The sequence below is a fragment of the Lathyrus oleraceus genome, chromosome 6 (genome assembly GCF_024323335.1).
Source record: "Lathyrus oleraceus cultivar Zhongwan6 chromosome 6, CAAS_Psat_ZW6_1.0, whole genome shotgun sequence".
Lineage (NCBI taxonomy): Eukaryota > Viridiplantae > Streptophyta > Magnoliopsida > Fabales > Fabaceae > Lathyrus > Lathyrus oleraceus.
The window spans coordinates 81,720,164-81,792,252 of record NC_066584.1 but is presented as its reverse complement, the minus strand read 5'-3'; the positions used below and the strand labels follow the sequence as shown (position 1 = coordinate 81,792,252).

Below are 72,089 nucleotides of genomic sequence, written 5' to 3'. Positions count from 1 at the left end.
GAAGTTCTCAATTTAACTGTGATGCATCTTGATAGGCCAGCTCATTAATTTATTATTGAAGAGATCAAAGATGAGAAGCCGTGGTATTTTGATATCAAATGTTTTCTCCAAAGTCAGATTTACCCGCCCGGGGCATCTTTGAAGGATAAGAAGACTTTGAGAAGATTAGCTGGCAACTTCTACCTAAGTGGTGATGTGATGTACAAGAGAAATTTCGATATGGTTCTGCTCAGATGCGTGGATAGACACGAAGCAGACTTATTGATGACTGAAGTCCATGAAGGTTCCTTTGGTACTCATTCCAATGGACATGCTATGGATAAGAAGATGTTGAGAGCAGGTTACTATTGGCTGACAATGGAATCTGATTGTTGCAAGTTTGTGAAGAAATGCCACAAGTGTCAAATTTATGTAGATAAGATTCACGTTCTTCCGACACTTTTGAACGTCATTTCCTCCCCATGGCCCTTCTCCATGTGGGGAATTGACATGATTGGCATGATTGAGCCCAAAGCGTTGAATGGACATTGTTTCATTTTGGTGGCTATTGACTACTTCACAAAGTGGGTTGAAGTGGCATCGTACGTGAATGTAACCAAGCAAGTTGTTGTGAGGTTTATCAAGAATCGGATTATATGCCGGTATGGTGTGCCAAGTAAGATCATTACTGATAATGGATCTGACTTGAACAATAATATGGTGGAAGCTCTTCGCAAAGACTTCAAGATTGCACATCATAATTCTTCTCCTTATAGACCGAAAATGAATGGGGTTATTGAAGCTGCGAACAATAACATTAAGAAGATCATCCAAAAGATGGTTATGACGTACAAAGATTGACATGAGATGCTCCCATTCTCTTTGCACGGGTATCGTACATCCATTCGCACTTCAATAGGGGCAACACCTTTCTCACTTGTTTATGGCATGGAGGTTGTGCTCCCGATAGAGGTTGAGATCCCATCATTGCGTGTGCTGATGGAAGCCAAGTTGATTAAAGCTGAATGGTGCCAGACCAGGTATGACCAGCTGAATTTGATTGAAGAGAAGCAGACCTCGTGTGTTCAGAGAAGGTGATCTTGTGCTCAAAAAGATTCTATCTTTCAAACCAGATTCTAGGGGTAAATGGACTCCTAATTATGAAGGCCCATATGTTGTTAAAAGAGCCTTTTCAGGCAGTGCTTTGATTCTTACAACTATGGATGGTGAAGAGTTTACGCGTCCTGTGAATGCTGATGCAGTCAAGAAATACTTCGCCTAAAAAAGAAAAGAATAACTCGCTAAGTTGAACACCCGAAAGGGCGGCTTAGGCAAAAATGAGTGTCTCGGTGGATTGAAAACCTGAAAGGGCGATCCAGGCAAAAATTAGAGACATAAAACAGAAAAAAAATTCCCAATAAATTGAGTACCCCACCTTGGGGAAATTTATACAAAAATTAGGGATTATGGCAAGTAACTGCAAGCTAGTTGATCTCTAGTCTTGAAGACATTCTTGAGCATAATGATTGGTTCTTATTCACCTTCAACCAAATCCAAGAGCACAGCTGATATTAAAAGTGGTACAAGGATTAGTGATCATTGTATTCAATGTAGCCCTTTTCCATGTAAATTACCATTTTTTAACTTTTGTAAAGATCTATGGAGTTTTATCATTTACAGACTACCATTCTATTAAATAAAGTTGAGCTTTTCATCCAATTGTTTATACTCTTATTTATTCATCTAAATAGAATTAAATTTTATTGTGATCATTTTGAAATTAAAGTTTTAAAATAAAAAATCATGTTTTCTTAAATGATAAAAGCAGTTACTTTTAAAAAGCAATTAAAGGAATATCAACAGCGGTTTGAAAACGGTAAGCCCTAAATGCGAAGCATTATTGGTTTTTCCCCCAAGCAGTTGATGTGATCTCTGTTTATTCTCCAGCAGCATTTCAACATCTCCAGCCGGGTTTCGTTGGTTTCCCTAGCTGAGTTTGTGATTGCCTCCCTCGAGTTGTAGACGTGTCACCGCAGCAGTTTGCATAGATTCAAAGAGTTTGGTTTCCCCGCAAGTCTCCATCAGAGTTGTCCCTAACTCTTGAGCATTCTTTTCGATCCTCTGCAAGATTGTCTCCCATTTGATATGGTGTTAACCTAAAGATCCCCGTAGAATTGATAATGCATTTTCCTCAGCAGATCCTCTCCTCTTTTCCCCAGCCAGGGTTAAGCCTTTGAGGTGACCGATTCTCTCCAACAGTTGTTTCCCTCCTGTGAGGATTGACGGAGTATTGTATTGATGATGCAATCCAGTGACATTTTGTATCCTCTGCGATCGTTATGTCAGCATAATTATCGTATACATATACATATATACATATATATATATATATATATATATATATATATATATATATATATATATATATATATATATATATATATATATATATATATATATATATACATTCATTTCATCATTGCATTAATAATACACTTTGAGATTCATTGTTTCTCTGATCCTCTGCCACAGGGATATACTTTTTCCCCCGTGGAGATTTGGTTTGTCTGTCCTCTTTTCAATTGTAGAGTGTCAGCCCCTTAAGCAGAAAGAATTTAACCTTTCTCATTCCCCACTGAGTTACTTCCTCGTGGATGATTCTTATTTCAGTTTCCTCCCTAGTTGATTGTCTGGATGGAGCCACTCCCCTTGAGCTATATCCTCATTGGGTTGAGTCTTTGATTGACCGTTTCTTTCTAGATCTTACTTAGATAGATGCTTTTGGTCCCCTGAGAGTTTATTACCCAGTAACTAGTAACATTCTTCTAGATTTGCAAGTATTTCACTTTTCGCCCAATACCCGGCAAAAGTACCCCTTTTATCCCTAGCGGATTCGTTTTTCACGTCTCCCAGAGAGTTAATCCTTGATATGTTCATCTTAACCGATGACGGATTTCCTCATCTTTGCGATCTCCTGCCCAGTAACCGGTAGTTGTAAATCCTGCTTCCCCTTAGAGTTTATCCTTGATATGTTCATCCTAACCGGTGACGGATATCCTCTTTTCTAGTATTCTATCCAGTGTCTGATAGATATAATTCCTACCTTTTCAGGCAGTTTATCCTTGATATGTTCATCTTAGCCGGTGACGGATATCCTTCCTAATATCCCCAAGCAAGTTTATCCTTAATATGTCCTTCCTAACTGATGACGGATATTCTTCCCCTTTGAGTCTATCCTTGATATGTTCACTTTAATCAGTGACGGATATTCTCTTTCTTTGTGGTCTTCTGGCCAGTAACTGGTAGTTGTAAATCCTATTTGTCTTTTCCCAACAGGTTATTTTTACCCAGTAACTGGTAATGAATGCACCTCCTGTTTGCCCTCAGCGAGTCATCCTTGATATGTTTACCCTAACCGGTAACGGATGTCCTCCCTTCCAGATTATGTTATCTCCTTACCCAGTAACCGGTAATGGATAATATATTTCTGTTACTCCAGTGTTAAAGCTCATTTCTTCCCCAGTAGAGTTTGAGTGTGTATTTCCTTAGTGAGATCGTTGTTTCCTGCTTGGTTTGAGTATTTCAGTTTTATTTTGATCTACCCATTTCCTCTGCAGATGTTCTTTTCATTCCCCGGCTGAGTCTTTCCATTGATTTATTTTCATGGAATCCCTCGAGTCCCCCAGCAGTTTTAAGTCGTAACCTGGCCTATGCACGACCTTTTTTTTCCCAGAGTCTTTGTCTCCCCAGTGAGTTTTCCTTATGGAATGCATTATACTCCTACGGACTTACAGTCTCTCCGGATTCTTTTCCTTTGTGGCAACATTTCCCCCACAAAGATTAATTTAAGATTCATATCATATGCATCATGAGGTCTCTTAGGGACCAAAATTTGTCTATATATGTTGTTATTTAATTCCATTCTACTGAGTCGATACGAAGATTTTAACCTTCACCTCCTCAACTAGAATGTCCTTAAATAGGGGCAGCTGTAAGACCCCAATTTTGACCCTAAGATCCCTCATGTTATTCTCATCATATGCATTAGCATTGGGATCACACCTTGGCATCCTCCTTACCCCTCATTCACTGGGTTTGCATTGGGAGAAATCACCAAGCATATTTGATTGTATCATACTTCACTTTTTTCTTTATTTACTAACCAAAATACCAAAAATATGTCATTGTATAGCTTAACTCTTTTATAGGTAGTGCACATGCTCACCTATGCTCTATCAAGTTCATATCTAGGGTTTGAGACCCTCATTGCAAGGAGCTCAATCAAGAAATGGTTTACTATGGCTCTATGTATCATATATGAATCCTCATGATCTTCACATGTTATTTTGATCAAGAAATCATCAAGAGTTTGGAGTTGGTTTGCCTTGGAAACCCTAATTCATCTGGGTATCTTATGTGACTTCTTCAACAAGTTTCTTCACCAATTGATCAAATATTTCAAAGGATACTTCACATTACATCATCTTATGCATATATTATCCTCCATGAGTCCCAAAAGTCAATATAATATCAAGATAGCAAGTTGGTTCATGGTGGTTGACTAGAGAAAGTCAAGTGATCAAAATTGGGGTTCCCTAGAACCTATCTCTTACAATTTTTGTCATATGAAAATTATTCCAAGATCAAAGTTACTCTAAATGACATTCTAAACAACTTTAATGTTTATGTCTAGAGCTAATTTTTCTTGGAAAGTAATTTTTTATGATGAAAGATTATAGGTCATTTTGTCTAAACCCTAATTTGAAGGTCAACTTCCCAAGACCATAACTTGCTCTATTTTTATGAGATGAAAGATATTCAAGTTGCATGATCAAATTCAAGATGTCTACTTCAAATTTTATGTTTGGAGGGAGTGCAAATTCAACTTTTAAATGCATGTGATATGAGGAAACATTATAGGTCATTTTGGGCCAATACCATTGAACAAGTGATTTTCCTCAACTTCTAAAATGCATAACTCCTTCATGATAAATCTAAATAAGGTCAAATTTGTGACCAAGAGCTACAACTTTGATGAAGGAACTTTTCTCATTTGAAGTCCATATAAAAAGTTGCTCAAGGTGGAAGAAGTGAACATATGGCTTGGTACTTAGAATTTTTTTTGATATGTTTGATTTTCCAAACTTCCACCTCAAAATTCATCATAATCCAAGCTTCAAATGAAAAAGTGTTCAACATGAAAGATGTTCCTCTTGATCTAACCTTTCCAAAAAGTAAAAATTCATCACATTTGGACAAAGAATGAATTGCTTTCCCATGGCTTAAAGTTGAAGGACCATTTGGAAGATTTGAAGTTCCACTTTCCGCACACGATTGCATGGCCTTTCCACATGACTTCAGCATTGCTTACACTTATTTTTGGACCTGAATGCATCATTACATGGGCCTATCACACGCCCATGCAAAGGGAATTTGTGATTTTTGGAATTTTGAAAGAAGTGTGCAATTATCAATGACCTTGGATATAAATAGAAGCCCTGTCACTCAGAATTAAAGGACCTTACGCGCCAGCTTTAAAGCTAGAACCCTAAACCTCCACATTCAAAGGATAAGCTTGGTGATTTTCTTTGAAAATCGAGTTTGAAATCTCCCAATGTTTTGAGATTCAAACTCTAAGAGTCCTTCTTCTTCCTTGATCCATTTCCACTCCATCAAGCATCCAAAGCAAGGCCAAGCACAATTTAGAGCAAGATCGTGTCCATCTGAACCTGCAGTGAAGGTGAATTTCTGAATTTTTCATCTCTTCGATTCTCACTCGATTCTCCACTATTCTTGTTGATTTTTGGTTGTCTAAAGTCCTACCAATGTAGGCAACAAGATTGAGTTGCTTAGAGGTTAAATCGAAGCAACTCAGATCATGATCCTCAAAATTCAACTCCCTGTATCTTTCTATATACTTGGAGTTAGGTGAAATTGAGGCCAGATTCGGGTTCCTGAGCATTTTTACTTTAAATTCATGTCCTCCTTTTTTATTTTGGTGATGGTTGAAGGTGGACCAGTCCGGTGAGGTCCACCGGAGAGAAGACCGGAGCTCTGGCTCTGGTGATGTGTTGGCATGTCTTCAGACCACATGATCCTTCTATTTTGTTTTAATCTTGAGCGTCCAAATTGATTACCACATGTGTGGAACATTGACTAAGGCTCACCATGGATAGCGCGCTCTGATCCATTTGATATGTCACCTCAATTAATAAGGGAGATCAAGTGGTCCACGTTTTTTAGCATTTTCTGATTTTTATTTTAATTGACTTATTTTCATTAATTCATATTAATTTTAATATTGATCCAAAAAAATATGGGAATTTCACCCAAAAAATTCAAATATTTTTCTCTTTCATTTTCTGAATTAAAATTATTTTTTGGATCAATATTAATATTTTTCATGATTTAATTGTTTTTATGCATATTTTTAATTGTTCAAAAATACTTTTAATTTTCCAAAATTAATGAAAAAATTTCCCCAAGGTCCTTTGACCTTGTTTGACCTATAATAAATCTCTTAGCCATTTATTTGGTGTTTTGAAGAGGTTTTAGGATTTTGACCAACCATAATTTAATTTAATGTATTTTTTAATTGATTTTTAATTGTATAATTGTAAATAAATTGTGTTGAGCTATTTTGATTGACTTATTGAGTTTGACTTTTATTGTTGGGCCTTGGTCAAGGTTGATTTGACTTTGTTGGATTAAAATCATTGGATTTAGGGGATTGATGAAATATGCATTTCATCTCCCAAAATGAATGAATGATTTTAATTTGATAAAAGTCCTTCCGTGACCAATTTGTGCTTGTTTCATTTCCCCTCCCTCTTCATCTTCAATCACATTCTATCACATCCATTTTATTGACCTATGATATCTCTATATCCTAAGGCTAGTTGATTGCAAAATCAACATAAGTATGGATGAGATTAGGTCCACCCTCTTGCCATTTTCTTTTAAGTGTGGTATGTTTTAGGAGTATGGTTCATAATACCATATCTCTAACATACATTAACACAAAAATTTCTATTGCCCGACCTCAAATAGTTGTGACTTCTACATAAGTCCAATTACGATTGCTTAACATAGCGCTAAATTTTGACCCAAAAGCATAGCATTCTAGTAGGTGAGATTGTAAGTCTCCCCCCTTTCATGGTATTGTGTGGAAACTTGGGATTTTTTCCTTCCTTTGAAAGATGTCTTGGTTCAAGGATCCATGCTTGTGAATAGAGAGTTGAGTGTTCTCCAAAGAATGACTTAAACAATAAAAAAGCAAAAACAATACTAACTTCTAATTAACTAACATTTGACTAACTTTTAATTTCAAGTCATTTACTTTTTGCACTTTAAATTCAAGTCTTTATCATTTTCCATTATTCATACCATTTAACTTCTTTACTTTAATGTTATTTTCACTTTGCTCACTTGAGCCATATCTTGTGATTATATTGTGATTGTATATACTTGTTTGTGTATTTTGTTTGTGTTTGTGGTCTTTTGACCTGAATGTACATAATAACAACAAAAAACCCTTAAAAAATGTTTGTGTGGATTGTTGGACTTGATTTGAGACATTGGACTTAGAATTAGGCAACATTCCCTCTGCAAAAAGGATTTGGCCAAAGCCAACTTTTTCTGAAGCCAGTCATTGTGAAGTGAACTTTCATCTGAAGCAAGTATTGAGATCCCTTTTGAGTTCATCTGCTACATGATCTTGATGCAATTGTTACTTTGAACCTGTGTCCATTGCCTTATTCTTAGCCATTCAAGGAGTATGTCATCTGATACATGGGGAAGCTTATGAAGAGGATCATGGAGTTGCTAAGCTTGGATGTGGCTATCTTTATTTGATGCCTTACTCTTCACCTTGCTATTGTGTGTATTAATATTGATTGATTCTAAAGTCCAAGGGAAAATTGGGTTTCTATATGACATTCTTGTGTATTGGATTGCATCCCATTGGTCAGATCTTTTTAACTCTTAACTTTTAATTTTTGCTTAGGATTAGTCTCTTCATCTCCTCCCACTTCTTAAATTTCAAATCTCTCCCCCCTTTCAAAATCTTCTTTCCTTGTGATTTCTAAATTATGACTTGTTTGCAAATTAGAAACTTTGGCCTTATGTCATTGCATTTTCAAACTCTTTTTCTTGATCAAACTTGTAAATGAACTTAACCATACTTGACTAAAAATTTCAAAAGACAAAAAGAACTAACACTCATCCAAACTCTTTTAGGCCCTTTGTGCCTCTTTCAAACTTACACTTTTGTTAAAAGCAACTCACTCACTTTGAAATTGTTACCACGAACTACGAGGTTTTGATCCCTCATTTTATGTTGGTACGTAGGCACAAGTCTGAAGGTCTTGTCAAACATAAAAATATAATTAATGAATTCTTTTCTCATCCCCACACTCTATTTATTACAAACATTTTTTCATACCAAAACACATGTACACACAAAAAAGGGCTCCCTATGAGTACCTAGGACATTTCGGGTGCTAACACCTTCCCTCTGTGTAACCAACCCCCTTACCTGTAATCTCTGGCATTTTATTAGTTTTGATTTGAAAACTTCTTATCTTCGGATTTTGTTCGTACTTTTTCCCTTTTCCCTTGGAAACAATAAAAGCGCGGTGGGGACTCTGGTTTCGTTGACGTCAAGCTTATCTATAGCTTGATGGTCATGAATTTACCGCTACAGTAGGAACATGTTGGTAATCGGTAAAAGTGAAACACCGTTAAAGAGGATCATAAAATTGAACCAAAACACTCATAAGTCCTTCAACCACATAAGGAAATAATACAGACAAACGTTTCTCATGATGTTGCTTGAAATCCAAGGGATCTAGTACAAAAGATAACAACTTCCTTAGCTCTTTCAAATTAAGACATCTGAAAATGTACTTCTTAGTCTTCCTTCGTCCATAATCCATGGTCTGAAAATATTTGCAAATAAGATCTCAGTTCCTTGAAATTTATTTTTCTATGATGAATGTTATGATGCGCATGTATGCATGAATGAACAATCACAAACAAGAGATCACACACAAGGCAAACACAAACAAAGGTCAAGGGATAGATCAAGTCATCATCAAGATCAATCATCCATTTTGGTGGATTATGGTTTTCGCCCTATCAGCACCCAAGTTCCATTGATATTGATGAGACTTGATCGGATCAACCGAGAATCAAAGGGTTTATTGTGAGTCACGAGCATGGAGTCGGGTTAAGAACCATCCCAAAGGAGTGTAATAAGGATAAAACTTGTAGATCATGTTCTAAAAAGTTCCTAGAGTCTTGATCACATCTATCGGATATTATATGTTAGGATGACTGATTCATCAACCCATAATATTCTCAAGAGAAACTTGTCTAAATGTAGTATCGCGTAACAACTATTATCAGGTCTACACCTGAACAGTCTATCGCATGTATTCTAATTCTTTGGAGTCCATATCTCTAGTTTCCTCGAGAACTATGTAAAATAGTAAGAGGAAGAGTCTTAGATCCAGATCTAGGGTTGCATTGGGGACTGAAGGCAACTTCTATGAAGGATTTGCTAAAGCCTCGTGATCCATAATTCAACCTAGTTATGCCCATAATTCTCGTCATTGTCGAGGTGATTACATGGTCGACATTGTAGCGGTAAATTCATGACCATCAAGCTATGGATAAGCTTAACTTTAATAAAACCAGAGTCGTCACCGCGCTTTTATTGTTTCCAACGGAAAAGGGAAGGGGGTTGGTTACACAGATAAGAATTTTTCAAATCAAAACTAATAAAATGCCAGAGATTACAGGTAAGGGGGTTGGTTACACAGAGGGAAGGTATTAGCACCCAAAGTGTACTAGGTACTCCTATGGAGCCACTTTTTATGTGTGCATATGTGTTTGGTATAAAAGATGTTTGAGAAAAATAGAGTTTGGGGATGAGAAAAGAATTCATTGATTATATTTTTGTGTTTGATAAGACCTTCAGACTTATGCCTACGTACCAACATAAAAATGAGGGATTAAAACCTCGTAGTTTGTAGTAAAAATTTCAAAATATTAGTGAATTGCTTTTAACAAAAAGATTAATAAGAAAGGCACAAAGGGCCAAAAGTTTGAATGAAGTTATTAGTGTTTTTTGTCTTTTTTGAAATTTTAAGTCAATATGATTAATTTTATTTACAAGCTTGATTTAAGAAAAGAGTTTGAAAATTCAATGGCATAAGGCCAAAGTTTCTAAGTATTAAAACAAAGTCTAAGTTTGAAATCACAAGCAAAGAAAGTTTTAAAAAGAGGGAGAGATTTTGAAATTTAAGAAGTGGGAGGAGATGAAGAGATTACCCTAAGAACAAATTTAAAAGTTAAGAGTTGAAAAGATCTGACCAATGAGATGCAATCCAACAGACAAGAATGTCATATAGAAATCCATTTTCCTTTGGACTTTAATCAAGCAATAATCAATAAGCAATGAGAAATATCTAGACATCGTGAAGATCAAGGCATCAAATAAATATATCCATATCCAAGCAAGTAACTCCCATAGCTAGCAGTCTTCTTTGTCTTCCCATGTATCAGATGAAATATTCCATGATCAACTTAGAGCAAAGCATCAGACACAAGATCAAAATAACAATTAAGCATAAAGACAGAGTAGCAGCTGAATTCAAACAAATCCCAAGGCTTGCATCAGATGAAGGCTCAATTCACAATAGTCAGTCTCAGAATGTTGGCATTGGCCAAGTCCCTTTTTTGCACGGGGAATGTTGCCTAATCCTAAGTCTAAAAGTTCATATCAAGTTCAACAGTCCACCAGATGTTTTTTAGGGTTTTTGTTGTTATTAAGTATTTTAAGGTCCTAAGACCACAAATAAAATCAAAATAATCAAGAAAATATATACAATCACAAAGTATGGATCAAATGAGCAAAGTGAAAATGACATAAACATTAACAAGTTATATGAAATGTAAATGGCAATGAATGATAAATGACTGAAATTTAAATTGCATAAAGTAAATGACTTGAAAGTAAAGAAATATTAACAAGAATTAGTCAAATGTTAGTCAAAAGTTAGTCAAGTGTTAGTAGTGTTTTTTAATTGATTAAGTCATTCTTTCGAGAACACTCAACTATTCATTCACAAGTATGAATCCTTAAACCAAGACATTTTCCATGAGAAGGGCTCCAACTTGGATAATTCAACAAGTATGCCATTAGCTCCCATGAAAGGAAAAAAGGTCAAGTCTCCACATAATGCCATGAAGAATGGGAGACTTACAATCTCACTTACTAGAATGTTATGACTTGAGGGTCAAATTTAGTTCTATGTTAAGCAATCATAATTGGACTTATGTAGAAGTCACAACTATCTGAGGTCGGGCAATACAAATTTAGGTGTTAATGCATGTTAGAGATTTGATATGAAGAACCAAACTCCTAAGACATACCACACACTAAAAGAAAAGATCAAGAAGGAGGGACCTATCTCAGTGATACTTGTATTGATTCATCTAACACAAGATCATTGATGAACCAATTAGCCTTTAGACATTATAGATTTCATTGGTCAAATGAGGGAATGGGGAAGAATAGGGATGAAGATGAAGAGGGAGGGGGTGATAGAAACACAAATTGATCATAGGAGGAATTTCATCAAATCAAAACCATTCATTCATTTTGGGAGATGAAATGTATATTTCATCAATCCCCTAAATCCAATGGTTTTGATCCAACAAAAATAAAATCAACCTTGACCAAGGCCAAAACAGAAAGTCAAACATCACAAGACCATAAAAATGGCTCAACAACATTTTTGAACATTTAATCAATTAAAAATGAATTAAAATGCATTTTAATTTGGTCAAAACCTAAAATCCCTTCAAAACACCAAATAAATGGCCAAGGGATTTATTCTAGGTCAAACAAGGTCAAAGGACCTTAGACAAAAAACTTCACTATTTTTGAAAAGTCACAAGTATTTTTAAACAATTAAAAATATGCATAAAAACATTTAATTCATGAAAAATATCAAAATTAATCCAAAAAATAATCTTAATTCAGAATATGGAAGAGAAAAATATTTAAAGATTTTTTATGAAACTCGCATATTTTTTTGGATAAAAAATGAAATTTCTATGAATTAAATAAAATAAAGCAATTAAATGAAAATTCATAAATTAAAAAGATAATAGAAAAAACAAGGGCCATCAAATCTCCCCCATTAATTGAGGTGGTAGATCTGATGGCCACGCGCACGCTATCCACGATGCACCTCAGTCAAAGCATCACATGCATGGTAATTCAAAGGAGTGACTAAGATTAAAACATTTAAACATGACATGATGGTCATGAGGCGTGCCAACACACCATCGGAGCTAGGGCTCCGGTGGACCTCACCGGACTGGTCCACCACCAACCACCACTAAAATGAAAAACAAGGATATGGATTTAAAGGAAAAATACTCAGGAGCTCGAATCTGGCCTCAATTTTCTCTAATTCCAAGTATATTAAAAGATACAGGAATTTAAACTTTGAGGATCATGAACTGAGTTGCTTCGATTTGACCTCAAAGCAACCCAATCTTGTTGCCTACATTGGTAGGACTTCAGCCAACCAAAAATCAAAGAGAATAGTGGAGAATTGAGAGAGAATCGAAGAGATGAATTTTCTGAAAAATCACCTTCGAGGGAGCTTGAAGTTTGCTTGATCTTGCTTCCAATTGGCCTTGGCTTGACTTCAGATGCTTGCAGGAAGTGAATTGAATCAAGGAAGGGCTTAGATTCTTGGAGTTTCGACTTCAAAACTGAAGTGAAATAGAAACTCGATTTTCAATTGAAAACCTTCAAGTTTATCCTCTAATGGTGGGGGTTATGGTTGCAGGATTAAATTTTGAGCAAGGTGTCCCCAATTCTGAGCAAGAGGGGTTGTATTTATAGGCTATGCACTTACTTTCTACACACTTCCATCAAAATTCCAAAAATAGTAATTCTCACTTGCATGGATGCATGAGGGTGTGATAGGCCCATCAAATGATGCCAAATGATCCAATATTTTGTGTTATCCAACCTGAAATGATGTCACATAGCCATGCATAAAGGAAATGAATTTTGACCATAAATCTTACCAAATGAAACCTTGTGAAGAACTCATGTGCAAGTACTTCAATCTTGGTCCGAATGAGGTGATCTTAGACTTTTAAGAAAGGTGAGATCAAGGGGAACAACTTTCATGTTGAACACTTTTACATTTGAAGCTTGTATCATGATGAATTTTGAGGTGTAAGTTTGAAAAATCAAACATAAATGAAATTTTTCTAAGTACCAAGCCAAATGTTCACTTCTTACACCTTGAATAACTTTTGCTATGGGCTTCAAATGGAAAAAGTTCCTTCATAAAAGTTGTACATATTTAAATCCTATTAAATTTGGTCACAAATTTGACCTCATTTGGATTTGGCATGAAGGCGTTATGCATTTTAGAAGTTGAGGGAAATCTCTTGTTCAATGGTAATGGCCCAAAATGACCTATAATATTTCCTCTTGGCACATGCCCTTGTAAGTTGAATTTGAAGTTTATCAAAGAATCAAAGTTGGAGAAGACATCTTGAAATTTATCATGAAACTTAGATGGCCTTCATCTCATGAAAATTGAGCAAGTTATGGCCCTTGGAAGTTTACCTCCTAACTATGACACATACAAAATGACCTATAATATTTCTCCTTAAAAAATGACTTTCCAAGAAAAACTAACTCTTGACTTCAACATGAAAGTTGTTTGGAATGTCATAAGGAATAACGTTTCTCTTATAATCATTTTAATATGACAAAAATTGTAGGATATAGGGTCTAGTGAACCCCAATTTTGATCAGTTGACTTTCTCTGGTCAACCACCATGAACCAACTTGCAAACTTGAAGTTATCTTGATCTATTTGACTCATGGAGGATCATATATGCATAAGATGATGTAATATAAAGTATCCCCTGAAATATTTGATCAAATGTTGAAGAAACTTGCTGAGGAAGTCACACAAGATACCCATATGAATTAGGGTTTCCTAGTCAAACAAGCTTCAAACTCTTGATGAATTCTTGATCAAAATGATAAATGAAGATCATGGGGATCCATATAGGATGTCTAGAACCATTGTGAACCATTTCTTGATTAATCTCCTTGAGGGTCTCAAACCCTAGATATGACCTTGATGAGACCTTGGTGGATGCACACACTACCTACAAAAGAAACAAAGCTATACATAGACATATTTTTGGCATTTTGGTTAGTAAACAAAGAAAAACAAAGTATGATACAATCAAATATGCTTGATGATCTCTTCCAATGCAAACCCAATGAATGAGGGGTAAGGAAGATGCCAAGGTGTGATCCCAAAGTCAATGCATATGATGAGATAACATGTGGGATCTTAGGGTCAAAATTGGGGTCTTACAGACATCAGAATGATACCGCAAGTTCATAGTTAATGGAACCTGGATACTCCAAGTTCATAGTTAACGTCGGACGTCGATCCAATACCGGGATGCATCTTGTGGGAGCTACATGATTTCCACTTGATGGGTCGGGGTCTCCTCAGAATGGATTGCGGAGAAGGTGTCCACCAAGAGTCCCAGAAGAAAGATACACTAGACTCCAGTTGCAAGGAGTTCGGTCGATAGCAGCATCAAACTTCTGCTTTATGTCCCTGTTCCAAAGGAAATACTATACATGCCTGTTAAGGAACATCGCCCACACTCGACGATAATTCCAAATCTGAAGAAAGTCGACCAACAAGCCTGATTTTCCACAGGTAGACCTCATACCTACTTTAGGTAGATATCCATTATGGATTAGGAAGGAAGATCGGAATCCCAACCTCGATGATCGAAAAGTGTCTCGCCAAAGCATTGAGCAGAGTAATATTTGATGTCCTACTAAAACTCTTATAAACCCAAAATTTACTCTGTCATTGCCTGGACTTTTAGAACTTTCACAATCTCAAACCACTTTGCGAACTTCTTATTCAACAAACTCTAAAACCTGATCCTTATTAGCCTTTGTTTTCCACTAATTTAAATTCAATGTTAGTTAGAATCATCTCACCCTCTACTTGAAAATTGATATTTCATTTTTTATTTCACATGTTTCATTGTGTCTTCTACCATTAACTTATATGGATATTTTATTCTTTTATTCATGCAACCATGAAAATATTTGGTATTTGCGTCTCCTTCCTCCAACCATTGAATCCTTGATCTTTTACCGTTAATTTTCTTTTCAAATTTATCTTTTTTTCCAAAAGGGTCTCCAATTATCTTTTTAACTCAAGATTGTTAAACTTTTTTTTTTTTCATCCTTAATCCGACCTTCAAAAAATACATTGTTATTTTTTTTTTCCACTCTCTCAACTTATCTTTGACCATTTTCAACTTTTTCTTCAAAACATACACCTCCATCCTTCCACCTCCAAGTTTTTCCACTGCTCTCTTACAAAGTTGTGATATTCATCAATATTTTTTCAACAAATTATCATTCAAAATGATTTTGGACCCTAGTTCTTTCTACTCTAATTCACAAAGCATGATAGAACAATGATGAAATAACTCCTTATTTAAACCCTAGTGTGTGCGTGTCGGCCATGTTGATATGAATGACCCATAATTATGGTTATGTGAATTTGATTATGGTAAATTAGAGTTAAGATTTATAGTGAATAGGAATAATGATGGTGAAATTATACATTGTAAACACACAAAACACATTGTTTTATGAGAAAGGACAATGATCAAAACAATTTAAAATAAATTTGAGGAATATCCCCCTTTTTACTCCATCTTTTTGTATTTGTTACTTACTAGTATCTTATTATTATTTTTTTGAAATATTTGTTTTTAAGCATAATAATTTAAACAATCAATCTTAAAATCATCCTACTTTTATTTTTAAATAAGTATAAAACTCTTTAGAATAAATCAATGAAATTAAAAAAATAGATCGAAGTAATAAATTTACTAAAAAATTGTATAATTTTAAAAGTTCAGTTTTAAGAGAGATTTAATGTTTATGTTATGAGTACTAAAAAAATTAAAAATTATAAAATACTGTTGTTAAGAGAAATTCCAAAATATTTTTAAAAAAATACAAAAATGTAAACAAACTATTGAAAATTAGAGAATATGTCAAAAATTTAGGATTTGCAATGGAAAACCCTAAATACTACTTTTTGTTGAATGTTAGGGTTTGACTGGTTTGTGATTGCGATTTGCGAGGACGCGTCACTAATCAGGAATCCAAATTCCAATTTCAAATCTATCAACGAAGAGGAACAGAGTCTCTGTCGCCGCTTTATCGGTATTCTCTTCATCTTTCCAGCTGTTTTCTTTCCTTTTCCCCCAAAATCCATGACTGCTTATTCCCCTAATCTTACTGCACGCACTTGTCTGTTTCTCAACAATTTTCTGAACATTTTTCTGGGTCTTTGTGTTTGTACTCTGATTTGAAGTACAGTGTTGTTCTTTCACTGTGTTGCTTACTGTTTGTTTGCAGAGTAGCATTTTTTAATGGCTGTTTTCACTTTTGGTGGGTTAATTTACATTTTAATTACATTGTTTATGTGTTAACAGGGTTTTATCTTCATGTACTAATACCATGAAGAGGACATTGCCGTGGAGTGATGATGATGAGGGTGATGACTCATCTAATGATGAGTCGTCTTCTTTACATTCAGGTTCTGAAGGTGATAATGAAACTGGAGGAAAAAAATCCAAAGGTAAATAATTTCTAGTGTAGCAAAATTTTCAAAATTCATTCATGTATGATATATGAAGCATCGACACAGACACTATATACGACACTGGCACTTTAATATTGGTAATAATTGAGTTCGTGTTGTAATGGTGTTCAGACACCACGCCTTCAATCTAAAGTGTGAGTCTACAAAGTGTGTGAAACATGTAAATGTAGTCACTTGAATCTAGGATGTGCATAGGTTCTTAATGTTATTATGCCCCCACTTTTAGTATATGTTTAGTATATATGTGGATTGGTACTCATCTAACTTATGAAACCTTGGTCTTACTAGTTCCTTCACTTGTTGATTTGGATATTTCTGATCATATTATTGATAAAGGTAAACTGGGCTTCAAATAAGGGTAGATAAAATTCATAACTTGATAAAATGACAATGATGAACCAGTCTAATTATGTTGCAATTACCTTAATATCATTTTGTGGCTCGCATTTGGTATGATTGAATAGAAGTTCTGCCTAAAGCAGAATAGTTATTGATAGATAATAAGAGAAATTGCACAATGTGATGATGCTGTGCGATGTGGGCCTCTATCGTGGAAGAGATTCCTTGTTAATTGGTATTCGGTGATTGCTGTTTTAGATTTAGTTGTTGGGGATATATGCCTATCTAGAGCTTCAATCAGTGTAATGCAATATGGTTTCCTTACCCTGCTATGTAGTTGTGCTAGACAGATAATATCTTAAATAAGAATATTAGAATTGACTAATTTGAATATATCATCAGTTATGCTTATAACATTTCTTTTTATCTTCACAAAAAAAATTTCTAGAGTTTATTTAGCCACTAAAGTAGATATTTCTCGGAAAATATAAATTTGAATATCAGGGTTTCTCAATTCTGTCTTTGTTTGTTCATATTGTGTAACTTAATTTGTGTTCTGAAATCCATATTATGATAGTTTCATGCTTGTAAACTTTGACATCTTGAAAATTCTCACTAATGTCAGTTCCTTATGGTGCGGTGCATGTTCACTAGTTTAATGAACTTCATGTCTGTAGGTAAATCTACGAAGAAGAAAAGTGCTCCAATTGACTTTGAAGCTCTCAAGCGATACGGGTATAAAGGCGGGCCTTCAGTCTTAAAGGTACCTCCACCCAAAGAAGGTGACACAAAGCAAGATTGGTCTTGGTCCAGTGGAAAAGAAAAGCGCGTCGAGAAGGAGGTTGAAGAAACATATGAAGAACGGAAGAAAACAAGAGAGGCTCTTTCCATAGGAGAGCAGCTGCCAACTGTTCTGACTAGAAATGAAAAGAAGAGTCTTTCCTTTTCTCAGAAGGAAAAGAGGAAAAGGGAACTTGGTCAAGCAAGCAGAGGGAAAAATTATGTTGAAGAAGAGAAAAGGCAGTTGAGGGAGAATGGAGTCTATTCAGGTTTTGATGCTTGATATGCTGAGGCTAGAATCTACTGCATCTTGTATAAAGGTTACTATGATACTATCCAGGGCCATTTTGTACTAAAATGATTTGGTTTAGGTGATGTCTCTACTATAATCTCATGTTAAGTCGAAACCATTTTAGATATTAAATGACTGAGGCTGGAATCTTTTATGGATAGCCAAAATTGAACGTCACATAACATATTATCGATTAATTTTGGTTGTTCACAGCTTTACGATCTCATGACTATGGTTTACTCTTCTCATTCTTTCAGAAAAGGCATACTCACTTTTGATCCCTTCGGTTTGAGATGTGATTTATGCCCTTTGAGTTTTTCAGCCTATGAAGTCTCTCCATTCCACCTAAAATCTTTTTTTAAGTGTTAAATTTTACTTGAAAATATAATGAATCAAAATTACAGAGGAATTGTATAAAAAAATATATAAATAGGGATAAATTGTTTTTTTATTTGAGTTAAAATTGATGTATTATTTAGTGAGTTAAGTGTTAAGGAATGTATAAAATGATTTTATCAAATGAATTTTGTGATTATTTTATTAGATTATGAGATTTGGAAGTTTTAAATAGAGTAAAAGACTCTATAAAAAATAGAGTAAAAGACATGGGGTAATATTTAAAAATAATGTTGCGACAAAATCATTTTGTAAAATTAATTTTTTAAACATAAATTGAATAAAGAGTTATTTGTTTGGATACATGTACATAAAATAAAGTCAAATAATAAATTTTAGTGGAAAAATGATATTTGTATTTAAAAACTATAAATCCTAGTTTTACAATAGAGTCAATTTTTAAAGTCAAAATAATTTAGGGAATTTTTTAATGCATCATATATATTTCTAATACAACATAAAAAATACTAAAAAATATTCTTAGATTTTGAAGATGTATTTTCGAACGCACCTCAAACATGTGTACCGTAGGCCAATTTTGATTCAAACTCTACGGGTGTGACTTTTTTTATTTCAGAAATTCATCTTCAAAAACTTTCTGTAAATGCATCTTCGTAACAACTGAACGAGAAATAAAAGTAGCAAAAAATCAAAAGGTTGTATTTTCACAAAATAAAATTATCATTTATAACATAAAATCAGCATTATATAGGTGATGTTAAAATAAAATCAGACATTACATTTCAATACTCAGATGGACGAAGAGACATTTGCGACATACTGAATGATGTTTACATGTGACATTTGAAACATTTTCTGTTTGTATAAAATACAAAACAAGAGCCCTTAAATTTATAGAAGTTGCAAATAAATGTGGACCTAAAAAATTATATCATGCATTATTGTTGGTTTTAGAGATACAATTCTGATAGTACTCTATTATCTTATTTAAGAGATACATCTCTGGAATCTTTTCTAACATGTGTGTTTTGTTTGCGAAATGATCAAATGTTTTAAAAGATATCAAAAAATGTATTAAAATATTTGAAATTATATATATATTATATATATATATATATATATATATATATATATATATATATATATATATATATATATATATATATATATATATATATATATATATATATATTACACTTCATTAATATTAATACACAATTACATCAAGTTAGTTGACGAAAAATTAAAATGAATCAAAAGATTTGTCGCCGACTAAATCTATAAGTATGGATGGTACCCCATTTGACTTTTGTGCATTTAATTCTCTTTCAATGTTGCTCAATTTCTCGAACTCTTGCATCCTTTCCACAAAATGGTCCGGTCAAGTCTCAACTTTTGTTGTTGAATGAGCTGCTCACTCCAGTGATGTAAGTGGTATAGGGCATCTCGGTTTCAAGTAAACTTGAATAAAATGTCGTGATTTTGAAAGTCACCCAATACACAACATACAATCATTTGGATTTTGAGGTGGGATGGTGTGCAGTGGGAAAATGGTTTCCGAAAAACCATATCGTGTAAGATCAATACACACTCTATCATACACACATGCTATCGGAGCCTACATTATCAGTTTGTTTAGCTTCGTGAAAATATTATTCAAACCCGCTAGAGATATGTTATTGATTCTAAGTGTTGGCAGCAATTTTGGTAAAACAAAGAGTGTTCACAAGATGTTATGTGTGATGTCTTAACATGAGATATCCTATGTACCTGCTGGAGTTCAAGAACATGTGCATGCAGGATTGTTTCAGAATGCCACATACAATGACAAGGCTTCTGATATTGGATGTACCTGCTAGAGCTTAAATGAAAGACATGTTCATGCAGGATTGTTTCAGATGACATACACAATGTCATGACATCTGATATGGCTGTACCTGCTGGAAGTTATAAAAGGAATTATTGGATTATGCAGGATTTTTCCAGGATGTCAGACCCGATGTCATGACATCCTGTACACAAAACATTCAGTATGAATGTCTGGTGTTTTGTGATTGCACAATTAATGGCAATCTTTGGATGATTGAAGATATGGCTAGCTGGCGCATTCAATCATGGATTACAACCAGATTTACTTATTTTCCAAGGAGATCTATACAGTTGTTATAAAAAGATTTGATTGGAAAATAGATTTAGGGTTTTCAAGATGTCCAAGCCCAACTGAGAGCTTTTATAAAAAGGGACTTAGAAAACCTGTTTGAACACACAACCAAGACTGAGCGAAATACAGAGAGATAGCTAGGGTTTGTGTCTGTTTAGTCGTAAGACTTGTAGGTCATTCAAGTCATCCATTGATGATTGAATTGGACTAATTTGTGGTTGTAATTTGTCACTCTAAAGCTGTTAAGCAAGAGTGTGTGTCTTCTTGATCAAAGCTGTGAAGCAAGATCAAGAGTGTGTCTTCTTGATTGAAACTGTGAAGTAAAATCAATAGTGTGTAATTGAAAAGTATTTTCTTTTCTCAAGGGATTGTTGTTTAAAATCACTGGTGTGTGATTGTAGGGAAGTGAGTGGGTTCTCATATCTAAGAGTGCTTAGGTAGAAATTGTACGGGTAGAGATTAGGTGATAAAGACTGTAACTTGTTGAAGTGTACGGAGAGTCTTTGAACTAATTCTATTTTAGTGAATTTCCTTCCTGGCTTGGTAGCCCCCAGACGTAGGTGAGTTGCACCGAACTGGGTTAACAATTGCTTGTGTTATTCGCTTTACCATTCTGTTTTGTTTATCCATTGTTTATTACCAGATATTAGTGTCGTGACATTACCTTCGACATCTTATATCTGATACCAGAATTTCAATTGGTATCAGAGCAGGCATCCTGCTCTAGTTCTGGGTGAGATCTAGGGGCAATACTTTCTGGTACAATGGAGAGAGATGGAGGATCTGTTCATAGGCCACCGATTTTGGATGGTTCTAACTATGATTATTGGAAACCTCGAATGGTAGCATTTCTAAAATCCCTTGATAACAAGGCTTGGAAAGTTGTGTTAACAGGTTAGGTACATTCTGTCATTACTAAAGAAGGAGAAGCCACCACTAAGAAGCCTGAAGAACAATGGTCCAAGGAGGAGGAGGATCTTGCTCTTGGAAACTCTAAAGCCTTGAATGCAATATTCAATGGGGTAGACAAGAATATTTTCAGGCTGGTAAACAACTGTGAAGTGGAGAAAGAGGCTTGGGACATTCTCAAGACCACTCATGAAGGCACCTCTAGGGTAAAGATGTCTAGACTTCAGCTGCTCACCTCCAAGTTTGAAAACTTAAGGATGAAAGAAGATGAAAACATTCATGAATTTCACATGAGTATCCTTGAAATTGCTAATGCTTCAGGAGCCATGGGAGAGAAGATGACAGATGAAAAACTGGTAAGGAAAATACTCAGGTCATTTTCTAAGAGATTTACAATAAAGGTGACTGCCATTGAAGAATCTCAAGACATTTCCAACATGAGGGTAGATGAGCTAATTGGTTCCCTCCAAACCTTTGAGTTGGGACTAAATGATGGTTTTGAAAGGAAAATAAAGAGCATGGACTTTATGTCAAACACAGAAGAGGATAAGAGTCAGGAGGATGATGAAGATCTGGTCAATGAAGTAGCAATGTTGGGAAGGCAGTTCAATAAACTATTGAAAAAGATGGATGTAAGATCAATGGCAAATGTCAAGAACATATCATCTGACATCAGTAAATCCAACAATGTTGGAAGAAGAGCAAGACCAGATGAGAAGCTCAAAGAAGGAAAAGAGGTTCAGTGCTATGAATGTGATGGGTATGGACACATCAGGACTGAATGTGGAACCTACCTCAAGAAACAGAAGATAAGTCTTGCTGCCACTTGGTCTGATGAGAGTGAAACAGAGGAGGCTGCAAATCTTGTGACAGCAATGACAGGACGATGGGGATCTGATGAAGACTCAAGTGATGATGAAGTAACCTTTGAAGAATTGGCCTCTACCTACAGAAAATTGTGTCACAAAAGTGTAGAGTTGTGCAAACAGGTTGAAAGCCAGAAGAAGGAAATAACTCAACTTGAGAATGAGAAGACAGAATACTTGGAAACCATCTCCAAGTTACAAACAAAAGAAGTGGTTCTGAATGCCAAGCTAGACAAAAATCCACAAGCTGAAAATCAGAAGATAGCACAGCTGGAAAGTGAGAAGGCAGACCATGCAAAAACCATCTCTAAATTGAAGACTGAAGTCATGTTTTAAAATTCTAAATTAGAAGAGATGACCAAGTATGTAAGAATGTTAAGCAATGGGTCTGATTCCTTAGACAAGATCCTTTAAACTGGACAAATAACAGGAGACAAATCTGGCATTGGGTATAATAAATCAAAACCTGAGAGCAGTGACACTGGTGTCGAACCTCAAGCCAAACTTAAGTGCATTCAAAAACCTGTGATGTCACAACATATGTCACATCACCAGAGGATAAAACAGTTGAAAGGGAAACACCAAAGATGGAGATGCCATTACTGTGGGAAATTTGGTCATCTAAAGCCTTTCTGCTATAAACTGTATGGCTATCCTAGGCCTGCTCATCATTAGGATCACTATCAATTCAGACCCAAACAGTACATGCCTATCATCAAAATGCAATGGGTCCCTAAGACTAATGTCACAAGTCTGATAGCTCACATTCCCCTCAGAATCTCAGCCAAAGAAGAGTGGTACTTTGATAGTGGATGTTCCAGACACATGACTGGAAACCAAGACCTGCTAACTGATCTGCACCACCATACCATAAGTCATGTAACCTTTGGAGATGGAGCAAAAGGTGAAATCAAGGGAACAGGTAAGCTTGATTACCTTGGAGTACCTAAACTTGACAAGGTTCTACTAGTTAAGGGCTTAACTGCAAACCTAATAAGCATCAGCCAACTATGTGATCAAGGTCTGAATGTTAACTTCACCAAAACTGAATGTCTAATCTCTGACATAAATAGTGAAGTAATTATGAAAGGAATCAGGACCAAAGACAATTGTTACATATGGAGCTCTCAATTCGATTATCCCTTAAAGTATTGGTTGAGTACAGATGCTGTCAAGAGTGATGAAAAACAAGGCAGGGGGAAATGTCATACAAAGATGTCACACCAGAAGCTCAGAGGAGAAAAGGTTATGATGGCTTAAAAAACTGAGAGGTTAGATCAAACAGGTGGACATATGACCAGTCACAGGGAGAATGAAACTATTGGGACTAAGCCATAAGGGACTCTATGCAAAAAGGCCAAGGACAATATGAAGAAGATTTGGATGACACCTGTGAAAGGTATAGAAGATGATAGCAGTTGGGCTCAACTGGGTTGGATGAAACAATTACTGATTGCGTACAATGTCACACACGATGTCATAACATTGTATTATGACTTCCTGAATGCTGAAACTAGGTCCAAAAATCAGATTCAGCACAGATGGACAAAGTATTGTTCTTGCTATTATCACTCCATTAGAAAATTTGTGGAAGACAAATTCAGAAGTCTAAAGCTTGGACTGGAACTAGCAGACAAGCTTGCAAGGAATTTGGGTAAAATTGAATATGAGGGAGGGAAATTAGGGATTTGGACTCTTGTAAAATTATGGCAGTTAAAGTGGAAAAATAAAGAAAATAAAAATAGTGTCCGCCCTTTTAAAAGAAAGAGCCACATTAATGATAAATCACTCTCTGGCATTGAAAATAGTATCTATTCCCTTAGCACACGCTACCTAAGCGCAACAATCTCCCTCTCCATTCATCTTCTCAGAAAAGCTCAGCTAGGGCAAAGAAACTTTTCTCAAAAGTCCTACAACATGTCTCAACATTCATCATCAACTAGTTCACATTCATCATCTTCTCACCATGGAAAAACTCCCTCAATGAAGTTTATATATGAAGATGTGATGGACGTCACTCCACTCTGCATGATACCAGGCGACACCCTAGGTCCCTCTTCCAAAGCTGGAGATAAGCAAGGTAATACCTCTGGTAACTCCTCTCTCCCAAAAGACATGCATTATGCTGATCATGCAATAAGGAACCTAGTAACTAGGATTCTAAGAGAAGGGCATGAAGTCAAAGGGGTTTCTACCCCTCTGTCTAGAAGGGAACCCTCTCCTGAGGAGGAACCTCATGCTGATAAAGATGATGACTCATCTAAATCAAAAAAAGAAGGTGCTGCTGAAGGGCTATGCTCTCTAGGTAAAACCCTACCTAGCAAGAAACCAGCAAATATGTCTCAGGAGAATGTCATTGACCTAGAGGAAGAAAGCTCTGAAAAGGAGGATGATCCTTTGGTTAATCTTGTAAAACCTAGTGTTGGTGAGAAACTGAGAACTAGGCAAGGGAAAAGTGTGGCAAGAATGAGAACAGGAAGAGTGAAAAAGACTGCTGGTATAGGACCCTCAAAAGCTTGGAGCAAAGTTGAGGTTAGGAAAAGGAAAGAAAGAGATAGCTCTGACTCTGAGGAAGATGTCAAAGACGATGTCCCAGACATCTCCCCTGCAAAAAGGCAGGTTGTTCAGAAGTCTCCTAACAAGGCTTATGTTGTGCACCTAGACAATATCTCCTTTCATTTGGAAGATGGGGCAGCAAAATGGAAATATGTCATTCAGAGGAGAGTAGCTATTGAAAGAGAGCTTGGACAAGAAGCTGTAGAGGTAAAGGACGTAATTGAGTTGATCAAAAATGCTGGACTCATGAAGACTGTGGTAACTCTACCCCAATGCTATGAGGGGTTGGTAAAAGAGTTTATTGTTAATATCCCTGAGGATATTCATGAAAAGAGCAGCAGGGAGTTCTGCAAGGTGTTTGTAAGGGGAAAATGTGTGAAATTCTCACTAAGTGTCATCAACAAGTTCCTAGGAAGAGGAACAGATGGAGGAGTAGACCTAGAGACTACAGACAATGAGGTCTGTAGGGTTATCACAGCTGGCCAAGTTAAGGAATGGCCTAGTAGGAATCACTTATCAGCTGGAAAGCTCAGTGTTAAATATGCCATCTTGCACAAGATTGGCTCAGCTAATTGGATTCCTACTAATCATGTCTCTACTATCTCCATTAACCTTGAAAGAATCATTCATGCAATTGGAACAAGGGTTAACTATGATTTTGGCAAGTTCATATTTGATCAAACCATTAGACATGCTTCTATAAATGTTGTGAAGTTACCCATTGCCTTCCCCTCCCTTATTTGTGGCATTATCCCGAGCCAACAACCAGGAATTCTGAGTACAAGTGACATTCCAAGTAGGAGAAAATCCCCTCTGTCCATTCATTATAAGTTGTTTGAGGGAAGTCATGTCAATGATGTCATGACATCTGCCAAAAGGGAATCTACATCTCAAGGGGGCCTGGTTGATCAACTAAAAGAAACCTGCAAGGAATTGGAAAATGGTATAAGGGTGGCCAAGGCTAGAAAAGAAGCTTTAGAAGTTCTTATCTGTAGCCTGGAGAAGGAAGAAGTAGAGAAGGCCGGGAAGGACTCAAATACAAGACCAAAATCCCAATCCAATGGAAGTTCTGGAAGCTCAGAAGACTTTGAAGGTGCTGGTGAAGATACAAGTGAAGGTGAAGATGATTCTTCTTCTTCTGATTAATGGTCCCTGGCTGAATTGAAGACTGGGAGGAGTGCTGGAAAGTTTGGTGGAAGTTGGTCTGCTGTTTGAAAGACTGTTGTTTTTACTGGTTTTTTTTTGTATTTTGTGGTAGTCCTTATTGATGCCTTTTATGTATTATTTAGGGCTCTTAAGGAGTTCCTTGGATTTGTTCATTATTCCAGCTATCACAGTTGTGTATAATGATGGTGTGTACTTCCTGAATATTTTATTTTAACATGCTTAATGTTATAACATCTGATCTAACATTCTCTGCTAGGCTAATAGACATTTATTTTGTCTAATTGGTCACCTTTGGTCAATATTGACTAAAAAGGGGGAGAAGTGCTTGATATGGAAGCTGTTGTGGAAGTTGTATGTGGCTGGACAGAAGGACAGCTATTATTGAAAGAAGTGCACAGGTGCTACAACAGAATGTTGTTCTGTTTACAAATGTCAAACAGGATGTCTGATATGATGCACAGGTGTTGATGTTGAAGCAGATGTCAGTATGACATTCTGGCTGGTATAGGTGCTGGAGTTACAGTAGCTGTTATTTGATGAATGCACAGATTTATGGGGAGAAGAAGTACCCTGGTGCATTGTGCATTTGTGTGTCTTACTAGTTGCATCCATAACTAATAATTCTGTTGTTTGTTGCACAGATTTAGGGGGAGGAGAAGTACCCTTGTGCATGTGTGTATTACTAGTAGCCATAGCTAGTAAATTGTTTTGCTTCTGCTGCTGATTAAACTACTGTTATATTGTTTAACTGCTGATAGTTTACCTTGTGAACAAAAAGGACTGATATATGTTTTAGCCAAAATTTGCCAAAGGGGGAGTTTGTTGATTCTAAGTGTTGGCAACAATTTTGGTAAAACAAAGAGTGTTCACAAGATGTTATGTGTGAAGTCTTAACATGAGATATCCTATGTACCTGCTGGAGTTCAAGAACATGTGCATGCAGGATTGTTTCAGAATGCCACATACAATGACAAGGCTTCTGATATTGGATGTACCTGCTAGAGCTTAAATGAAAGACATGTTCATGCAGGATTGTTTCAGATGACATACACAATGTCATGACATCTGATATGGCTGTACCTGCTGGAAGTTATAAAAGGAATTATTGGATTATGCAGGATTTTTCCAGGATGTCAGACCCGATGTCATGACATCCTGTACACAGAACATTCAGTATGAATGTCTGGTGTTTTGTGATTGCACAATTAATGGCAATCTTTGGATGATTGAAGATATGGCTAGCTGGCGCATTCAATCATGGATTACAACCAGATTTACTTATTTTCCAAGGAGATCTATATAGCTGTTATAAAAAGATTTGATTGGAAAATAGATTTAGGGTTTTCAAGATGTCCAAGCCCAGCTGAGAGCTTCTATAAAAAGGGACTTAGAAAACCTGTTTGAACACACAACCAAGACTGAGCGAAATACAGAGAGAGAGAGCTAGGGTTTGTGTCTGTTTAGTCGTAAGACTTGTAGGTCATTCAAGTCATCCATTGATGATTGAATTGGACTACATTGTGGTTGTAATTTGTCACTCTAAAGCTGTTAAGCAAGAGTGTGTGTCTTCTTGATCAAAATTGTGAAGCAAGATCAAGAGTGTGTCTTCTTGATTGAAACTGTGAAGTAAAATCAAGAGTGTGTAATTGAAAAGTATTTTCTTTTCTTAAGGGATTGTTGTTTAAAATCACTGGTGTGTGATTGTAGGGAAATGAGTGGGTTCTCATATCTAAGAGTGCTTAGGTAGAAATTGTACGGGTAGAGATTAGGTGATAAAGATTGTAACTTGTTGAAGTGTACGGAGAGTCTTTGAACTAATTCTATTTTAGTGAATTTCCTTCCTGGCTTGGTAGCCCCCAGACGTAGGTGAGTTGCACCGAACTGGGTTAACAATTGCTTGTGTTATTCGCTTTACCATTCTTTTTTGTTTATCCATTGTTTATTACCAGATATTAGTGTCGTGACATTACCTTCGACATCTTATATCTGATACCAGAATTTCATATGTTGTCGACCAACTGAGAATAAAGATTTTTGTCTTTAAATATGTGTTCCAAAACTGTGATGCTCCGACTAAATCATGTATGTATCTTATTATGTTGGTTCTTGATCATTTGGTTCACGAGGTTTCAATCTCTACACAAATTGTCCTTACAATTTTGCAACCAATTCTTCAATGTAGCACGAGCAGACTCAACTTGTAACAACCCAATTTTAGTATTTATTTCTTATATTATTATTATTATATTTTATTTTATTTATTTGGAGTGTTAATTAATTAATTGGTTGTTAGGTAGTATAATAATTGATTATATTAATTAATTTGGTGTGTTAATTAATTATTTAGTTGATATGAGATATAATGAATAATTGAATTGATTAACTTGATGTGCATATTGAGTTGGTTTAATTTATTTGAATTAAATAGAGATATTATAATACTAGGTCTTATTGGGCCTAATAATTAAATTAGAGGCATCATTCTTTAAGCCCAAATATAGTACTAGGATATAAGAGGTGAGGAGAGTGAGGAGTAGGATTATTTTGATCATTTGACGGCAATAGAGAAAGAGATGAGGAAAAGTAAGGAGAAGAGGGGAAGAACAAGAGAGAAGCTAGGGTTTCCAGAAAATTGAAGAGGTAAGGGGGAGAATCCTTATTATTATGGGTTAGTATGATTGGGTCAATAGGTAGAAGTATGTTTAGGTTAAAATCCCTAATTTTGTATGGTTGTTTGAAATTGTTAGGTCTTGATGAGTATTCTTGATTTGTGGTGATTTGATTATGTTAAAACTGCAAATTAACGTTATATACTTAGAGTATTGTATGAGTTATAATTTTCTGAACGTTTGGCTTTTTACGGAATCGAAATCGGAGGTCCGAAAGTCCTCCAACGATGAAAAATGCAGAAAATTCTGCATTCTGTTTTGTGTTAACCAGTTACCCTTCGAGCGTTAACCGGTTACTTGCTTAAAAATCTACCAGGAAATTGATTATGTTTTATGTTAACCAGTTACCCTCCGAGCGTTAACCGGTTACTTGCTTAAAAATCTGCGCAGGAAATTGATTCTGATTTATGTTAACCGGTTACCCTCTGAGCGTTAACCGGTTACTTGTTGTGAAAAATGAAAATTTGAGATTTTAAAAGTTGTATTCATTTGAAATGAAATCTAAGTGTGCGTATTTGATAATTAGCCTATATTTGTGAATGATATATTGTTATGAATGTGTATATGTATCATTAGTGGATAATTCATAGAGTTGAATTATGGTGATATGTGGAATGTTAAGATGGTAGAGATGATCTTAATTGCATATGTGTTGGTATTTGTACATTCATTCATGGCATGGTCGGCTTCATGGTGGAAGCGGTGAAACTGTGGGTTCACATGGTAATAGACGTTGATCCTTGAATGGAAATAGGCGTAGCAGACGTTGATCCTAATTGGAAATAGGCGTAGTGGCTTTGATCTTGTCTGGATCGGAAGCATGGCTTGGATTATAGATATTGAATCGGAAAGCGGTGAAACATTGGGTTCACATTGCGGTACCACATGCATAGAGTCACATGTCTTGCATTGAGTCACTTTAGAGTTATGTGATAATTGAATGTATGCATTGATGTGATTGTGATGTGTGTATGAGATATGGTAATTGAATTTGGTGATGTTTGGATACATAACTCGGCAAAATATGTGATTATGTGATAATTGTAGTTATGTGTATATTTGGAAATATAGTATTGGATTTTAATATTGTACTCCTTAGGTTTTGATGGATGTTCGAAACATGTGAAATAAAGGTTGGTTAATATTATTGACATGGTTATACAAGGTGTGATGAATTCCGTTAATTGTTGATTTAATCATTGTGCCTTATTATACTTCTTCATAATGATTTGAATTCTCACCCTTCTGTTTGAATGTTGCCTTCACATGGGCATCGTGCAGATATTCAGGAGTAGTATTGCTGAAGTAAGTGGACGGTAGCTTACTCGAGGTTTAGCCGGAGAGTTTCCGTGTTTTAGCCTAGAGACTAGGTAATGAGTCAATGCTCTGATCATGTAACACGGGGTAGATTAGTAGTATTGAACTCATATCTTATTTGGATATGTATCACGTTATTACTTGTGAACATGTTTATTTGAAATTGTTGTCTGAGAGGCCATAGTGCCAAATATTCTGAATATGGTTTTATTTTATCTTGAGGAGATTATTGAGGGATGATCATGGTATGGGACATGGATCATTTTATGAAATGCATGAGTATTCATTATTTTCCGCTGCGAACGCATATACTTGAAGACTCATGATATTTGAAGTGTGTTATTTTAAATGACCAGGTGTATTGTATATTGATGAATGAAAGTTGTTTGGTTTTTGAAAGCATTTAGTTTTTGAAAACGTCGATGTGACGCCCTTTTATTTATATGCGTGCTTATTTACTCTGATTATACGTTAAGTATTTTGGGGTATAAAAATGGGTGTTACACAACTCAGTTTGTTGTTGTATTCCCAAGGTGTCTAACCTGATCGGTCCATGCACAAAAAAAATCTCCTTCATCTGGTCAAGAATTGTGCTTTCAACATATTTCAAAAAATCAGGATATTTCTCACACACCTTCCTGAAATGTATAACATAATCGACATATAACTCTTTAGTGGAAGAGTTTACTATACCATTTCATGCATCCATTATTTTTTCCACAACCACACCTACCTTCACCATTTTCCATCTTCGGACTTTATCTGTTTTATCCATACCGCGGGTTTAACTCTCCTTCTCACATTCTTTGTTATGTGATACCTACAAAGTAATGCATAAGAAGTAGGAAATACATTTGAAATTGAATTCATCAATGCAGTATCGCGGTCGGTAACAATCACTTTAGTCATCTCTTCTTGGTCCTTCAATATTTCCCAACACACCTCTAAGGCCCAAGTGACATTCTCCTATTTTTGCTCTCTAGAAATGAAAACCCGACAAAGTAGGTCTTCTCAGTAGAGGTAACACCAACCATCTCCAATAATGGAAGTCTATACTTATTGGTCTTGTACGTTAAATCAATTATGAGCACAGTAGGAAACATGTTGAACAACTTGATAGAATCAGGATGAGTCCAAAATATATCTCTAACGATTACTCTATCCTCGCACGTTCGGTACCTCGACACATAAATGTTATCATCCAATAGTTTTAAGAGTTGTTGCATTTCAGTTCTATCCCCCCTCAGCGCCTTGTTAGTTTGGTACTGAATATTGTACAGTAGCTTGATATTTGAGATATTTTCGGGTCTTTTACATTTCAAAGTTGCAAGTACATTTTCCGGTTAAACCAAATTCAATTTCATGTATGTAATGCATTCCTTCTCTTCTGGCATGAGGCGACACGCAATTGGAGGGCTGACTAACTTTTCACATAGTCATGGTTATGTAAACCATATATGACATTAAATATCAAATTCTTGTTTGCCAACATATAACCACACAACTTATTTAAAATTTCGTATATGAGGTCTATATTTCCGACTTATTTCACACGTCATTGTCACAAATTCACATATTCTATGCGAACCATTATACGACCTTCCGATCACACACCAAATCCTATTTTGGAGGCATTTGTATGAATCCATTGAAGCATGTGATCACGAAATTCAAACTCTTGCTCATTTTTAGATTGGTTGCCAACATCTACCGTCTTCATAACAACACCTTTGGCATCCAAAGATACAACATGTTTGGGGAAACGTCGGGGTGCACCATATCTAATAAAAACAATTAAAATAAAACACCTAATAAATGCTAATATTGTAAACAGAACTGAAAGAATGATAATAGACAGATGCCAAAAGTGCATTTCCGAATTAGTTCATAGTCGTTCTGGAAATGTATCTCCGGAATAAACGCATGTTTTTCAGACTGAAAACAAGATTACTTTGAGCAATGAGGCTTGAAATAAATGATCTTTACCTGGATTTTAACTTCTTTTTCTCCCTTTGATGTGATGAAACACAGGATTGAAGATTTAGAGTGAAAATGTGGGTTGAGAATTGAAGGGTTTTTTGTAAGGGTTTGGAGTGGAAAACAAGTATGATTGTGTGATCATGCAGTTTAGCATTTTATTAAATTATGCCAGATATGCATCTTCGATAAAATCAGGCATGCAAAGGTCACAAAAATTTCAAAATTTCGCCTCAAACCTTCGAAGATGCATCTCCGAAATGTCCACTAGGTTGATCAACTAATATATTTGTTGAAAATACCCGGAGATGCTTCTCCAAAATAGTTTTTAGTATTAATCTAGGGTGACACTCATTTGGTGCGCCATAACGTTGGTGCATGGTGCGTCCGAAGATGCATCTCCAGAAACTGATGGACAATTTCGATTTTTCATAGGGTGTTTTTTCACACCATAGAGTGCCATAAGAAATTCTCATTAATTTAATCAATCATAAGTTGGAGTGTTTAACTAAATCGTCAATGAACATTTACTTCCATTTGCAAAGGCCTGTCTAATTTGATTTTTAATATGGTTTTATAAAATTGTTTTTTAGTTATTAAAGTTTGAAAATTATAAAACTTGGTTGATAGTCTAGTTTTAAGAAAACTATTTTTGAAAACTATTTTTTATTTCAAAGTTTTAAAAATTAAAAAACTAGATAAAATTTGGAAGTTTTGGTTTTTGCTTTTATGTTTTGAAAATAATAACAAACACTTTTTCTTAATGAAAAACTTGTAATTCATCCATTATAAAATAATTTGACTTAAATACAGTTTCGGTCCCCCTTCTTTCATTTTTCTAAAATTTCAACCCCCCTTATAAAAATCAGGTTTTAAGTCCCTTGGTTTGAATTTTCTTGGGATTATTTTGGTCCCCTGTTCAGATTTGTCTATGTGGCATGTTTGCAATGATGTGACAAACTAAATGTTGACCCAAGCTGGAATAAAAGTGCCACGTCATTTAAATTTTAAACATTCTAAATAAAAAACATTTTTAATTTAACATTTCAATGAAAAATGTTATAAAACATGTATTGAAGCTGAGTTTGGTTTGTGTTCTTCCCCATTTGCAACTTGTAAACCCTAGAAACATGAACTTTCTATTCTTCTCTAGAAAATCATAAAATTTGTGTCAATCTTCATGATCCAATCCTCAGCGACCATGTCCTAATATTCAACATCAAGTAATTGCAGTGTGTGTCTCTCCAATCACGTCGAATGCAAGTGTGGTCTTCCTTCTCCATTGATGACGGCGTGGGCGGATTTGAACCCAGGTCGTCGTTTTTTTGGTTGTGGGATGTACAAGGTTAGTTTCATGTGCAAAATCAATGAACTATTTTAATTTGTGATTTCCAGAAAATCCCTAATTTTCCTGTATATTTTTAGAATCGGGGATACAAGAGATGTAGTCACTTCGTCTGGTACGATGAAGAAATATCTCAATGAGCCAAGGAAGTAATATCTTCAATGCACCAAAAATTAAACCAAGAAAAGGTCAAGTTGAATGAAGCAATTATCAGAGAAGATCAACTGAAGTTGAAGATCAAGTTCTTGAAGATGATGAACAAGTTTACCATGGGAATGACATTAGTGTTTTTAATTGGATTGGTTGTATCAAATGTAATAAGTTAGTTGATTTGGTTAGGTTGTGTGTTAGGTTTGTTTGTGTTTGGTTATAATGTACTGTTAATGTTGTAATGCAGTGTAATTGACTTTGTTAAGTTTCATGAAGAATGTTGTTGTTGTTGAATATTGAGTGTAATGTTAATTTGACATTTAATTGTTGTTGTTGCAATACTGTAATGCAATGTAATTGACTTTGTTAAGTTGAATGAAGAATGTTGTTATTGAGTATTGAGTGCAATGTTAATTTGACATTTAATTGTTGTTGGGGTAATGTTGTAATGAAATGTAATTGACTTTGTTAAGTTGAATGAAGAATGTTGTTGTTTAATATTGAGTGCAATGTTAATTTGACATTTAATTGTTGTTGATATAATGGTGTAATGCAATGTAATTGACTTTGTTAAGTTGAATGAAGAATGTTATTGTTGAATATTGAGTGTTGTTGGTCATGACATGCCTATAAAGTGAGTGTTGGTCATGACAGACCTGTATTAATGACATAAAATATCATGACAGTTTGTAGTTTGGTCATGATAGGCTTAAACATTACAACTTGTTCATGTAATACCAAAATACATAACCATTACAACTTGTTCATGTCATACCAAAATACATAACCATTACAACTTGTTCATGTCATACCAAAATACATAACCATTACAACTTGTTCATGATATACTAAAATACATAACATGACTCAGTTCATAAGAGACTAAAATACATAAACATAACATAATTGTTATTCTTGAGTAGCTAGAGGTCCTTGCGAACAAGATCCAACAACTTGAGTGGGCTGTGATGCACTCTTTGACTTCTTTTTCTTGCTTGTTCCCTTTGTTATGTTTTGTTTCTTGGTCTTATTCCCTCCATTTGGCATGGCCCTATATTCTTCTCTCTTTCCTTTACATATTCTTTAATTATGTCCCATGGATCCATATTTTGTACATGTGACAGTTGTTAGCTTCCTTGGCAGAACATGTGGATTTTTTTGTTCATCATTGGTCTTGTTCCTCATATTTTTGGGACTTCCAATTGCTCTTCTCATCACTGCTGGATTGACCATTAATGCACCATCTACATGCCATAGTTGAGGACCATTTGAAGGATACGTTTTATGGCATGGCTATAAGGGATCCCAGTTATGTCATTTCCTATAAGCACAAGTACCTTCTTTGATGTTGACACAGTAAGTTTCTATACCATTTGTTACACAAAAAATAACCATATCATCATCACCATGCCAAGTTGGAGTCCAACTTTCAGCAAACTTCTTATTCTTCTTTAGGTCACACATTACCAACATATTTAACCATGATTTATTTCTGGTTAATAATTATTTTAGTCAAGTAATGTTTTATCCCTTCTAAAAGGGTGATAATTGGTTTGTCCATATATTCTAGGATTGTCGTATTAAATGCTTCACACAAATTGTTTACCTGAAGGTCACACTTAGAGTATGTCTTAAAGTGTGACTTGCTCCAATATTGTGTTAGCACCTCCTTCATATCCTTCCAAATATAACCATTCAAAGCATTGATCCTTAGCATTTCCCTCTCTCATCCTTGAATAGTTATAGCCCTTGCAGCACTCCATATACTCTCTTTCAATTCCATACTGAGGTATTTCTTTTTCCAGTTTCCATACAAATGCTTCACACATAGATGTTGTTCTACATGCTCACTCAAGCCTTGAACAATTGGCACAAGACCCTGTCAAATACAAGTAACATAGTAAAGTCATTTTATACAAGTAACATAGTAAAGTCATTTTATACAAGAAACATAAGCATAATTAGGAAAAACATATAAGGCAATAGTGGTCTACTTTTTGATGATCTAAAATGAAAGCATATTCCATTTTATTTATGTCTTGCAATTCTTCAAGTAAGAGATTTAAAAACCACTCCCAAGAGTCCTTTGTTTCTTCCTCTACAACACCATATGCAATTGGAAATATCTGGTTATTTCCATCACTTCCTACAGCTGCCATTAACTACCCACCAAAGTCTCCTTTTAAGAAACATGCATCAATAACAAGCAAAACCAGCATTGCATGCCTCTAGACAAATGTATATTCTCTCAAAAATCGGCCCATCCCTAGATTCTGAGAATTACAACACAATGTTACTATTAGGGTTGGACTTAAGTAGCTCATTAGCATATGTTCTTAGATGTGTGAATTGGTCCCTTCCTGCTCCTTGAACAATATCCATCACTCTTCTCTTAGATCTATAAGCATGGCCAGATTATAGTTTGACACACCACTTATCAAATGAAAAAGCAACTAGTCCAACTGGCTTCATGTCAAGAGTATGCCTTAGTATATGGATAAACTGCTTGCCCAACCATTCAATTTTTGCTTGTCTATTCTGGGTTGTTCTATGACAATTATGCTCATCATATAAATTCACCACTTGCCAATATTGGTTACCAAACTTTTTACCAATTCCCATGTAGATCTTGTATTCATCAATACACCTAACAATCATCCTCTTTCCATCATTCTTATTTAGGTATACATTCTTTTTTTCCAGCATATCATACTCCTTTATGGCATCCCTTACAAAGTCCTTGTTATTAAATATCATGCCTAATTGAAACTTTATTTCCTCACCAACCTTATACGATGGAAATCTCTCATACTCTTCATCATCTTCACTCCCAGGTGGTGTATGCAGTTGGTCAGAATCTTCACCATTATCATGGTGAAAGTCATTGTCATGTGGTTTAGTTGTTTCAGTAGGCATTACAGTTGTCCAATCCAACACATGTTCACTATCCTCACATACTTCAGCATCATCACCTACTTCAACATCATCACCAACTTCAGCATCCCCACCTACTTCAGCATCATCACCTACTTCAACATCATTATCCAATTCTACTTCTACTTCAACATCATTGTCCAATTCTACTTTTACTCCCACTTCATTATCTATAAATTTCTCACCAGTACATTGAAATTCACCATCATCAAAACTTATGTCTTGCCATATTTCTGCCTCATCTACAATGCCAAGTTCACTAATGGTATGCTCAACATATAAATCTATTACCTCACAACCATCAACATATTTAATAGTTGCAACACATCATCATCATAGTTAAGTGTTCGAAGGCCACGACTAAAACTAAACCTAGGGTTCCAATACAAAATACACCTAATGTCTATATACCCCTCTGTTTTAATCAATTCCAACAATTCAAAATACAACAAGTAGTCAACATCCCATTTCCAATTCATTTATGAAATTAGCCCAACAACATACAATTTCACAAGGGTGTCCACAAAGTAGCCTCTATGTTGAATTCTAAACCTAATTTTTACTGGGATGGTCTGAAATAGATAATTAATACAAGTCAGAATGAGACATACAAGAAATGGTACCACAAGAAATACTTTACAATATGGGACCACAAGCCCTAAACGACAAAGGAACACAAACCCTAAAATGAAATGGGACCACCACGTACAGGAACACAAACCCTAAAATGAAAACGACATTCAGACAATGATGTTTCTATCGTATGGGACAAAATAATACATACCTGATACATAACTTCTCCTCTTCGTTGCTTTTCTCTATTGCTGAAGGAATTTTGTCCATTGCTGCTTCTGAATCATTATGAAGGGTGGTTACAAAGAACAATTAAGTATACTGAAATCGAGGGTTAGGGGAAATTAGAATTAAGGTTCTTCGCAATTTATGGGCTATGGTTCTTCATAATTTCTGGTCTAGGGTTCAGGTGTAATTTGGGGAAAATGTTTGAGGAATGAGTTGAATAAAGTTTGAGGAACGATTATATATTGTTTTGTTTTAATTATTTTCTTTAAAAAAATTATTATAAATGAAATATAAAATGTTTTTAAATGACGTGACACTTTTATTCCAGTTTGGATTAACATTTTATTTGCCACATCATTGCTGAACATGCGGCATAGGCAATTCTGAACAGTAGACCGAAAAAATCCCAAGAAAATTCAAACCAATAGACTTAAAACTTGTTTTTTCAAAGGGGATTAAAAGTTTAGAAAAATGAAAGAAGGGGATCAAAATTGCATTTAATCCAATTAATTATTAAAAATTAGATTATTAAATATGTTTTATTTTTTCCTTTAAAACTCTTTTTTAAAATTGATTTACAAAATAGTTTTTAAAAACTAAAAGCTAAGGGTTCGTTTGATGAGTTTTAGTTTTTAGTTTTTAAAAAATATTTTATAAATCAATTTTAAAAAAGAGTTTTGAAAAAAAACCAAAAAAATAAAGAAAAGAAAAACATGCTTGATAATCTAATTTTTAAAAATTGTTTTAAAGTTGAACAATATTACAAATTTGTTATTAATGAAAAATGTACCACTTATTTTATTTTATTTTTCTTCTTTCTAATTTCAAAAATTAAAAACCAAAACCAAAAACCTATAAAAACCTATTATAATTTTTTAATTTTTAAAACACTCATATAGAAAATAGTTTTTAAAAATAGTAATTTTGTAAAACTAAATTATTAAGCAGGTTTTATAATTTTCAAATTTTAACAAGTATAAAACAGTTTTACAAAAGCAAATCAAACGAGTCATCTGGATCAATTTAATTTTTGTTTTGTGTTTTTTAGTTTTTAAAATTTAAAAGTCATAAAACTTGTTTGGTAGTCTAATTTTGCAATAACTAATTATTAAAATTATTCTCTATTTTGAAAATTTTAAAACAAAAAAATCAAAATAAATTTTGAAGGTTTTAATGTTTACTTTTTTTGTTTTAAAAATTAGGAACAACAAAAAAATTAAGAGAAGTGGTACACTTTACATTAATGACATATTTATAATATTATTCAACTTTAAAATACTTTTTAAAAAATTAGGTTATCAAACATGTTTTATTTTTATTTTTTTTTCTAAATTGTTAAAATTAATTTTAAAATAGTTTTTTAAAATTAAAAACTAAAACTCATTCAAACAAACTATATATCCCATTCAAACACTTTCAAATGGATCCTTAGTTTTTGAGACATAATGGTGTAATGTGTTTTTTATTAATAGTGTATCATATACATCTTGAAAATTTCTTAATGCACCCTATATGTTTCTTAGAGACCGCGTAAAAATACTAAAATACCCCTCAATTTTTGGAGATGCATCTTCGGACGCATCCAATGCACATTCACCGTAGGTCATTCTGAGTGACGACCTATAAGTTGAGTTTTTTTTTTAATTTTCGGAGATGCATCTCCGGGATATTTCAAGAACATATTCATAATTGATCAGCTCAGTAGAAATTCTGGAGATACATCTTCGAAAGTTTGGACGGGATTTTGAAATGTTTTGTCACCTTTGCATGTCAGATATCTTCGGAGAGACTTCTTCAGAATAATCTGCTATAACATACAGATGCATGATCACACAATCATTGTTGTTTTTCTTTACAAACCCTCACCAAAAACTCTTTCGATCTCAATCCCTATTTTCACTCCAAATCTCCAATCTTGTGGTTCATCACATCAAATGGAGCAAAAGAAGTTAGAATTTCAAGTAAAGATCATTTATTTCAAACTACATTTCTCACTTTAATTATGTTTTATGTTTGAAAAAATGAGTATTTTTTTCGTAAATGTATCTTCGGAACGTGTATGCACTTTTCCGAAAATGTATTTCCAGTATCAGTCTGTGTTCATTTTACGGCTCTGTTTTCAACAGTATCGCTTATTTACTGTTTTGTGGTAATTGTTTTCATTACATATGGTGCACTCCGATATTTCCCCCAACAAGTTGCGTCTCTAAATGTTCAAGGTTTTATTGTGAAGGAGGTAGATGTTGGTAACTAATTTAAAAATGAGCAAGAGTTTGAATGTCGTGATCAGATGCTTCAATGGATTCGTATGGAGACCTCCAAACAGGGATTCGGTGTGGTTATCGGAAGTTCCGATAATGGTTCGGATAGAATATGTGTTTTTGTGACAATAACGTGCGAAAGAAGCGAGAAATATATAACTTCACTCCAAAATTTTAAAATAGACGACATCGGTTCAAAAAAATGTGAGTGTCCCTTTAAGGTGTGTGGTTACATATTGGAAAATAAAAACTGGAGATTTAATATCATATGTGATTTGTATAACCATGATTTGTGTGAAATTTTAGTCGGCCATCCAATTGTGTGTCGGCTCATGCCGAAACAGAAGAAATACGTTGCTTATATAACATTGAATTTGGTTCAACCGAAAAATATACTTGCAACATTGAAACGGAAAAGACCCGAAAATATTTCAATATCAAGCAAGTGTATAACATTTGGTACAAAACTAACAAGGCGCTTAGGAGGGATAAAACTGAAATGCAATAACTCTTGAAACTGTCAGATGATAACAGTTACGTGTCTAGGTATGGAACGTGCATGGATGGAGTTACTGTTAGAGATATATTTTGGAGTCATCCTGATTCCATAAAGTTGTTCAACACGTTTTCTACGGTGCTCATACTTGATTCGACACACAAGACCAACAAGTATAGACTTCCATTGTTGGAGATTGTTAGTGTTACCTTAACTGATAAGATATATTCTGTAGGGTTTGCATTTCTAGAGAGCGAGAAAGAGGAGAATGTTACTTGGACCTTAGAGATGTGTCGGAAAATGTTGAAGGATCAAGTTGAGACGCCTAAAGTCATAGTTACCGACCACGATACCCCATTGATGAATTCGGTTGCAAAGGTATTTCCTACTTCTTACACATTACTTTGTAGGTATCACATAACAAAGAATGTGAGAAGTCGGGTTAAACCCGCAGTAGGGACAGAGGCCAAAGATGGAAAAATGGTGAAGACGGATGTGATTGTGGAAAAATAATGGATGCATGAAATCGTATAGTAAATTCTTCCACAAAAGAATTATATGTCGATTCCGTTATGCATTTCAGGAAAGTGTGTGAAAAATATCCTGATTTGTTGAAATATCCTGAAAGCACAATTCTTGATCAGGTGAAGGAGAAAATTGTTTGTTCTTGGGCTGATAAGGTTAGACACCTTGAAAATACAACAACTAACCGAGTTGAGTTTGTTCATGCTACATTGAAGAATTGGTTGCGAAATAGTAAGGACGATTTGTGTAGAGATTGAGACTCTGTGAACCAAATTGTTCAAAATCAGCATAATGAGATACAAATACCATTTGGTTGAAGCATCACAATTTTGGAACATAGATTTAAAGACAACAATCTTTATTCTCAGTTGGTCGACAACATATCTTGAGCGAGTTTGAATTATATTTTTCACGAGGCTAAACTAATTGATAATGTACGTACCAATAGCGCAAAGTATGGATGCACAATTGTGAAAACATATGATCTCCCATGTGCTTGTGTTATTGCAAAAAAGGTGAAACTTGGTAGCCCGATAAGATTGGATGAGGTTTGCACTCATTGGAAGAGGCTTGGGTTTATTGATGACGGTGACATGAAAGACGGTAAATCAAATATCTCTATTTTGATCAAATGGAAAGTGATACAAGAGAGATTTTTGAATGTCGATAACAACATGAAACTCCACATTAAAGAACAATTGAGGAAAATTGTTTATCTGAAAACCACCGACTTAAAACCACCCTCTCAACCGATAAAAATAAAAGGTGCTCCGAAGAAGCTCAAATCTACACTGAGTGACAACTCAACGATGCGGTCTCCTTCGTATTTTGATCATGTTGACAGTTTTCCCAGACTCACCAACTCCAAAATCTCTAAAAAAAGTATTTCCAAATGAGCTCACATTAGCAAACCACCTCCTACGCTGTCTCAACCAAAGATTTCATTCATTGACGAGATGCCGATTTTTATGCACAAATACATCGAGCGGACTGTCAATATTGAGGGGATGGTAATTGTGGATAGCGAGTTGTTTCAGCTTTATTCAGTAAAGGAGAAGATACATACACTTATCCACCATCAACCTATCCAAAAGTTAAGGACTCATAAAGAATCATACACATAATTGTACGGAAAGAAAGAACACTTCGATGAAATTTATGAGTCTCTTAAAAAGGATGCGCTTCTTGAAATAAATCACCTTATAGCATGTGTGTAATAGGATATGTTTTAATCTTGCACTATACAGTTTTTCAGAAATATAGATGCATGTGACTAGGGTAGTGAATGTAAACACATCTGAAGCCGTTCCTGGCACATATTTGCTTTATTTACAATTTCGTTACTCAAATAAAGCAACCATCAGAATTATGTAATAAAAGCCTGTCGATCAAAATGATTAAAACTAACCCAACAGAGAATTTATCAATTATCACATTATTGTTCGATTTCCTATTTATAGTACAAACAATTTCTTTATTGTTCAACTAAAAGGTTGTTGTTGCATCTTATGTCTCTTTGAAATGGTGCAGTCCTGATGAGTGCCTGACATAAAAAAATTGTATCCTACTCAAGTAGGGACCTGAATTCACTGCATTCAAATTTTAATGCAGTCACACATCAAGCAAATCTCACAGTCACACATTCAAGCAAATCTAGACCGCTCATGTAAAATCCAATGGTTCAGAATCAATCGGTAGAAAAAAAATTATTTATATTAACGGCCTAGATTTACTTACCCAGTAGTGCATTAGTGCATAATTTGAAGTGCTAAATCTCGTCTTAAAAGGAAATTTATCCTAGAAGAAGATGGAGAAGAAAATAGATATTATTTATTGAAAGAGCAGGCAAAGACTCCTGATGGAAGAAAAGATTAAAATGAAGAAATTTTAGTTGTTATTAATAACTGGAGCGACTACTTGCATTATTTTATTTCATCCATTGTAACTTAAGGAATTGAGCTACAAGGATTTTTCAAAGAGCAATCAATTTGCAGGTGTTGTTCATTAGTCTTGGTAGAAGCTCACACCACTGCTTCACTGTTAACCTTCCATCCAGAATCAAGTCCCTGTTGCAAAACTCCTGGCTAGAGCTGTACTCCTGTATAATTTTATTGATCCTGCCCAAACACAACACTCAAGATGTGAACTGAACATTTACGCTACTGATTAGTGTCCCTTGCCACTGACAAAGAAGACACGAGATACAACAAAACTTTGAATTATCCCATTAGAATTTGAAATTATTATTATAACACATACCAGACATGAACACAAAAAGTTTTACGTTAAAGAGAAGATGACCAACGTGTTTCTTGGACAAGGTAAACAATGTATTTCAGATCATGATAGCTAAAACCAAAAGTTGAAATGATATAAGGTTGGTACCTTCTCTATATTTTTCTAGATATAATTAGTGGAAAAATTCAAATATACTCAACTTGAGAAACATATTAACAGATTTAGTAATGCAGAAGAATAGAAAATAATTAGGCGTACTGAGAATGAGGGGGGGAAATGTATTTGAGCACAGTCTAGGTAAATTGTCATATTTTATGTTATCTTGATTAACCTAATTTGTTACCTATTTAAACAAGAATTTAAGTATTAAAAATCATATCTACAAAATGAAGTATAAACATCAAATAATATATAAGAATAAAGGGAATATATTTATTGATAGACTACCATGCAATGATCTAATGAAGCAAAAAAAAGCGCCAATAATATTTCTAGTATACTCTGGCCATGGCCAATGTGAAGAAATACCAAAGATTATTGACTAACCTTTACATTGAAGAGAACACTACCATCAGAAACCTGTTCCCCCACTGTAACTTGAAGCCCGTGGACAAAGCCAGAAGTTGGTGCCTTTACAACATGCTAGAGAAGTGCAAAATATTGTTGGTTATAGCTTACTAAATAGATAAAGACATCATAGAGAGAAGTTTCCGACATTTACAGAGAAACAATACAAACCTCCATCTTCATCGCTTCTAATACTAATACGGGTTGGCCCACCTCTACTCTTGTCTCATTCTTTACTAGAACCTTAACTACCAAGCCTGCCATGGGTGCCACAACAGCCCCTTGAGGAATGGCTGACGATTCAGATTGGGGTTTGTGTTGGGATTCATCATCCTCTGACAACTTGAGACCTATTTTCTCTCTGAAATAATGATGAAAGGACCCTTGCCAAATATGAATATGCCTCATTTGGTCCTGAATCCCAAGGGAAGGAAATCAAGAGAATATACTAAGACTTTATATTTCACAACCAAGAGAATATAGCATCAATTTCTTTTACCAAATCAATCTACACACACTCCAAAAGCACCCATGCAGAGGAAGGAAAATACCTTTGAGTATTCAGCAAGGTTAATATCGTTGATTACACCATCAGCTTCAACTCTAAAATGGTGATCTTTTACATATGTTGTCTTGACTTCTAAAACAGGGCCTCCATTTTCTTCTGTCTGGAAGTATACAATAACATCTTGATTCAACTTTCTAGAGAATTTTGGCACAATAAACCGTGGAAAAAATTACTGATTCATATGTTAGGTGATACCTCAATCAGGTATCTTCCATCAGGCTGGTAAGTGATAGTAAGCTTCAGGATCTTTGAGCTACCACTATCATACTCATTATCCCACTCAAGTTCTATTGTACGCTTAGCTTGATGATGAACTCTAAAAGGTGGTGAAGCATACCATATAGGGAGTAAGTTGCTACCACCTGAACATACTGGCAGATGTAATTTACCTAAAAAACACAAAAACAACTCGGAACATTATACAGCAAGAATAGGACAATACCAGGGTTTTTTTGGGCCGATATGAAATGCTCCTTCTCAATGAGACATGCAACCACAAGGGATGCACTGCGTCTCGCAGCCTCATATGCTTCTTTGGCAAACTCTGAGTTTTGAGCATCAGCAAAGAGATCTTCTTTGTAATTATCAATAAAATGAGTCTCCACATTGCCATTTTCAAATGCCCAGTGATTAGCGAGCTTTAGAAGAAAGTTGACATTGGTTGGTAGACCTGCAACCTGTGCAAGAAGATGTTAGAAACTTACACATGGAGCATGACTTCTACAAGATAGAGTGCAGCTAGAAATTATAATTGATTTATGATTACTTAAATTTCATTCTTCTACAGGAAGTAGTGGAAAATGTCTGACTTACGTATCTAACACTATTCCACCCCATCATGTCCAACAAAGGACAAATTCTATAACATCTCAATATGAAAAAACAGTCAATTTAGTAATTAAACCTCAATCATGATCACAATCATATCATATTTCCTATATCAAAATCAACACAAAAATTAAGTATACTAACCTGAAAGTTTGACAAACTATCCTTCAGTTTGACCAATGCTGCAGCACGATTTTCTCCCCGTACCACAAGCTTAGCAATCATTGGATCATAATGCATGCTAACAGTGTCTCCTTCTCTAACCCCAGTATCCACCCGGACTGTCAAGATAGTAAATTTTCAGTTAGTAAAAAAAAGAAAGTATCTTGGAGTTTCTTGTTCTTCCAACAGTAGAAAATAAGAATTTTTTTATAAATTAATTACTAGGCTAACTTTGCACAACTGACCCCCTGATGAGTCCGGAATGTGATAATGGTGCAGTACTCCAGTTGCTGGAAGAAACCCTTTTGGAACATTTTCAGCATAGATCCGAGCTTCAAAAGCATGGCCTGATTTCACAACAGAGAATTATAATATAGATCAACTTCTCTAGGCATAACAGACCAAATTTCACACACAATAGTATAATAAATAATTAACAAGCTCAAAATCATTAAAAAATGACTTATACAACCTTCTAAATGATCTCATTTTCAGAAAACCAGTTTTTTTTGTCATTCTTCTTAAGTAAGTTTCAGAGGATGTCACTAAGATGGCTTTCTCCAGCAATTAGTCATAAATACTAAATAGTAGTAAGAAATGTTTTTCTCAAGGCATAATATTTGTCAAAATTTAGGAGTAAATACTAATACTCGAATTCCAATCACCCGACTCACACAGAAAACTTTGTTCTTAAACTGATTTTTTCTCTTTTGCATCTCGAGAGAAACTAACCAAAATTGGAAGAGCATACTTAAGTCAACCACAGATCTGTAGAATTGTCAATTTGAGCTCATTCAATTTAGTATGAAATTAAGCAAAGTCAACCTAAAAAGTCCCTCACCCACACATTTATTAAACAGGAGGGGGACTAAGAGATTAACCCCTACCCACCACCAAAAGAAAAGAGACAGGAAAAACTGAATCACCTAATATTGGTATCTGTGATTGACTCAATGGAAGAGGGTCTCCATTGGCAACATGGATTTGCCATTCAACAAGATCTTGACCAACAATCATCTCTGTGACAGGATGCTCAACCTGTACTAACATGCCCAATTTTATACTTCGGCAAGCCAGAATTCTAGGACAAAATGACCGTAAATATCAATCCAAGCACCTGAAGACGGGTATTCATCTCCATAAAGTAAAACTGGCCAGAGACTGTATCAACTATAAACTCCACTGTCCCAGCATTGTAATAGTTAACTGCCTTCAGCCATCAGAAAGAAACGAGAAATGAGTAAATACTATTGAATGGACGGAAGATATTCAAACCACATTAAGTTATAAGATAAATAAAAGGAAAAGGATAAAGGGAAACAGCTCCTAAGTTCTCAAAAACATTTTAATAAAGATTACATATTAGTAATTACAATTTAAAAGTAAATCAGGAAAGACACGTGCATGGGTTTAGCAGAAAGAAGCGCACATAACAATACCTGATGCTCAACAAGCAGAAAAACAAAAGCAAAACAATTTCATAAAAACTGCCAAAGGTACTGTTAATATGCCAAAACAAAACGGAAACAGAAACCTGCAGTCACTGAATGAAACCAATTCAACAGTAATGACTACAAGTGCAGAGCAAGACTCTTCAAAGGAAGATAGTCCTCTATCACACAGTCCAAATAAGGAGGTTCTCCCTCTTCCCCCTCACGTCGCACTAACTTCCTCTCATCACAATTTGCTTCTTTCTCAATACCCTCTACACTCTACTAGGATTCTAACTTTGCTGACTTCTTAAATACAGATCCTAAAAGATACCATAAAACTATTTATAAACTGTTAACCAATTAACTATATAAATTAATTAATTCAGAGCCAAATTATAAATACTAGGCATGTATTATATAAATAAATAAACCTTATTGCTAAGACTCAACATGGAATTTTAACATTCTGTGATGTTCTCATCTTAAGCATTGAAAGCATAGAAAAGAAATGAATGCAGTCATGAATGCAACTTATCTAAAAGTTATTCTTGGTAGAAGTCAACGAACCAAATAATTCAGATCCTTCAAAGATTAATGAAGCAATTGCAAGTGGCTGAAAAAATAAAGATTATCATTTTGAAACTAAAGGATCTTACCTTTGCTGCAGAAACAGCAGCTTGACCCAAGTGTGCACGAAACTCAGCGGAAATGTTTGGCTGCAAATATGTAATTACAAGTTCACAACTCCAGCTAAACTTTTAAAAAAATAGTTTGTGGAATGTAAGTCTTACAGCTGGAGCTTCTTCAATTATTTTTTGGTGTCTTCTCTGTACACTGCAATCTCTCTCATTCAAATGCAGAACATTCCCATGCTTATCCCCAAATATCTACGATGTCAAACAGAAAAGTATATGTTATAACATATAAGCTCAAGTTCAAGTCCCCAAGTACCTACAATATTCATTATTTGAATTCCCATGTGCCCGTTAAGTTCTGAAGAACTGAAAAAAAAAAGTCTCAGAACTAAAGAATGAGCGGTTAAATCAATATACTTACTTGGACTTCTATGTGCCTCGGCTGTGTAATATACTTCTCCAGCAAAATTGTATTGACACCAAAAGAAGCAGCTGCTTCACGTTGTGCTGCAAGGAATGATTCCACAAATTCATCTGGAGTGTGCACAATCCTCATACCCTGCAATATTCACATTGAATAAATTTCAATATGATGAAATTATAACCTCGTGAGCAACAACGATTGTCTTTATTGATCTCTTCTCATCTGTTATCACAATAAAAGAAATGTGTGATTCTTAGAATAGATTTTCAACTCTTACACGGGTACAAACCCAAAAGTGTAATCACACATTACAATAACCATAGTCATCATGCTATCACCAATACATGAAGACCGGATGGATAAGGTTCAATGAATCATAACTACACCATGAAATAAGCGATCCAAAACGAGAACCATAGAACAATGTGAAAACCTACAATGAATTGGACAAATAGCACCAGGCAATGGACTTTTCAAAATGGCCAAACATATTCATTCAATACTATGATCATCCAGCTCAGAGAGTAAATCAGTAAATTGAGTATAATGGAAAGAAAAGTAGCACATCCCTAAATCAAAGGATGGTGAAAGAGAGTAACTTGAAGGGGAATAAGCACATGAAGATAGCATTAGGAAGCACCTTTCCTCCTCCTCCATGGGTTGGCTTTATGAGAACTGGATACCCAATCTGATCAGCCTCCAACTTCATTTTATCAATATCTTGTTCATCTCCATGATATCCAGGCACAAGTGGCACCCCTGCAGCCCCCATTATTCTCTTCGATGCACTGATTAGTTCATTCCAAACAAGAAAGATCAGCTAATCTTCATACAGACACCATACATGACGCCGACATAAACCCTAGTAATAATTTTAAAAAATAAAAGTGATTAAATGTAACCACATATGTCTGTATCGACCACCAACACGTGTAGGACACCCGATATATTACAACATTTGATAGAGGCCATGGTCAAGATAAAATATGAAAAATTACAAATTGAAACTGTATTGACAGTGAGAAAGTGTGTTTAAACCAAGGTTTCATCACTTATAATAGAGATATATATATGAAAGGAGTGGAATGGAAAGTGTGTTTAAACCATCGTTTGGGTATTTTAGAACGGATCAAGACAAATTCTCCATTCCGCCCAAATTGGAGGGGAAGAAATATGATGGTAAGTGATGGAATGGAATGTAATCCATACCATTCCATTCCACTCCGCTCCATCTGATTTTAATTGATCCAAACAATGGAACCTCATTCCATACCATTCCATTATGCTTCATTTCGTCACATTCCATCAACCCAAACATACCCAAGTGAGTAACTAACTAACAATAAAATACTAAGTAATTGCATCACTAATAAGACACGGATTCTGAAGTGTCATTGCTATAGAGCAGGTTTTAGAAAACGGTCCGAGACCGTGAAAACGGTATCCGGCAGATTATGGTTAATTTACACCGCGATGAACCGTTTTTTAAAACCCTGGCTAAGTGATACATTGCATTTTCACTTCCAAGTTAAAAGAACAAACTCAAAATAGCAGAAACGGTCAATTTCGATACCTCTTGTCACCCATATCTCGGATTGCAGAAGCCGGAGGTCCAATGAAAGCAATACCTTTATCATGACATAGTTGTGCAAAATCAGCACTTTCCGATAGGAATCCATATCCAGGGTGGATAGCCTAATCAACCAATCACCCAAACAACACACAATTACACTTGAATCAACCATTACAAATTAACAAAGAAAAAGTTGATAATTAGTAACTCCTACCTGAGCACCGGAACGCAAGGCAGCATCGATAATGGACGAAGAGTTGAGGTAACTGAGACGAGGAGGTGGAGGACCGATTCGTATGGCTTCATCAGAGGACGCCACGTGGAGAGAGTCTCTATCGGCGTCGCTGTAAACGGCGACGGTTTTGATTCCGAGCCTCTTGGCGGTTCTGGCGATCCTGCAAGCTATTTCGCCTCTGTTTGCTATTAGAATTTTGTTTATACGTTCTGTTTTGTTCGATTGTTCTGAGAAGGCGCGTGTCCACACGTGGCAGTTGAAGTAGGTGAGGTTTGTGTTGATTTTGGTAGCGTGTCGCCGGAATAATAAGAAGGAAGAAGCCATGTTACATAGTGTTTGAGAAAAAGGAGTTCGATGAGTGAATATAGATGATCGCAAGTGTTAACAGAATGTGTGTCGTGGATGATAAGTGTGATGAGCTGTAATGTATTAATATTGTTATCTTACATGGATATGGACGACATTCCTATGTCAGAAACAATAAAAAAAAGAGAAAAAATGGAAAGCAACAAGTATGGAAGATAGAAATAATAATTTGAACACGGTGCAGTTATAATGTTTGATTATTTTACTTTTATGTTGGGATGTTTTTATCTACTCGTCGTAACATTTTAGGTAGAGTTATGAATTTTTTTAAAAATCTTTAAAATTAAATATAATAAAATAAAGTGGCGTGAAGTGATTGGTTAGAGTTATACTATTCAACTTTTATGTTTTATAGGTGATAATGATAAAGAAAACTAGCCATGAAAAAATCTTTGAAGCAATTCTTAGATCTTATACTATTTTTTTACATAATTGAATCTAAATCATTATTTTAGTAAGAGAGCCTCCGGACTTATCAAATAGGGAGATGAAAAAAATATCTTAGGGGAGGATAAAGAGTTGAAACAGGGTTATATGGTTTAGGTTAAATTGAGTATGACTGGATTTTGAGAATAGAGAGAGACTTGACCGCAAAATCTAAATCAAATACTAAAGATGGAAGAGGGAGAGGAATATGATAGACATTATGTAAGGAAATATATATTAGAATATCTCTATAATTAGTATAATTATTATGATATCTTTATAATTGGTATACATCATAATTGTATATTATTAGCTTCCAAATATAGACATTGTCATACTTGTATATAATGAGTATTATTATCAATGAAAAGACAAAGATTAAATTACTTACATGGTATCAGTTTTGTCACGATCCTAACCTAAACCCTTCTCACCGCCACTAATCCTCTGTTTTACCATGACAAAAACAAACTCTCATTCCCAAACTTCTGATGACACTTCATCAGCCTCTCAAACCAACCATCATCAGGCGGCGAAACCCAACTTTCACTCCGCCTTCGTCATCAACAACGTCAAAACCATAATCCCGGTGACGTTGGAAAATGATTATAATCTCTACCTCTCATGGTCTGCCTTCTTCAAGGTGCAAGCACGTGTTCACAGCGTACTTGATCACATCATCTTGTCATCGGATGCACGGGCCATACAAGCATCAGCATTCCTTAAGGCTAACGATTCTGAACTTTGGAATCGGCTTGATGCGGTGGTACTGCAATGGATGTACGCAATCGTCTCGCAGGATATTCTTCAATCAATCCTCGTCGTCAATGATACTGCCGAAGAATGCTGGAAGCGCATCGCCGCTATGTTTCATGATAATAAGCATCCACGTGTTGTACAATAAGAAAATTAATTAAAAGCTTTTTGTCTTAATATTATATTAAAGTAGTTTAATAATACTATAAATTCTATAACTTGAAACTAATTTAATAATTTTTGTAAATAAATTTTCTCAAATTAATTTAATAACAAAAAATAATGTATATATAAAAGAGATAATTCATTTCCTAATATCTTAATGTTTTAGGTTGAGATGTGACGTCTCCCTCTCTTGTGATCCTGGAACATTAGTCATATTGATGCTCCCAACTCTCCCGGATTCCCAAATAATATGAACCAGGACACTCGCTTGATCTTTTGCTAAAAAGATAACATGGTGAGCAAGAAGCAGCATCTTCTTAAGGTGAATATTTTAACCATGAGGAAAAAATGTTAAACCAAACGTGTTCAAATTGTCTTTGACGGTCTTCTTTATTGTACAATGGATATTACTCTAAATACATTTTATACGGACCCCATTTCAAATAAGCTATTTGCATTTCATCCATTTGATTTAATGGATATTCCCACATTTGAGGGCGTTTTCCAAGATCACGTTCTAAATAATTCTCAATGTCATATGGACAAACTCTATTAACATTTTCTTCGATTCTTAGATTCTCAAGAACTCTTTGAGATTCAGACATAGAAGTTAAATTTTCTTTATCTCTTTCTTTCGTCTTGAAAAAAAATCAATATTTCTACTCTTCAATATCACTTTTGTGCTGCAAAATCAATTAAAGAAATTAACAAAATATACAATTTAGTTGAGTATTGTTCAACTTCCACTAAAATTTCAGCACAACACAACAAAGCCCCAAAATTCTTTAAATTCACAATACACCTTACAAAAGAGAAGTAATCCCAAAAATCCCTAAATTTACAATTTAATCTTATACAATATTTTCCTAAACTAACCTAAATGGAAGAAATATCCAAAATAGATAAATAAATATGATATTGATATTATCAATTTAATTGTATTATCAATTTGTGAAATGAAAGAAATTGTAAAGAAATAACTATATGGTAGAAAAAACATTCATTCGAAACAATACAGTGAAAAGAGTGGCGATCAACAACGGCTTAGGTGGTGGAACGATGGTGCAACAATGATTTTATATATATATATATATATATATATATATATATATATATATATATATATATATATATATATATATATATATATATATATATATATATATATATATATATATATATATATATATATATATATATATATAATATGGAGATTTTTTTTTAATGTTGGAATAGAAGAAGAGTGGATTCTTAAGATTATAATATGTGGTATTTTTGTAATTTTCAAAGTGGAGGGTATTTATGTATTTTTACCATATGAATTTTTTTTTTAATTATATTACAATGGCGATACCCCAACAGTGTTCCGCCCATATCCTCACTCATATTTATTGCCGAATTGAAACTTAAATTTAAGAAATATGAGTTAAAATCTTATTAACTAGCTAAACCACGTTGGCATTCATGGTTATGGTGCGCTTTGGTCATGCTTAATAAGCAAACCATCAAATTTGGAAAATTGGCTTTTCATACCCTTTTATTTTGGCTTTTAAGATCTTTAGTTAAATACTCAAACTTTTGGAAAATAATTCATTTTAGGTTCTTATCGGAAATTTGTGACTAGAGGGGTTGTTAAATTTTGTAAAAATATATGAAGAAAATTTTTTTTTTTGGAAAGAATTCAGGGATCTTTTAGAATTATAATATATTTTAGGGTATACAGAAAACTGGGGTATGAAAACCAATTTTCTCAAATATCTCTTATTCAAATGCCAAAAAGCCTACTTTGAAACAGGCCTGAAATTGTTCGGCTAGTTATTTATGAAAGTCTATTTATTAAAACAGCTATTTCTAAACCGGAGAATTCAACATGAAACCCCTCAAATTAAATCTTACACCCTCAAGTTAACTATGGCATCATACAAAATCATAATCCTGTCTTCTAATAAAATTTTCCGCCAAAATTTCCACCAATTAATAAAAACAAAAAAATTAATAATAACTCAAACTAAATTATTATTAACAAAAATCCAACCACCTCTCCAATTAATTAAATAATATTAATAATAATATTAATTAATTAGTTAATTAATTCCCCTAACAATTAATCCCAAGTTGTTATTCATAAAACTAAATTTTCTCATCAAAATTAATCTATGATTTTGGTGTAGCTTTTTTTCTTCTAAATATACTTTTTTCAATTTCATTTTAAATCTTAACTTCTCTTTTCCACAAACGACGGTTATACAACGGTTTATTATTTTTCACATTATTATCTTTAAATATTTTATAAATAATTAAAAATAAAAATAAAATTAAATAAAAATATTATGCGAATCAATATTTAAGAAAGTGAAATCTGGACACTAATAATAATAATAATAATAATTATAATAATAATAAAAATAATAAACACATTCTTAGAATTTCAACTTCACTATTCTTCTACTCATTTTCGTAAGAATAATTTAAACATAAAGAAGTATAAAAAATTATAATTTATATATTATAATTGTTATCTTTTAAATGACGAGGATATTTAAAAATAAAATGTGTATTACAAACCTAAAAAAAATGATTAAAACTTTATTAAATATAATTTATTTATTATTAGTTACTCAAATAAAACCGTGCGTTGCATCCGCGTCATTTACATTTCTTTTTTTAAAAATTATTTCTAAAATGTTAGTTAAAAAGCAAAAATCTAGTTGTTATAAATAACTACTAAGATAGAATTTTTTATTGAAATATATAAATCCATATACATTTATATCAGAGATTTAAATAAATTTGATACATAATTTGTTTACATTGGATTTTTTTATGTGTCCATTTTTTTTGTCTTTCTCCATTAATACCACATGGAGAAATTTATATATTAAGTTAATGTCAAATTAATGTTATGTTAGATTTATGTTAAGTTCATCTCAAGTTCAAATTATGTTATGTCATGATATGTTATGTTAAAGTCAAACAACAACACTAAATAAAGTCACACAACAATAAATAATATCATACATGTGTCGTATCCCAAAATTTGTCTTCCCTTTTTACTTTTCATATAACTTATAACCTAAGACTCATCTAACCTCACTCATGTCTCATTCAGGTGCATCATTCATTCATGATTAACATTCGGTAACGAGTATCATAAATTCAAGGTTCTTGGTTGATAAAACCAGGGATTTGTCTTGAAGATTATGGTATGGCTCATCATGTGGGTAACAACCCTAATTCTTGATCTTGGGGGACCTTGTTGCTTGGCCTCTATGCATGAACTGGGCTTCTAAACCCTAATTCTTGATCTTGGGGGACCTTGTTGCTTGGCCTCTATGCATGAACTGGGCTTCTAAACCCTAATTCTTGATCTTGGGGGACCTTGTTGCTTGGCCTCTATGCATGAACTGGACTTCTAAACCCTAATTCATGGTGTTATGTGATTGATTCAAGACATGTTTGCATTCATGTTTCATTGACCTCATGGTCTCATGATCCATTTGATCTGAGTCTTATTTCATTCTCACTTCATCCATTACTTTCATGGTTTTATTAAAATGTCAAGATTCATTCATGCTTTGATTTATAGTCTCATTGATACAAATTCATTGTCCATTTGATCAAGTCATTTCATGACCCATTAATTCAATTTCATTCATTCATTCAAAGAAAGTCAAACCATTATGCCTCACACATGACCACATGCATCAAAACAAAGGAAAAGACCCATTTTGCATGATGGAAATCGATTACCATGTTTGGGAAATCGATTTCCCTGCTCCATTAGCAAAAAAATTCATTTCTAGATGATGGAAATCGATTACCATGCTTGGTAAATCGATTTACCCTGCTCCAGTAGCCAAAAAATGCATTTCTGGATGATGGAAATCGATTTCCATGCTTGGTAAATCGATTTACCCTAGGACAGTAGCCAAAAAAGCCATTTTTCATAATGGAAATCGATTTCCATGCTTGGTAAATCGATTTACTCTGGAACAGTGGGTCAAAATACAACATTTTTCAGCAATAATGCAGTTTCCTTTGCACTCCAAAACAATTCCCATTCTCGCATCAATGCACATTGAAAGCTCTACATAATTATGCAGCAACTAACCATAACATTCATGCATTAAACCAAGTATTCCAAACACTTCAAATCATCAAATTTAAGCTATTCTAACATCCCCCAACTGTCATAATAGTCCCAAACTAACCACATCAAATTAATTCCAAACCTCTTCAAACTAATTTCAAACCACATCAAACTAATTCCAAAGCACATCAAACTAATTTCAAACCATTTTAACTAATTCAAAACCTCATTTAACTCATCCTAAGCCACATCAAAACTAACTCCGAACCTCCATTGGATCCAAACCTGTAACCTATATAAACACAAGGGGGAGCAAAAACTCAGAACTTAATCACTCTCAAATTACTCATTGCAAATTCAACTTTTCTCACTTCATCTTCTCCTATTCCTCTCCCTACACCAAAGCTCAAACCACCATTGGAACAAGCTTCACATTGAAGTTTGTTATCAATTGAGTTAAACCTCTTGCACTCAATAATCATCCCTACATCCACATAATCAACATCAACAACAACAATTCAATTCCGAATTTTTCAGAGCTGATTCTTGAAGAGGAGGAGTTCATAGTAGAAGTAGAAGATTAAAGGTTCAAAGTAGCATACATCTGGTTTTATCTTCTTCATCTTCATCACCTCCAAATTTGAACAAGTTCCAAGACAATTCTCCGTCTTGTAGGTTGGTGAATCTTCATCTTTGCTTGTTTACTGAATTTTCGTTACCACATCGTAGATTATGTAGTGGAGAATCAAAACCCCAAGGTTTGATGGTTTAATTCTCCTCCACCTCCATTTAATTTCAGATTTTGTGTTTAAGGTTCTTGACTTTAATGGTTCAATTTCCAGAATTAATTAATTTGTGGTTAGAATGGATGAGGGATTAGGATATAAGAGGTTGAGAGGAGTAAGAAAGTGGTACTTTTTCTTGATTCCGACCAACTCCGTCGCCTCCGGCGTGGTGGTTCTGAAGCTCCGCTGGTGGTTCTGTTTTGACATGAGAATTGGAAGATGATGTGTAGAGAAGAGAGTGAGTTGCTGAATTTTTATCACATGTCCCTTTGCAAATTCTGTTTGGCTTAGCCGTTAAATCCAATATTTTGCTTTCTACACCCCTGGTTTGCTTAGCAACATAGTTGTTGAATCCAACTACATTTCTTAGTATTTGGGCTTATTCTGTTGGGCCCAAAGCCCCTAGTACTGAATTATGCACTCTATTTAGGGTATGCACCCCCATTGACCCAACGTTTTAATTACCTATAATTCCATTTTATTTTGTGTTGATATTTTTGGTAATTGTTTTGTTAGCATTTTAATTAGATTTAATTAGGCTTTATATTTTAATTAGAATTTAGGAATTAATTGGAATTTTGTATAGTTTTCTAATTAGATTTTAATATAGTTTAGTTAGATTAGGAATTAGAAAATAGTTAGATTTTAGTTAATTTTAGAATTTAGCTAATTCTCGAACATTAGGTTAATTTTAGAATTTAGGACTTAATCAATTTGTAGTTTCTAATTAAACTTTAATTGGAATTAAGTTTGTGTTCATGATTGGATATTTTTGTGAATTGACCATTTTACCCCCTTATGGGTTATTTTGTCATTTTGACCATTTAATTGCATGTTCCCTTAGAAATTTTTGACATAGATTTTTAACCAAGTCTTGAATAACTATAACATGATCCCTTAGATTAGTTCGATTAACTGTAACCATTAGATTAGGTTTTCACCTAGTTTTCTAATCAATCTTAACCCTCTGATTCAAATTGATCAAAAGCAATTTTGATCAATTAAATTCTTTAAACTTATATAATCCCAAAGTCTAATTTTAGTGACCAAAAGACCCTTGGTCACTTAATAAGACTTTTTTTATTTTAAGCTATGGAGCTCGAAGCCTCAAGTCAAGATCTTCGATCAAGGCATCCTCAGTCACATTAAGCAGCGGATTATACAAGATAAATCAAAGGTTAACACTTGGTAAACACGATCCAAATTGTACGAAATGAGCCTTAAGCAATAGGGAATGATGAGACGGAGTTTCTCCTATCCTTGTCTAGAGCGACTTTGCGTATGGGGCGTAGGCCCCAGATATTCAAAGCGTTTGCCCTTATTCGTAGACTTTAGTACAATACGAATCGATTAAACTACCAAGTCTTCTTCATGCAAGGAAACATCAATACAAGGGTCAACAATGAATATTTTTCACCAACAACTTGTCAGTTAAGAGAAGTATAATGCGCTACGAGCCTTAAGCAATAGGGAATGATGAGACGGAGTTTCTCCTATCCTTGTCTAGAGTGACTTTGTGTATGGGGCATAGGCCCCAAATATTCAAAGTGTTCGCCCTTATTCATAGACTTTAGTGTGATTCCTATCAATCCATTGTCAAGTCCCTCGTTTTCTCATTCTCCATTCTATTCATTACAATCAATCATTCAACCATATTCTTTTGCCTCTTTAATCACCTTATTTTCAGCCTTAGTAGGCTGAACTATGAAAGCTCTTATTTCCTTATTGCACTATAAGGATACGTAGACAGGAGAATCCAGATTCTTTGTAAGCTACCTTATCTATCAATCTACCTTATCTATCAATCTACCTTATCTATCAGCTACCTTATTTATCAATCTATCCTATTTTATCGATCAATCTTTCAACACCCCAATAGTGGAGCATCTTTTGCTATCCGCAACTCGTGGTCGTACACCTTCTTCCAATCAATTTTTTGCCTTGTAAGGTGTTAAACCTTGGCACATCCTTCACCTTGTAAGGTGTTAAACCTTGGCACATTCTTTGCCTTGTGAGGTGTTAAACCTTGGATATTGTATTCAGTTCTTCGCCTTGAGGGTCGTAGACTCTGGCATCTAACTTTCTTTGCCTTGTGAGGTGTTAAACCTTGGCTCTTCGATTTTGATCTTTGCCTTGAAATTCATAGACTTTGGAGCATTATTTTCCTTGTGAGGTGTTAAATCTTGGATATTCGATTTGGTCTTCGCCTTGAGAGTCATGGACTCTGGCATTTGTGTTCTCTTTACCTTGTGAGGTGATGAACCTTAGTTATTCAATCTAATTCTCAGCCCTGAGAGTCGTGGACTCTAGAACTTGATTATATTCGCCTTATAGGTGGTAAACCTTGGCAATTCAATTCTTTGACATCATGAATTTTAGACTTTAGTATTGATACCTTACCTTGAAGGTCATTGACTTTGGCACTCCTTTTCAGCCTTGAAGGGTATTGAACCCTAGCACACCAATCTATCAATCTCCTCTTGCCTTATCAATCATCTTTCTTTCAGCCGTAGTAGGCTGAACTACGATTGCTCTGATTTTCTCATTACATGATGAGAATACGTAGGCACGAGGGTTCAAATCCTCCGCGAGCATACTTATTTAGTATTCTTTCTTCTACCTTAGGGCACCATTCATATCTTTCACGTTCCATTATCTACCTTCGATCATAAACTGTTCACCTAGTGACGCATTGTTTCTTTGAAACTGAAACACACTTTCTTTGGGATTCCACATATACCCTTTTAGGACGATATACTGACAGTCCGCATTTGTACCTAGAGTTGTTTGGATTGTCCCCATACATTTAATTCCTTCTTTTTTCGGCTCAACCATACAGTGATACAATGTTGTAGGCCCTCACTTGTGGTTAGTGTCACCTTTCCTCTATGGTACAAATTCCATTTCTCTTATGGATTCCGATGTATATCTGACCTTTGGTTTCAAACTATACCTCCCAGTCACTTGTTACCAAAACTTCAATTCTGTGACTTTGGTCAATTCACTCCATTCATCTCCATGATGCATTCATATTCTACCTTCATTCACTCCATGTGATATACCATTATTCTACGAGCCAAATACACTATCTCTTTGTGCTCCATCTTGTACCTTTTTGTGAACCAAGAGATGTTTGCGCTATGAAATTAAACACTTAATTCAATCTTTTTCGGTTGTTCCGATACAGTGATACTGCGTTGTAGGCCCTAACTTGTTGGTTCATACTAGTTTACTCTTGGGTTCATCTTTTCACCCTTGTTGGAGTTCAAATCACATTATCCTTTGGTTTAGACCATACCTTCTATCACAATTATTTTCACCTCCCATCATTAGTTCTTTGAACTATAGAGCTCTAAATTCCTCATTACATTATGAGGATACGTAGGCATGAGGGCCCTAATCCTCACCGAGCACTTTATCTATTTCTCTCCTTTTCTCATTCTTTTGCGAGTAATATTTAGATATAACACCTATTTGAGCAAGAACAATCAAAATGTTTTCCATGGAGCACCATGGATGTTAGGGATTCTAATACCCCTTGCATAACCGACTTCCTTACCTAGCATATCTCTTTCCCCCGGGTTTTATCGATGTTTTCCCTTCCCTTCGGGAATAAATAAAGTTCGATGAAGACTCTGTTGTATGTTCGAGTGTGCGATACGTTCGGGTATATTTCCGCTAGTTTCAACAGGCAACGCTAGAACCAATAATAAACAGTCATAAATAAATCTAAATTGGTCCACCACAAGCAATATGTGCTATTTGCGATGTCAAAGCATAAACCTAATCATTCAAGCTTACCAAACCCATGAGTTTATTAGAAAGAAGAGTTATCATTTGCATATGATGTCGATCAGTCATACCAAGTAGTGGTTAGGCGGTGGAATGTCAATGAATGTGTTCAAACAGACGATAGTCTAGTAACATCTGAAGGCTCGTTTGAGCTAGAAGAGATGATGAAAATGTATTATACTCTATAGTACATATCTAAGTAACCATCCGGACATTGTCCAAGAAAAGACACATTCACTGCATTTTGTCTAGTCGTATTGGAACTACTCACCATGTTAGCACGAAATCATCCATCAACTAGATGGTAAAATAGTGACTAGTGTATGTATGCCTTGGACCTAGCCAAACTGGCGGAGACATATATCAGGTAAATAAGAAGAAACAATACTTTTTCATCGTAGATAACCAAAAAATTGTGTAGTTTCTTCGAACTCCCAATGCAATATATGGTCATTGTATGATGTATAGATGCCATCATCTACGGTCAGAGCATCAATCATCTTCTTGTACTCTTAAAGGCTGTCTGGATGAAGAATGTTTGGATCCCTATATCTTGGCTTGTGAATAGAATTGGTGGGATTTATTCTACCCACCCTAGTGAAAAAATGACCTTATCAGTATCATCTTTGTTATTTTCGTCAAAACTTTCTATAATATCCCTAATATGGATATATGTGTTTGTAGGTATAATGAATGCAACAATCTATTGACCTATTTAGTTTTGATGATGACAACATTATAAAGTGAAGTCTTCATTTAAAGTGATGATCAATTATATTTGGTCATGATAATGATAACACACTAAAGTGAAGTCTTCATAAGAAATGGTGATTAAGTTGTTATGCTTGGAGTTTAAGATGTCAATGTCAATATTTGAAGGACAACACCTAATGTCAAGCGGAATTTGGTGGAATACATATTGATTTCTCTCAAGAAATCTCTATAATTATGGTATTTATCAATAAGCCTTATGAAGCCTCATTAGATAAAAGTAAATTCAAGTCTCATATGAGTGTTGAATCATGGATGAATCAAGTAAGGGATATTGAATCTTTAGAGTTGTGAAAGAGAGGAAGTGTGAAATATTTCCTTGTCCGTGTCGAGTGGTTGGTGTCTATAAAGGTATAAGATTAGTTATTGAATTACCAAGTAAAATCATACACACACACTTTTGAATGATCACAAAACCTATTTGCTTTTTGTTCCGTTTGGGAACCAAAAATGGATGCAATTTTAAAATTGATGATCTTGAATGGTGGTTGTAATCTCCTCTACGGTGGCGTGGGATTGACCTGCATGGTTAACACTCCAACACCCAAGTCGGTTCAAGATTTAAGATGGGTGTAGTAAAAATGGAGATCAAACATGGTACCTTGCTCTTATTGTGTGAACTGATTTTATACTTTCGATCATGTGAGGTGGATTTGAGATGAATTGGGCCTTAATCCATTGGGCTTTTGGCCGGTCCATAACACTTTTTATCAAATCAGTAGAAAATGTTTTAAGCAAGTACCTAGTTGGTTACTAGCTTAAATAATCCTTTGTGAGTGTAGTTTACACTAGATAATCGATTAACACATTAAGGTTAATAAATTATCTCTAATGTAATACTTCATAATCGACTATTAGGGCTTATAATTAATTAGTGCCAGCCCCATTTAAAAAAATATATTTGAATCACATGATTGATTATGTGATATGCATAGTCGATTATGAGCATTAAAATTCCCATGGAACTTTTCCAAGTTTGAGCCACACTTTTTTCGTATAAATAATGGGATAATTTATCATTTCATTCATAATAGAAAATGTATTTTGAATTCTATTCTCACTCTCCATTCTCCATTCTTCTCTCTCTCTCTCTCTCTCTCTCTCTCTCTCTCTCTCACACAGACACACACACACACACACACACACACACACACACACACACACACACACACACACACACTTTAGTCTTAGTGATTTGGTAGTGAAATTTACATCTTAGCTGTTTGGTTCTTCTGGTGTAAGGGAAATTTTGTAATATCTCTTGCGAAATTTTGTTGTTTGGTTTTGAGATAAACCAAGTTAAAAAGCTTGTGTTTGGTTTGTGGGGTTATTCGTTAAAATCTGACTCTTGGTCAGCGAGCTTTGCCTGTTGTAAAATCTCTCATTTAAGAGATTGCTTGTTAAAATCTTCACTTGGTTTGTGAGTTGTGCATGGTATAAAAACTTTCATTGGTACGAGATTATCCTTTTACAAAATCTCATATTGGGTTTGGAGGGTAGCCATTATTAAAACTCATGTTTGGTTTGGAGGGTATCCACTATTAAAAATTGTGTTTGGTTTGGAAGATAATCGTTATTAAAACTCATATTTGGTTTGAATGATAGCCATTGTAAAACTCTCGTTTGTTTGTAAGGAGGTTCGTGGGCAAAATATGTAAAACACTAACAAAATAGTGGAAACTCTTAAGAAGAAATTTTTAGAGTGAAGAGTAGACCAAATTGTTAGGTTGATCTTTATAAATCTCTAGTGCATCTTTATCTACCCTTATCCCTTTAAGTTTTAGTCATTTATTTAATTCCATTGGATTTCTTTCTTTCTACTCTAATTTTATTTATTCCACTACTTATTCCTTGTTTGTTTTACAAAATTGTTTTACAAACTTGTTTTAAACTATAATTTTATCAAAGATTCTTTTTTGCACATCATTTTTGAAACCCTCACAATTAACACTCCCCCCCCCCCCCCTTTCATCTTGTATTTGGAGTCACTTGTTAAACATGTGACATCATAGTCTAAATCCTATTATAAGACTAATCATCTCAGGAGGTTGTATGATGCCTGCTAACACTTTTGTTTTTAACAAGGGACTTTTCATGAATACACCTCTACCGTTTGATGGTGAAATCTTTGAACTATGAAAAATTGGATTTGAAACTTTTATTAAAGTAAATTATTTTGAAATGTGGGATATGCTAATCAATGGTCAATTTATTCCAACTTTTTTCTTTGATGATAAAGTAGTAAATAAACTCGATTTTCATTGGAATGGATAGGACAAGAGAAAAGTAAAATTTGGTTTAAAAGTCAAACATCTTTTGATAATTGCTTTAAGTTCTAAAGAATTTTTTAATGTATTTAGTTGCGATTCCACCAAGGAAGTGTAGTGCACTCTTGGATGATTGATGGAGTTTATCTAAATATCGATTAAGAGAGAATGAATACAAAAATCCAGGAAGTTGGAATGCCAAATGAATATTAGAACAATTGTGATATATGGTACTCAACCATTGGAACCCTTGTAGGTTATGTTATAAAATTTGTATCTAACAACTATCTAAGAATTAAGAATTGGAATCGGAAATCTAATCCAATCATAAATTCAAAGTATAGTATTATCTTTGTTAAGTTTCAAGAGGAATCTAAAAAGAATGATATCATCACAAAACTCAAGGAGATAATCTAGTCACTCAAGGTAGACGAATAAAGATAAACCATACTCGAAAGATCTTCATCTTCCTCATCATCTTCTTTATCAAGAGGAATACTCGAGGAAGAAAGTAAAAGATCCACACTGGTAGAATACTTTGAACGAACAATCTCAATAGTGAATCATTAAATTAGATAAATGTGAATCTTACAAATCTATGAAAATTAAAGTAACTAGCTTGCATAAAACCCTAGGAAAATTCACTATGGGTACATATAATCTTGATTTAATTATACTAATCAAAGGGCATCTTTTGATAAAAATGGCTTAGGTTATAAACTCAATAAATCATTTAAATATATTTTCCATGATAGAAAGAAATCTAATTGTCAGGTCTTTAAGTTCAATTTCTGTAATAAGCTCATCCATTAGAGCCATATTTTTATACCAACTTAAATTATTTGTGATGACCAAAGAAAATAAACCTAGACCTTTGATGACATTCCGTTAGTGCATTAATTCAGTTGAAGAAACAAATCAAAACAAGTTAAAGAGGAGCAAAAATAAAGAAGAAAGACCAAATAATGAGGAAAAATAGCTAAGTGTGAATAAATAGGAACTTAGTGAGAAATCATGTGAAAAGGGGAGCAAAAGCGTGCAGCTACTAGAATAATCACACACAACATCGCCCGCGTGATATGGATGTATCATCTGCATCGTGTGCGCGACATAGGTCATCACACACGCGATGACCCCTTTTCTAGGATTTTATGACGCGTTCTGGTCCACTCTAAAGGATTTTTAAAGGGGATTTTGTCACTTTTTAAAGGTTTACAAAATTTGATACAAAAGTATGATTTTTACAGCACCAAAAGGGATTTTTGAGAGCATTTGAAGTCATTGGAGGCCAATCCTTCAAGGGAACTCATATGCAATTATTCTTAATTGTTTTTTGTATTATATTTTTAATTGTGAGTAGCTAAGTCTCTCTAAGTTAGGTTGTGTTTGATGAAATTGTTTCAATATTGTTGGGACATATGCTGGATTTGATATTTCATGAGTATTTTGACTTATATCTCTATTCAATTACTTCTTGTTTGTAATGCTTTTTATATGAGATACTCTTTTAATATGATTTTGGTCACATATGGAATTTTGACCATTAGTCTATGTGTTAGATTTATGGAAATTGTTGTGCTTACACTGGTTGAATAGGGTTAAGAGATCCTGAGTAGTGGCTAGTGAATTAACACTCTATTGCATTGCCTAATCCTGCTTACGCTGGTGGACTAGGGATAGAAAACTCCGAGTAGTGATTAGTGAGCTATAACGCAAGGGATTGGTTATAGAGGTTTTGTTAATTCTCCGTGGGATTATAATGTCAATATCACTCATGTAATGTATTAAACATCAACAATATAGAAATAGGGGATTCTATACACAACCTGACCACTTTCGTAATTCCGTCTGCACACTTTATTTTATTTTCTAATTTCAAACTGAACCCCCCCCCAAAAAAATTTAGTATTTTCTACGCATTACACAATTTTGTCTTGTTAAATAGTAGTCCCTGTGGATTCGACCTTTTTTATCACTGTGACATTATCAATACACTTGCCGAGAAGTCATCAAGTTTTTGGCGCTATTGCCGAGTGTCGCATTACGCGAAAAACCGGCGGGAAACAAGAACAACAGAGCCGCCACCGTGCGTTATTTATCCCAAAAGAGGGAAAGGAAACGCTCAGAGTAAACCTGGAAAAAGCATGGTCTCGCGACCAAAGAGAATGGGATCGGGAGTCGGTTATGCGAAGGGAAGGTATTAGCACCCCTACGCATCCGTCGTACTCGACGGGATCCACGCATAATAGGAAGGGAAAATGGTTGCTAAAACACTGCTCAAATAAACATTTACACAGGCTGAAAGAGACACAAGAAAACAAACAAGACTGACTCGGCAGGATATCGCATCCTGGGCCTACTTAGTCTATCAGGCATAGACATCAGAGTCTAAGTAGTTCGGACTGGGGAAAACACATGCTCGCTAGGATGTCGCATCATATGCATACGTATCTTCTTGGACGAAGAAGAATCAGAGCATTCGTAGCTCGGCTAACACGCACACAAACAAACACAACAGACACAGGCAAACGTGAAACCCGAATGCCAATAGCTGGACTTACATCAGCTTCCGAACCAAACACACCCACACTGGAAACCAGATGCCCCTTGATGGACTTATACCGGACTCCAAGCACACAACAAGAGGATACAGAATGCCAATCGCTGGTCTTACATCCATCTCCTGACACACACAAGACAAAACAAAAACGGGCGCCCGGAGAGATCTGCTCATCTCCTGCCTACGTACCTCATCTGGTATGAGGATCAGGGCGACGTAGTTCCCCTACGAAGGGATACGGGACTAGCCTAACCAGATAACAGAGGGAGACACAACTAGGGAGACTAACTCGAGCCTAGATGTTATCATGCAAAATCATCCCTAAGTTAAGGTTTCTAGCTAACTTGCACAGGAAGCAAGCCTATCCTAAAGCACAAGCAATAGCAAACAATCACAAACAGCACACACTATATGCACACAAGTGAGGCTCAAACAAGGGTGGGGCTGCAAGAGCAAGCCAACTGTACAGGGTGAGTTTTGCTCTTAACCTTGACATTGAGAGCCAAGGTGAAGCCAGGTGAAAGGTGAGTGAAGATAAGACTTCACAGCTCTTATCCATGGCCAGGGAGAGCTTCAGACAAAGGAGCGTGGGTTCAGAATGTGGGAACCCTTCTACACTCAAGACACAGACTCAACTGTACAACTGTACAAGATCTTGGGTTACTGTCCTCAATGCGTCAACACAGTGGTGTGAGCAGAGGGACGACTCAACAGAATAGCGGGAGATAGATTGCATATCTCTTTTATCCGCCAATTGCCTCATAGAGGTCTTTACCTGCTTGGGGACAAAAGTAAACAAGCACAAACATCGCCTCTTAAGGAGGACTTCAGACAGGTGCCTGGCCAAGTAACAAGCCAGGTCTTCCAGACTACATGGAGACAAGAATGTTATACCTCAGTGCTTAAGCAAAGCAATAGCTAGTTCTCAAAGAACTAAAGCGACTATGGTACCTGAAATCAATCAAATACAGTCAGTATACCAACCACAAAGTCAAAACAAGCAAATAAGAATCAACAGACACACAATCAATCACATGTGCAAAGCACAAGCCCAAAGCAAGTGAGCTAAGCATCCTACAAAATAGAACAAGTTAGTTCATAACAATCAACCAAACTTAATCAACTTGCATTAATCTCCTTAAAGCATTTGCTTCCTAACCTGAAAAGCAAACTCAAACATGAGATACAAGACCACTAGGACAAGCCTAGGGTCAAAAGGAGGTGAAAAATTCAAAACAGCAAGTGAAAATTATCCAACATCAAGATCAAACAATTAAGAATCAAACCCAAGTGGTTCCACATTCATATCATTCATCATTATCATTTCATGAAGGAAAAGGCACTAAACATGCAATTTAGAACTTCAAAGGACCAAACAGAATAATCACAATCAAATCAATACCAAAACATTTCAACAAATCCTCAAAAAATTCATGATCAAACAGTATTCATAACATGTCAATCATACCAAATTTCAGCTCATTTGGATTAAGGGAAGTAGGTCAATGAAATTCAGAAAGTCAGCACAAATTCAAGCAAGTTCATACATAGTATCAAAACAAGCACCAACTCCAACCAATCATAAAACAGTGACAAAACATGATAAATGAATGGGACCAAAGCCAAAATGAAGTCAAACATGTTAATAACCACTCCACCAAATTTCATCTTCATATGATAATGTATGAGAATTTCACAAGCTATGTAAGATGATCACTCAAGAAAAACCCTAAAATGACTAAACAGAAAACAAAAATACCAATCAAATAGGAAATGGATCAACAAATCCTACAAAAAATCATGGTGAAACTAGACATACATAAGTAATCACATGCAAAAATTGAGAGCAAATGGCAAAGCAGAAGCATGGAGACAAAATTCAAGAACATGGCATAATATAGTGTGACACACATTGTCACACTCAACTTGAGCACATCATATCTCTCTAACCAGGAACTTAAAATTAGCAAACTATATACCAAAATCACCAGGAAAAAGTCAAGAACATGCATGTAAAATTTCACACATTTTGGATAAGGCATCATTATTTCATGAAGGAAATGGTAAAACATACACATGAAGCATACATGATCAAAGGCACTAGGCAAAGTCAAAAAATCAGCCAGGCACAACTTTGACTATCATACCTAAAAAAAACTAGAGAAAATTTGGAGATGAACACAAAAATCCTCACTCAATTTGGATCATGGATGATTTAATTATGATTTTTTGAAGTTGATTATGAAAATGAAATAAACATTGAAAAGGAAAATGAAATGAAATGATTTAATATGCAGAAATGGCAATTTGGTAAATATCATGATCACTTAATGAAACGCTGAGTTTCATTAAGTGTGTTGGCAACGCGTGAGTAGACAGAAGCCGCGGGAAACAGGAATTTGAAAACGAAATGCCAGGCAAATGGATCTACAAGCGAACTGGAACGAAAATTTGAAAAGCTTCATCGTGTTCTTCAACATAAATCCAGGCCATGAACAAATTTCACCAAAATCACAATTAAACATATCAGTAGCCTCGTCTCATCATGTACATCATCAATCCAACAATGATTTAGCCTAGTTCTTCCTAAATTGCTTGGATCGAACAAAAATAGTTTTGCTCATCAAAATTCAAATCACAATATCTCATTCGATTCTCAATGAATTTCAAAACTACAAGCTGCATCGTGCTCTATGATCTAAACTCTACACAAGCCATATCATGATTTGAGCAATAGTTGAAATCGAATTCTGACCTTTGGAGCTAGCAGCTGTTGGATTTGTGCTTTTCACGATGCCAATTGCTGAAACAGGTGATGATTGATGATGTAGGAGTTGATTGGAACAAGTGTTGCAGCTTCAGCATGCGCCAGTTACAAGAATCGCCAAACTGTCATGAACATGAGCTGGATTGGACAGTGATGATTCTTGAATGTTCTTGCCACGATTTTGTGAAACAGATGTATAATTTCACCTGCAAATGAAGATGCAAGCAAGAACAATGCAAAACACTGATGAAATTTGATGAAATTAGTGAAAAAAAGTGTGAGAAAGTTTGAAGAAAATTGGAGAAAATTTGGTGATTTTGCTTTTGGATCTGAGAAAATGAAATGTGATCAGGAGTTTCTGTTATGATTAGAACCTTTATACCTCATGCTAATCCAAGTGCTAATCAAGTTTAGGCAAATTGGAAGTGATTAGTGTAAAATGCATTTTTCATGTAATTGGCACAAATGCCCTTTTCTAGATGCATCCAATGTAACAGTAGAAAACCAGTGCAAACAAGTCATATTTGTCATTTGGAATGTGTTGAAATTGGTTTGGTATGCAAAAGCCATGTATTTTGGAAATTCACTATTTTTCCCACCAATTTTCAAAATGATCACTTGAAAAATGGACTTTTGCTATGATGATTTTTGATGAAATGTGATGATGCATCATGAAAGTACATGTCAAATGTGGTTTGCTCAAAGAAAGATCACCCAATTTGGCCATTCCATTCAAAAGTTATGCCACTTTGAAAATCAACATTTTCTGAAAATGATTTGATCATAACTTGCTAACCACACATGAGAAATGAGTGTTCTTGGACTTTTTGGAAATGGGAGAACAAGATCTTCAACTTTTATGTTGGACAAAATTCCATTTGAAGCTTGTATGATGAAGTAATTTTGAGAAGAAGAACTTTCCATTTTTGGCAGTTGAAATTACAAGTCACCTGCCATTTTTGGAAACTTTTGATCTGACTTTATTTTCTTCAACCTTGATCTTTGATATGTCAAATGAGACTTATATGGACATGAATGAAGCCTTTCAAACCATCTCCCACCTTTAAATCCATAAAATCAGGCACAGTTGACCACAGTTGACCATAGTTGACTTTTTATGGTTTCAGCTGAAATCCAGCTTGACTGATGACTTCTGAGCACCCAATCTTTGGCCAAATCTCTTCAAAATGATCCTTAGACCATATGAACTTGATAAACCAACCTTAGGGCCTTGTATCTATGGAAATGGCACATGCTTGCTTGATTGACTGATTCTCCTGACCAGTTTGACCTAATTTGTCTGAGGAACTTGCACTTGGGCAAATGACTATGCAATGCTATGCAATGGACTTTGTTATGTTAATGACCTAATGATGAAAATGTATGCACAAAAGGTAGGGTGCAAATTTGAGGTGCTACAGCTGCCCCTATTCAATCAACTAGGAACCCGAACGGATGAGAGCAACGGCTGTTAGACTTTCAGGGTAAACAGGGATTGAATACCAAGAACCGTAGAAATTTGCACACTGCTGGGAATTTTTTTTTTCTTTCTTTTCAGAGGCACAACCACATCCAAACATCGACACACGATGAATGGGATCAGAAATCATCTCAACTAGATGCCAACAGGCAACTAGGAAAAACTCAACGTTTACCAAGACCAACGGAGAGGTAAATCAACCGGGGACGACCAGGAAAAACTCGACGTTTACCAAAACCAACGGAGAGGTAACCAGACATCAACGGACGACGGATGAACTGGGAAGGACTCGACCAGACGTCAACGGACGAAAGGGAGAAGCTCGACGTTTATCGACACCAACGGAGAAGGAGACCAGACATCAACGGACGACGGATGAACTGGGAAGGACTCGACCAGACGTCAACGGACGAAAGGGAGAAGCTCGACGTTTATCGACACTAACGGAGAAGGAGACCAGACATCAACGGACGACGGATGAACTGGGAAGACTCGACCAGACGTCATCGGACGAAAGGGAGAAGCTCGATGTTTATCGACACCAACGGAGAAGGAGACCAGACATCAACGGACGACGGATGAACTGGGAAGGACTCGACCAGACGTCAACGGACGAAAGGGAGAAGCTCGATGTTTATCGACACCAACGGAGAAGGAGAAAGCCACTTCACGAGGGAAAGGCACCACAATCAGAAACCGAACAGGACGTCTACTGGGGATTCTGGCTGGGAATCAACCAGACATTAATGAATGACTGGGAACAGGGTATACAATCAGACGTCAACGGACGAATGAGAAAAACTCGACGTTTATCGAAACCAACGGAGAGGTAAATCCGCATGGGGAAGGGTACAACTAGACGTCATCGGACGACTAGGAAAAACTCGACGTTTATCGACACCAACGGAGAGGAGGACTCTGAGGGGAATCATCTAGATATCAACGGATAACTAGGAAAAACTCGACGTTTATCGAAACCAACGGAGAGGTAACCAGACATCGACGGACGACGGATGAACTGGGAAGGAGATACAACTAGTTATCAACGGATAACTAGGAAAAACTCGACGTTTATCGACACCAACGGAGAGGAGGATTCTTCTGGGGACGACCCTGTGGGGAAAGATATCAGCTATACGTCAACGGACGCATAGGAAAAACTCGACGTTTATCGACACCAACGGAGAGGAGGACTCTTCTGGGGAGAGTGAACACAACCAAATCATCAATGGATGATCGGGAAAAACTCGACGTTTATCGACACCAACAGAGAGGAGGAATCTTCTGGGGAGAGAAGGATGACATTACGAACATCGAAAGATGATGTTTACAGACATCACAAGAAAACCAGACACTTACGCATGACTGGGAAAGCACCGAAAAATGGTGTTTACCGACACCAAAGAAGACCAGACACTTACGCATGACTGGGAAATCACCGAAAGATGGTGTTTACCGACACCAAAGAAGACCAGACACTTACGCATGACTGGGAAATCACCGAAAGATGGTGTTTACCGACACCAAAGAAGACCAGACACTACGCATGACTGGGAAATCACCGAAAGATGGCGTTTACCGACACCAAAGAAGCAACACACGCGGGTGCTGACGGGATACTGACATCTACATGTCAGGGCAAGGCTAAAACACTTGCAGGGGATCTCACTGGGGATCAAGGTCACGACAGCGAGCAAACGGGACGGAACACCAAGGATACCGGGTTGTAGGTATGAAACGGGTGACCGACCAAAGCGTGAATTGGTTTTGTGTTCCAACACACTCAACATCCTGAAGAGGGCTAGAAAAGCAGTCTTGTTAAAGGATGGACATTCGATTCCGAACAAAGGAATACGAATCTTACTCAACTGGGGAGGACGACTTCGACCCAAGAGCGCATGAGACACATTATCTATAGCCGTCGAAACATAGATAACATACTCGCATGGAAGATTATCCATAACCGGGTTGGTTGTTAAATGGATAAATCGACCGACATGAAAGGCATCGGGATACCAGGACTGGGTATGCAAAGACGACCAATCAAAAGGGGAAACCACAAACATTACCAGCAAACGGTGAACGAAAGAGGACCCATTGGGGATAAAGTTGCTGACTCGGAGCAAATATCCGAAAGGTGAAAGGAATATCAATACCGAGACTGGATAATGATAACCACAAAGAGGGGATTACATCTACCGGTTAGTAGGCAGAAAACCATGGAAAAGTAACCGTCATCGACTAGGATGAGCACAAAGGGTTAACTCCACAAAGGAGAGAACGTGGGGTTTACATCTACCGGTTGATGCGTAGAAGACCACAAGGATAGGACTTACAACTGTTGGTTTGTAGGCAGAGGCCACAAATTCCGCCAATAATCAGAATGAACCACAAAGGTTACCTCTGCTAGGGGATGAAAGTGGAATTTTACAACTACCAGGAGTAGGTAGAAAACCACAAAGATAGGACTTACCACTACCGGTTAGTAGGTAGAAGCCCCAAATTCCACTGAGGACGAGATGAATGAGTGTCGGTTAGTAAG

At 35.3% G+C, this 72,089-nt stretch overlaps 3 protein-coding genes across 4 annotated transcripts; 2 read left to right on the top strand and 1 right to left on the bottom strand.

The window, feature by feature from the left end:
- Nucleotides 1-16,128: 16,128 nt before the first annotated feature.
- Nucleotides 16,129-18,386, top strand: LOC127092970 (uncharacterized). 2 transcript variants are annotated; one of them, XM_051031866.1, is made up of 3 exons: nt 16,129-16,315; nt 16,588-16,733; nt 17,774-18,386. In XM_051031866.1, the coding sequence occupies exons 2-3, from the start codon at nt 16,613-16,615 to the stop codon at nt 18,157-18,159; spliced, it is 507 nt and encodes a 168-aa protein (XP_050887823.1). In that variant the 5' UTR covers nt 16,129-16,315; nt 16,588-16,612; the 3' UTR covers nt 18,160-18,386. The 2 variants fall into 2 exon arrangements, with proteins under 2 accessions (XP_050887823.1, XP_050887824.1); XM_051031867.1 differs by lacking the exon at nt 16,129-16,315 and adding an exon at nt 16,336-16,465.
- Nucleotides 18,387-42,530: 24,144 nt separating this feature from the next.
- Nucleotides 42,531-49,806, bottom strand: LOC127098670 (methylcrotonoyl-CoA carboxylase subunit alpha, mitochondrial). Its single transcript, XM_051037327.1, has 16 exons — nt 49,302-49,806; nt 49,088-49,209; nt 48,155-48,302; nt 47,512-47,649; nt 47,247-47,342; nt 47,112-47,171; nt 46,140-46,232; nt 45,949-46,060; nt 45,268-45,369; nt 45,005-45,141; nt 44,475-44,709; nt 44,228-44,394; nt 44,016-44,132; nt 43,636-43,878; nt 43,444-43,539; nt 42,531-42,776 (listed from the first exon to the last, which is right to left on the bottom strand). Exons 1-16 carry the CDS (start codon nt 49,644-49,646, stop codon nt 42,768-42,770), a joined length of 2,220 nt encoding a protein of 739 aa, XP_050893284.1. The 5' UTR covers nt 49,647-49,806; the 3' UTR covers nt 42,531-42,767.
- A 765-nt stretch (nt 49,807-50,571) lies between these two features.
- Nucleotides 50,572-51,018, top strand: LOC127094131 (uncharacterized). Its single transcript, XM_051032994.1, has one exon. The coding sequence runs from the start codon at nt 50,572-50,574 to the stop codon at nt 51,016-51,018; it is 447 nt and encodes a 148-aa protein (XP_050888951.1).
- Nucleotides 51,019-72,089: the final 21,071 nt, after the last annotated feature.

What these genes read in the sequence shown, in the direction of transcription:
- LOC127092970 (XM_051031866.1), top strand. Translation starts at nt 16,613, where the DNA reads ATGAAGAGGACATTGCCGTGGAGTGATGATGATGAGGGTGATGACTCA. An exon ending in TGGAGGAAAAAAATCCAAAG is followed by an intron (nt 16,734 to 17,773) that starts GTAAATAATTTC and finishes TCATGTCTGTAG; the next exon opens with GTAAATCTACGAAGAAGAAA.
- LOC127098670 (XM_051037327.1), bottom strand. Translation starts at nt 49,646, where the DNA reads ATGGCTTCTTCCTTCTTATTATTCCGGCGACACGCTACCAAAATCAAC. An exon ending in CGAGGCACATAGAAGTCCAA is followed by an intron (nt 47,343 to 47,511) that starts GTAAGTATATTG and finishes TTGACATCGTAG; the next exon opens with ATATTTGGGGATAAGCATGG. An exon ending in AGATGAATACCCGTCTTCAG is followed by an intron (nt 46,061 to 46,139) that starts GTGCTTGGATTG and finishes ATGTTAGTACAG; the next exon opens with GTTGAGCATCCTGTCACAGA.
- LOC127094131 (XM_051032994.1), top strand. Translation starts at nt 50,572, where the DNA reads ATGACAAAAACAAACTCTCATTCCCAAACTTCTGATGACACTTCATCA.